Source organism: Pinus tabuliformis, chromosome 2_1 (assembly GCF_031772625.1).
Source record: "Pinus tabuliformis cultivar Carrire ecotype Pingquan chromosome 2_1, CPIR1, whole genome shotgun sequence".
In the NCBI taxonomy this organism is placed as follows: Eukaryota; Viridiplantae; Streptophyta; class Pinopsida; order Pinales; family Pinaceae; genus Pinus; species Pinus tabuliformis.
In genome coordinates this window covers 194,573,822-194,645,910 of record NC_142299.1, presented here as the reverse complement: position 1 = coordinate 194,645,910, position 72,089 = coordinate 194,573,822, and the positions used below count along the sequence as shown (strand labels likewise).

At 39.6% G+C, this 72,089-nt stretch overlaps 1 protein-coding gene across 1 annotated transcript; it reads left to right on the top strand.

Annotated features, from left to right (window-relative positions):
• Positions 1-33,463: 33,463 nt before the first annotated feature.
• LOC149199389 (uncharacterized) lies at positions 33,464-59,936 on the top strand. Its single transcript, XM_089400564.1, has 5 exons — positions 33,464-33,683; positions 57,256-58,152; positions 58,312-58,454; positions 58,590-59,468; positions 59,583-59,936. Exons 1-5 carry the CDS (start codon positions 33,464-33,466, stop codon positions 59,934-59,936), a joined length of 2,493 nt encoding a protein of 830 aa, XP_089256690.1.
• The last annotated feature ends 12,153 nt before the right edge of the window (positions 59,937-72,089 follow it).

Sequence of the window (72,089 nt, the reverse complement as noted above, 5' to 3'; positions counted from 1 at the left end):
CCCCCTGGAAAATCCAAGTGAGTATAACCGACGTCTGCTCCAGGTACAGTGGGACCTTCCCTCCACCGTCACCTCGGTAGAACCCTAAAGATTATGGTCACTAAAGTTACCAATCACAACAATTACACCTGGGGGAACAGTCTAAACTCCGACAGCACGCAAGGGCAGAGTAACAAGCTCAATCCCCTTACCGGCTCCTTGACAGTAATCCAAGGTTTACCGATAAGTGACCCCTGGCTCCTCGACAATGGTTAATCCGAGGTTTACCGTTTGTAATACGTACTGTCTGGCGTCGTTCCCAACGAGGGGGGAATGATCCCCTCACTGGTTCGGACACGAGCTCATGCTTCTCCTTTAAGAGGAGCTTTCCCAGAGTGCAATTGAAACAATTGGATTTATTCTACTCAAGATAAACTATCTGTTTGGTTTTGTAGTCTTGGAGAGTTAAGTACTCACCTACTCCAAGACCCTAGCCTAAGCTATGTTGGTGTTTCAGAGCCCTAGAAAAATAAAAATTACTAGATTGATTTTAATTTAAGCGTTACTTTTAAGGTTGTTTCTTAAGTCAAAAGGTGATGGAAGTGAAACCAGTGGTGTGTTGACTCGACTCGAAACCACTACAAAATGCACCTAGGATGATTTACCCACTACTTTACTTTTTCGATGAATTGCTTAACTAAAAAGTTGAGAGAATGCAATTTTTATAAAAGCAACTTCTTAATTAAAGTCAATCAAAGAAACAATTCGTTTGTCTTTTCCAAGCATAAAAACATGACCGCTCTTTACTTGCACGAAAAAACTCTTTTTCTTCCAAAAACTTTAAATGCTACTTGAAACAAAACTTTTAAAAGGACATGTTTTTGTATTTTTCTTATTTAACGAAAAACATAAATCTATTTTAATAAAAATCAATTGCAAACTATGAAATCTATGAAAATTCACTCAAAAAAAACAAATCAAAAGGAAATTACCCTAATTAAACCTAATGAGGCAAAGCCAACAATGATTATTCTAAGGTGTTTTACTTGATCATAATCAAATCAAGGACTAGCTTATTGCAGAACCAAAAACTAGTCAAAACAAAACTCTAATCTTTTTTGTTCTTTTGTAAAATGGAAATCAACACTTTATAAACAAGTAATTCGAAATTTGACCCAAAAGACAACTTAAATGGCAAGCTGCTCACACAAGGAGACTTTACGACAGGCCTGACTTCTAAGAAGGCTGACAAACCAGAGAGATCTAAGGCTGGACAACTTTCTACCGTCAAAGTCACTACAGGACCTATTCAAAAAATCAAACCCTAGGCCTAAACTTCGTTGAAATCCACTAAAACACTCAAAGCTCACAAAACAAGTTCAGGTGAAAATTTTTTGACAGGGTACTAAAGGATCTGGGCAGAAAACACTAAGAAAAAACAAAATCTAAAAGCAATTAAAGCAAAAATGGAGTTTTCCTAAATTTTTACAGGAAGACGCAGGCAACCCGTTAGAACAGGCGCGGGCCCGCTCTGTGCAAATGGCAACAGCGCGTCCAAAGACGCACTGTGCAGTACTCAGAGGGTGCGTCCTTCTGGAAAAGTTAAGAAAAACCAAATCTAACTAAATCTAAAGCTAAGCCACCCAAATACTAATTCTCACAGTCAAAAACCAGAAAATAAAAATGATTTTCTCAGAGCAAAGTTCACACAAAGGAAAAGACTTTCACATTAATGGCATCCCCAGCGGAGTCGCCAATTTGTCGTGGCGGAAAAAGTCGTTTGTGCGGACACAACTGACCTCCCTAGGAGTCTAAACTCTCTAGCGACAAACAAGACAAAATGGAGCGATCTTTCTCTAAATACACCTTTTAAAACATGAAAACTACAAGTGTTTAGGCTTACCTTATTCCAAAACGTTGTTGTTGTAGTCCGTCCTTGCCGATCCGGATGAGCTCCTCCTTCACATCAATTCCTGCAACCACAAACAATCAAACAATTACCAAGCACTTGCATCTCATATAATAAAACGTATATTCAACATGCAGACCAAGGAACACATGAAATAACTCATTAACACAAGCTATTGCGAAAAATGAACCAGTTTGTATTAATAACGAAACAAAGAAACTCTTACAACCTGGCCTTGGTGTTGTGCAAGTTCCTCCCAGGGTCCATCAAGGGTTTTCCTCTACTTTGACAAAGCTCACCCACTTCCAAGTAGAATCAAGCAAAGACAATCTCTCCTCACAAGGTTCTAAATGGGAGTCCTAATTCCTGCAGCATTTACCCAAAGAAAATGTATAGCTTCAACCTCTCCTCCCTCTGGCTCAATGCCTTTATTTATAGTGCTGTAAAGAGGTTATTCAGGTCCACCATCAATGGGATAATCCCCCTCTTTGGGTGGGATAACTCCCTTATTGATGGGATAAGTTCCTCCTTAATAGGGATACATGAACCAATTGGAGGCGCATCCATTTCATCAAACCAACCTCTAGAAAGTTCTAGAAGTAACCACAAGTAACTTTTTTAAGATGAAACTTGCGCATTTTGCCTTTTACGGAAGGACGCACCTGTCCCTTAACATACAGAGCATCCAAGGACGCAGCCTTTGTGAACATTGTGAGCGTCCCCACAGGTAAGGCTTGAGAGAACCTGCGTCCCCAGAGATAAACACATTTTTTACAAGACTTTCTCTCTTCTTTGAGTTTGAGATGGATAGCAGAGGCATAAGACTTGCCTAAGAAGGTAGCATGACTGTTGATTGAGCCATACTAACTGTAAATAGTCATGGTGACATTTTTTAGTGTAACAAGGCCTTCATTAGGTTGCACTGTAATGCAGACCATATGGTCATAGGGTGCTATGCGGCACACTTGACCCCTCTTTGGCCTACGCTGGGCGAATTTGAGTGAATTTGCATTGGGGTTTGGGAATATTCTTATCCATTGGATGCATCTAGAAGTTTCCCAAGTTTATCTACTCCTTTGAGCTCGTATTTGGATGAGGAAGGGAGTTAATGAACATCAATCCCTTTATCCCTTCCTCCATGGAACTAAATCCTAAGTTTGGGAGGGAATTCATTATCACCATTTATGGCATAACTTACTTCATTCACCTATAAAACGACCACTTAGATATGTGATCAGGGGCTAGAAATTATTGAATTATAGGGAGATGCTGTTAGTATGAGACTTGAGTTGATTTCAAGTATTGTAATGATGTCAAAATGTCTTGCTTGTTATGAGGAGAGGATGGGATTGAGCTGGAGGAGTGATGTTGAATCGAGAAAATTGGGTTGTAACTCTTCCTTTTACTAATAAAGTGTTCAAAGCTTTTTCCATATGCATGTTTTATTCATTTATGCTTTCATATGTGTATCATGTACTTGATTCCATGCTATGTTTAATCAATAGATCATTATCATATGCTTTGATCGGTTTTTGTCTTCTGTCTATGCGCAAGTACGCTTCAAGCGGATTAAGTATGGATATGAGAGACGGAATTGATCAAGGGAGATAAGGAGTAATAGAAAGATACAAGTAGGCTTCTTTACCTCTTATTTAATCTATTGATCATAGAAAAAGTAGAGAATTCTTTGTACTATTGTTCTAGAATTAGCTACTAGTCTAGGGGTTTAAGCGTTTATCCGTAGACACTAAAACTTCCCAAAACAAAGTAGACTTCATCTTCTTCCTCCTCTTCTAGCCATAAAGGTAAGTCATGCTGTTATCAGGAAAACTAGTGTCCATTCAGAGCTGCTAGTTCCACTAAGACAGGTAGCTATCTTAGAAACAAACAAACCAAAGTTACTTGTGTTTTCCTTTATGAGAGATATATGAGAGAGAAGTAGAGAGTACCAACCTCAGTCTTTCGCTAGTCTCCTTACTTGTTTCCTCTCTCCCTTGATAGAGCTTTCACCACTCCTTTCTCACTTGTCCCGCTTCAAAGAACACCTGTAGAGTCAAACCGACAAAATAACATAAAAGAATAGAGATATATAACCATAAACAATATAGGATCAGATGTACATTAACCATACAAATGCATATATAAATACAAGATTCAGAGATATACAAGTATATGGAGGAAAACTCAAATAGATTTATTGATAGAAGTAGTAGAAGAGAGGATTACAACCAAGCTGTATGATCCAGCATCATCCTCCCAGCATGAAAGCCCTCTTCACCTCATGAAAAGCAAGATCACCTAACAATACAATGTCTCAAAGAGAAACCAACAACACTTACAAATTACAAAATTCCAGCCTTTGGATCTATAGGATGAGGGATCCATATATAGATGTTTGCAGGAGAGTGAGTCAGCTTTTGGGATTTTGATTAGTGTCATTTCACTGATAATTCTTGGTTCCAGTTGGGGATTTCACGATCTCTTACTCATCCTTGGGTGAATTCAGAGAGGCAAGTGTCATATTAGTAGTTTCTAGAAGATTCTTTGAGTTTCCACCTAGCAAACTGCCTGCGATTTGTCTGCTCTCTCTCATTGCACCCAATAGAAGGGATTTTCAGTATGCATTGCACCCTTTGTGTGTAGCAGGTGAGATGCATCACACCCTCAGCATGGAGCAGTCTGTATCGTCCAATTTTGACCAGTTCTGAGTAGTTTTTCAGGGAGAACTTTTAGGAAATGATGTAATCAGCTGACCTTGATCCTTTAGGGTATAAAACAACACTTTTAGGGGTTTTAGAGCCCTTGGTTTATCGACATATTTGATTGGGGTTGCAGTGCCCAAATATGTCTATAACAGTTGCCCCCTAAAGTATGATGTTGTAAATCTTCTGATGTCAAGTGAAATGCTTTATCATGAGGATCAGAGGTTTTTCAAACTAGAAGGTGACCTGTAATAAGATACAATATAATACATTATCTTCATAATATTTTCATGATCTAGCTGAGGCGAGCATTCCCATGCTCAGCTTTATAAATTCATTTTCATGTACATATGACAAACAATCGTCTGTGTGGCAAACTGATGATTCTGGTAGAGACATCATCCCTTACCTTGGATGATTATCTATGCAGCTATGATGTGCATTTGATGTCTTTATTTTCCTGAATATATCGCAGCCTGGATGGATGAAACTAGATCCAGGGTCTTCAAACTCGTTCAATCTTCGCCTGAATTACAAGTCGATCCATGTGAAAAGATGTTCTGATGTCAAACATGGAAAGACATCACCTGATTACCAGCCAATGATGTAAGCTGTAAACATGCACGAGAGGAATCACCGATAATGATGATGACCCTCAAGGGACTGCAAAACAAGTCATGTGGTGTGAATACATGAGTCGATGTCGAACACCACACAAAATCTTTTGATCGAAGGCCATTGATGTAAACCTGTTGCCAGAAGTGAGAAACTTGCCACTGAGGCATGCAATCTTCAAAGTACTGAAAGGGTTGTTCCTAAGTGAACTTCTTGGATAATGAGTTGATGTCGACAAGAAGTGACCCGTCATAGGAGGGCCTTATTGAATCCCACATCTACGACACAGAATGGAGCAAATGATTTTGTGGAGGTGAAAACGATATGATGATACAAGGTTCAGGGTGGCGGTCATGAAAGAATGGAGCGTTAAGGTATTGCAACGGATGAGGCATTAGCTAGGTTGGTGAATTCTCTGAGCGACTTCTCTTGAACATATCGGTGACACTGGCATGGATTGGTAGCATTAACCCAAAAATGGATGGTATGAAGGACCAATGGTGATATGACCGGTGAATAGAATAACCCAACCCAACTCAATCATGGTGATGGAGGGAAAGTGTCATGTTCAAGAGCAACCTGCTACCAATGAAGTCATTCAAGTTTTCTTCCCCTTTTCCCCAGTCATTGCTGACCAGTACCTCTTTATTTTTGTCAAGCTTGAGGAGGATAACATATGCTTGTTCTATAATTTTCCCTTCGGGAAAACCTATCGCTATGTTTTAGAGAGCCTAGCGATATTGAAACTAGCTCTTGTCTACATGGAAAAGTTTGTCGCTATTGTTTTAACGAGCTTAACAACAAATATAACTCAGTCCTTTTCAATTTTAGAGAGTCTGAAAAGAGACGGAAATGAAACTCTAGTAGTCATTTTTTGTAGTATAATCCCTTAAGTCCAAAAAAGTATAAAATAATATGAAAGGGATGAGTTTTCCTATCACTTTAGCGAGCCAAAAAAGACAAGCGCTTGATCTTTTTGTGTAATGATCCCTCAGGTGCAAAAAGATTAAAATATAGAGGAGGGATGGCACTTCCAATCACTTTAACGAGATGGAGAGGCCAATTGCTCGGCAATCTTTTCATATTTGATGAGTCTAAAAAGAGCTTAAAGGAGACTCGTTTTTTGAGGAACGAGTGATGTTTTTGGATAGCGACTAGTTCCAGGTAAGGTTTGGAACTTTTCGATCATGGCAATGTAAAGAAGGTGGCTAATAAAATCACTCGTCGTAGCTGTTCCTCAAAAGGGTAAACAATCAAGTGGAGGCGTATGATTGGCTAAAAAAGAGTGGAGGTGATGGTAAGAACACGACCAAGGTTCAAAAGCAGATAGCTATACAATCACAAAGGTTATTTACCGAAGGTGGGTTCATTTTTTAATGAGCTTGAACTCTGGGAGAACATATGCTCATTGCTAGGTTTATTTTTTAAACTAGCTTGAACTTCGCGTAAACCTGCTTGTGCCAGTCGTATAATAAGGATGTCTCTCATTAGTAGGTTCATTTTCTAGGGAGCTTTCCCCAAGCACAACTTTGCTCCAGAGCCGTTTGTATGCAAGCTAGGAATGACCAACTACTGTCTTAAGGGTTAAAGAACTACTAAGGTTAGGTAGGATAGTTTCTCGATGGGAAACAATCTCCTTTTCTTTTCTGTTTTCATTGGTCCCGACAAAGGTGAATGGTGGATCAGACCAATCACCTAACTTAAGCAGTTCAAGTTAGTAAAACTACGGGGTTAGAGTTACGCTAGTCGTTTTTTACTTCCGTACAAAAAGGGTTTGCATGCCCCCAGATATAAAGAAGAGTAAAGTTTCCAAGTTACCATATGAAATTTCTTGCATTAGCAAGAGTGTTCCATCCACGTAGCAGACAAAACACTTCCTTGGCTTTGTCCATCAAAATGGACAAAGGTGAATGGTGTCAGTTCCAATCACATAACATTTGGCAAGGAAATGATATTTCCAGACTGATCCCATTTTCCTAAATGGACGGGTGTGTCAGATTGGTCATATATCCTACGAGGAAACACACCTTATATCTGGGTTTTTCCTACCGAAGCAGACCAGGGTGCATGCCCCCTGGGTTTATCACATTCACTGAATCACTCATTCTAATCAGGTGGACGGACTAGAGGTTGATGAGACATTCCTTATGTAAAAACACCATTTAGGGATGGCATTTGACTAGTAGCCGTGTTTGAACTGGGGAATGAAAGTTGGTCTATGAGCTGGACCATTCTACCTTCATACGGGAAACACATCACCCGAAAGAGTGAGGAAACAATAGCTCCCATGCTATAAATGTAGTCACGCCCAAGGAGTAGATTGTAATCTAGCAGCCCTTGGACTACCATCACGTTTAGATGAATGGTTTTCCTTCTCAAAGTTATAGGCAAATTTGGAAGGATCCCTAATGGTCGACTGGTTCCTTTATTGAAGCCTGATAGATTTCGAATCTTAGGTAGAAGTGATGGCAAACCATGTGCTTTCCAAGTAGTTGAGGAAAGGATACTCACAGAAGCCCCTTCATCTAGGATAGTACCAGCCATGATCATTCTGTAAGCTTGTACTATGATTCAGAATGGTATATTAGATAGTAGGCGGGGTCTCCCTAGTAGATTCCAATCAAAGGAAATGACTAGATTTCTTGGAGGAGGGGCCGAATAAACAGCCGAATGAATCTCTGACGAACTTCCTTCCTGCGGTAAAAGAACGAGTAGATTGCCCCCATGTTCATCATATTTTGTGTTAACAAAAAGAATTTGAATGGTGTCATTCTCATTCTCTTTTGAGGCTGTATCATCCAAAGATAGACCTTCTGAAGACATGATTAGGTCGACTACCATCTCAACCTGTTGACTTTGGTCTGGTGTGTACTCAGAGGGTTTATCTTCAATGATAGGTGTTTCGATCGACAACAAAAGTGTGTCAGTTGGATTTTCAACTAGCGATGGACTCGGCAAGAGTTTCTTGTATCCAGGAGGAAGTCACTGTGGTGAAGCAAGATCGCTATCCAAGACTCTTTTAGCTTCGTCTAGGAAAGGACAACGGTGGAGGGCATGATCGCCTTCACACAGTCTACTAAGAAATTTAGATCTTCCTTTCTTTCCATTGACTTCATTTTAACTAGTTGATGGTGTGCTCTCAACATGATCGTCAGAGGTTAAAGACACCGGATTGTGCAAGCAGAGATACCAGTCTCTTAAGATCCACGGGATGCAAGGAAAATCTCGATGATAGTGGTCTCCTTTGCAATTGACACATGAATATTTAGGTTTGGCAAGTGCAATGTGTGGATTTTCGCCAGACGATGCATGGTTTCCCCCTTTCGTTGTTGGTTTCTTCTTCTTCTTCTCCTTCCCTTTCTGCTTCTTCTCACTTACTTGGTTTTTAGCGTTACTAGCTTCACCAAGCGAAGAGGAATAAGGAGAGGGAGAAGAAAATGAAGTAGAAGGTGGAGGAGTGACTTCAGTATCATCTGGTTGCTGATTTGATTACTAAGGAGTTACGGTGTTTTGAACGACAGAGGTCGAGAAAATCCATACTGGCAGGCCAATTGTGAGTCCTGGAAGCGACAATGTAGCCATGTGTGGAGCACCAACATCTCCCTAATAAGAGAAAGGACTAGAATTCCCCTCAAGGGGAAATCCTTGATTGGTGGACTCCATTTTCTCAACCTAAGACCAATGAGGAAATAGTGATGTTATTCTGATTAAAATAATTTTTCTGACACTTTGACACAACTTTCTTTTTCAATTTTTAAGAGTTGAGAAAAAGCTAAAGATGACTCTAGTCACCTTCAATTTTTAATAAGCCTGAAGTGAAAAGTGCTCAGATGGACCTTTTATTTTAAGGAGTCTGAAAAGGAATGAAAGTGACTACTCCAGAAGTCTAGATAAAGGGATTACCATACCAATCGTAAAACTGCAGAATACTTTTTACGTACAGCAGTCAATCTTCCCGAATGTTGTGTTAAGTGCATTGCGATCAATATGGTGGCATACATGGCTTCCTAAGGATAAAGGATATAGCCCATTGTGATCTCCCAATATATACTCGATGGTACGTAGGAGCACAAGTCTGTACTAGCACTTGTCATATCAAAGAGGAGGAATCACCCAACTTACGATGAAAATGATCGTTACTAGGCTTTACGACACCGAAATACGTCTCTAGCCTAGACTTCTAGATGTTGTGTGTTAGGTTCCAAAGCTTTTTTATGTTCATTGAAGTTTATTTTACAGTTGATCTTTCTTAAGAAGTTTGCCTTTAAATTTCACCACGTGATGTAGATATACAATTCCTAAATATGCAACCTAAGATGATAAACAGTCGTTTACTTTCTTTTAGCAATGAAAATCCTAGCTACTAAGGAAAGAGAAATAAAATTCTTTCAACATAGAGTAGAGAGTGTTTGGTCTTGAAAATGTCATTCATTTCCATTACACTTTCACTATTATGTCCATTATATCACCTCCATTGTAGAAATTTTGAATAATATGACACTTATTCACAGAGATTATCCTGATTATACACTTGCGGAATACATGCATAATACATAACCTCCTCTACATTGATCATCAATTTACAGAAGCAGAAACAATAACATGCGCACATAGAAGCATCAATCACACATATCAACACAGTATTTTCTCGGGGAAAGCATCTCGCTAAAAACCCCAACTATCTGTATATTATAGTGATTGAATCATGTAACAATACATAGTACAATACTCCTCACAAGTACTCAGTACTATCTCCACATGCTACACACAATACAGCTTAGATTTGATCTCCAAATCTCCCCCGTTGCTTGCCTGCCTCCACAGCTCAATACCTGCTCAAGAATGAATGAGAATGGTTTACCAAACTTGTATTTAACCTCCAAAGAATCACTCACACTGGGAAAGATGTGAGTAGAGGCTATAATACTTGGTATTGGCCAATTCATTGGCATACTCAATCCTTTTGATTGTGCAAATCCTCATGCACAACTATAGTCACAACTGATAGCAATCTGATCCTCTAACACCTGTCCCTGCTGAACTGAACATGTACTGAAATGCAACTGAGTTAACTGATGTATTCTATAGAAGAATTATGAGTTAATAATTAGTTTAACAACTCATCATTAGTCTATTTGGAGTTATACTAATTACAACTAGTTTAACCAAGTCAAATTGAACACAACTCCATTAACTCCACAATCAACTCCACCAAACTCAACTGATTGAGTTCTAACTGAAGTCATGCATGCAACAACTCAACTGACCCACAAAGAAAGTGTACTTCCTTCCGACAGCTACATGTGCCACATCTGTAGCTCAAACTAAAGTGCTCCAAGAGAATAAGATAAAGTTTATAGTCCAAATATTATTATGAGACAATAATATTTTACTTTTCTATTTTTGATAGCCAGTCTAAAAATAGACTTTGATCACTCCTGCTGTGATCACTCTTGCTGTGATCACTCCTGCTGTGGTCACTCCTGCTGTGGTCACTCCTGCTATGATTATCCCTGCTGTGGTCACTCCTGCTGTGATCATCCCTGCTGTGGTCACTCCTGCTGTGATCATCCCTGCTGGGATCCAAAAATAGAACTTGCGCCATAATTTGCCTACGGGCCCACTTAGTGAAGGCGACTCTTTTCACTAAGCTCCATCATCTTGTTGCATTCTCAAGAAGCATTTCTTGTTGCACACTTTTCAACACTCCCTCTCAACAAGAAAGGCTTCCTCTCAAACCCGATCCTGTAACTCTGGAATGTTCTCCATGCAACACATCTCGTCGGTCCACTTGCTCTGTCATCAAAGTCTCTGACTGCTATTGCCTCTATCGACTGAAGACTCTGCATCTCTATGCTCTTCAGTATCTGGCTGCTCTAGCCTCTATCACTTTCATCTCTGACTACATCTGTGCTGCTGCTGGTTCTATCTCCCAGCATTGCATCCGCACTGCACCTCCCAACTCACCTCCCTGTTCGGCTAGAAACACCCCCTAATGCTGAAGCTCTACCTGCTGCTGACAAGTGCTCCCTCTCTGACATTTACGCTACTGCAACATCTCCATGCATCTCGCACCATTGCACACCTCTCTGAGCCACCTAGCATTGTGCAAAACACTTGTGCCTCTCCCATTGCTGCAGCCTGCTAGCTATGCGCTGTCCTCGGATTCCCTGCACTGCCGCTCTCTCTGCCACTCCATCTGCATCTGTCTCTACCCAATCAATCAATTCCTGCTACTCCACATCGGGGATCCTGTAGCAAGGTCTCATCCAAGAGGTTGGGTACCTCAAGGATCCTACCCCTCCTCCTTAGGATGATCAATCCACATCACCCCACCTCCTACCTAGAGGTATGGATACATGCGATCCCTCAGCCCACCTGGCTCGAAGTTTCCCCCTACTGGAGGTCTCTGCATGAGTAGATGTCTCTACTCGATCTCCTCTCAGCTTCCCTTGTTGTGGCTACTCCACAACCTCCTGAAGTTGCTGCACCAATCGTGGCTCCTCCACAATCGTTTGAGACTTCTTCTGGCTCTGCATGTTGAAAGGTAACATACCTTCCCTCTCAACCACCAAGTCTCCATCAATTGCCTCACTGCTCAAGGCTTTGCATGCATCTTGAACCTTAAGAGCATACAGGTTCTTGACCCATGAACCCTCCTCATGACAATGAAAGCATCGCACTTTCTATTTGTCAACCTTCTTCCCACCACTGGAAGAACTGGATTGAGAAAGAGAACCCTTCTCCTTCCCCTTCTTAACCTTACTCGCTAAGGCACAGTTCTCCTCATCCTGCATGGATGAAGAACCATCTCTGGTGCTCCGTCTAATCTCCTCCTGCACAAGATCTGACCAAAGTCTCTCCCATCCTGGCAGTTTCTCCCTTCCATTCACTGAGTCCTGGTAGATATGCCAACTCTTAAGAAGGTCAAGGAGTGCTAGACTCACCATCTTCATCCGACAGTCACCCCCACACTTCCCAGCTCATCCCGGCACTGGGTGAACTTCGTGAGATACCTGGGCATGTTGTCTCCATTCTCACACTTAATGTTTCTGAGTTTTATCTCTTTCTTTGGAATTAAATTCGAATTCCACCAGCTCAAAAACTCAACCACTTCCGATCTAGAATTCGTGAGAACAAAGTATTTCTTGTACAGAGATTGACTGTCTGGGCATTCACTAGATATCTAACCTTCCAAAAGAAGGATGAACCCAGAGGCTACCTGGCCCGATTACAGACTCTGCCTTAAGAAATAAAATGTAAACACTTTCTGAATAATAGATCAGATGATCAATCCTCGCTTGATATCCTGTAAAAATCTCTTCTACAAATCAAGCAGCTCTGATACCATGTAGAAATTTTGAATAATATGACACTTATTCACAGAGATTATCCTGATTATACACTATTGTGGAATACATGCATAATACATAACCTCCTCTACGTTGATCATCAATTTACAGAAGAAGAAACAATAACATGCGCACATAGAAGCATCAATCACACATATCAACATAGTATTTTCCGGGGAAAGCATCTCGCTAAAAACCCCAATTATCTATATATTATAGTGATTGAATCATGTAACAATACATAGTACAATACTCCTCACAAGTACTCAGTATTATCTCCACATGCTACACACAATACAGCTCAGATCTAATCTCCAAATCTCCCCCGCTGCTTGCCTGCCTCCACAGCTCAATACCTGCTCAAGAATGAATGAGAATGGTTTACCAAACTCGTATTTAACCTCGAAAGAATCACTCACACTAGGAAAGACGTGAGCAGAGGCTATAATACTCGGTATTTGCCAATTCATTGGCATACTCAATCCCTTTGATTGTGCAAATCCTCATGCACAACTATAGTCACAACGGATAGCAATCTGATCCTCTAACACCTGTCCCTGCTGAACTGAACATGCACTGACATGCAACTAAGTTAACTGATGTATTCTATAGTTGCATTATGAGTTAATAATTAGTTTAAAAACTCATCGTTAGACTATTTTCATTTAGACTAATTACAACTAGTTTAACCAAGTCAAACTGAACACAACTCCATTAACTCCACAATGAACTCCAGCAAACTCAACTAATTGAGTTCTAACTGAAGTCATGCATGCAACAACTCAACTGACCCACAAAGAAAGCGTAATTCCTTCTAACAGCTGCATGTGCCACATCTGTAGCTCAAACTGAAGTGCTCCAAGAGAATAAGAACAAGTTTATAGTCCAAATATTATTATGAGACAATAATATTTGACTTTTCTATTTTTGACAGCCAGTCTAAAAATAGACTTTGATCACTCTTGCTGTGATCACTCCTGCTGTGGTCACTCCTGCTGTGGTCACTCCTGCTGTGATCATCCCTGCTGTGGTCACTCCTGCTGTAATCATCCCTACTGGGATCCAACAATATAACTTGCGCCATAATTTGCCTGCGGGCCCACCTAGTGAAGGCGACTCTTTTCACTAAGCTCCATCATCTTGTTGCATTCTCAACAAGCATTTCTTGTTGCACACTTTTCAACATCCATTTCACCTCCATTTCACTACTATGTCACTACATTCATCCCACTTTCATTATCATTGGGCCACATTTATGTTTTTCCAAACTTTATTAATTCTTAGCCTTTTTAAGTGAATTTGTGGTTAAAACTTAGGAAATAATGTGCATAAGCTTATACCTAACAAGTGGGTTGAGATTGTTGACATGTATAGGTTAAAAGAAGGCTTCTAGAAGACCCTTATGTGGCACTCTAAAGCCAAATTCGAATTTGAGTGGAAAGAATCATGGGATCATGAGGATATGTGTCACATCTCCTAATTATATTGAAACTCTAAGAAGACATGTGTCTTATCAGTTCCTATTTTGATTAGGACTCTAAAGGTAGAGGGAGAGGTTCATGGACTCTCATTAATGAGATGGCTTCTCATATTTTTGTATAAATAGGAGATCTCTCTCCTTCATTTGTTAGTTTAGAGCTTGTTAGCTTGTTAGTCTTAGCTTAGCTTGGCTTTGTAGTTTTTCCTTGATGCCTTTGGAAAGCTTTGGAGAGCTTTATTGTACTTTGTGATTTTGAAGAATTTGAATAAAGATTTGATGTTCTCAACATGGAAGGAGACGTGAAGTAGATGTCATGGAGCACATTAGAATGTAAGGTAGAGTGGATTTTATTTTATAATTTTGCTTTGATTTCATTCATGTATGTCATTTTATTGCTTTCAGGTTTGATAGTTTAGATTTTCCATTCATGCAATTTTAATTCATGCAAGTGTGTTCAACCAGTTGATTGTAGATTAGTTTTTCTTTACATGTTTTTTCATCACATAGTGACATGAGATTTGCCTCTCTGCTGAACTTTTTCTTAAGCTTTTCAATTTCAGTTATGCTTTGATTTCAGTCTTATTTATTTGTTGTTGTTAGTTAGTTTAGATATCAAATTCTTCATTTCATTTGACGTTATCTCCAGAGCCATGGCTTAACCCCGAAAATCTACATGGCAAGCTATCAAATTATGAGTGAAGTGATTTGATTTTACTTTCATCTTTGCAATTAGATATCAGCTTCTTCATGTTATTGACGTTATCTCCAGAGCCATGGCTTAACCCCGAAAAGCTACTTGGCGAGCCATCGGATTATAAGTGAAGTGACTTGATTTTACTTCCATTTGTAGGTAGGTAATTTAGATATCAGGTTCTTCATGTTATTGACGTTATCTCCAGAGCCACGGCTTAACCCCGAAAAGCTACTTCGTGAGCTATCGGATTATAAGTGAAGTGACTTGATTTTACTTTCATTTGCAAGTAGGTAATTTAGATATCAATTCTTCATGTTATTGACGTTATCTCCAGAGCCATGGCTTAACTCGGAAAAGCTACTTGGTGAGCTATCAGATTATAAGTGAAGTAAATTGATCTTGCTTTCGTTAGTCTGCAATTTTTGGTTTGTTTGAGTGAAATAGTTTAGATTTTATTTCTATAATTAGATGGGTAGCAGAGACAGTGATTTCATGATCAGTATTTCATATTTTGTTTGATTTAAGTAGCTGCATATTTACAATCCTGTTCAAATATTAATTTTATCAATAACATGTTTTGAGATCTTTTGAAGTGCTAAGTTTTGGAAGTTACCATAAGGGACATAAACCTTGTCTTGAAATATACATCCATACTTGACCTTTAAAAGTATTCTTAAGACCTTAGAATAGGATTTCCATTTACATTAGACACTTTAGGAGATCAACAAGAACAAAACCCCAAAACAAGATAAAAATTGTAAAACAACGAAGTAAGAAAAAAGATTAACTAAGCACATATGGTGCATCACACTTCATCAGTTTAGGATACCCAGATTGATCATTTATGTAGAGAAATTTAAGATGTTAAATTGAATAGACAGAGAGCACACACTAAATGCACTTTTCCTAAATAAATTTCCACATGCAGTCTAAATGCAAATGCACATGCATGTATTTTTTTTTTTTAGTTTCCTTAATGTGAGAATGAAAACAAGAAAACTAAGTACAGATCTAAACTATTTTCTTTCTAAGCAATAGTACTAACAATTTTCTCTTTTCAAAACGAAAGGAAGACTAAGACAACACTTTGCGCTTTTGAATTTAAAACTACTTTTGACACTTGAAATACTAATAATTTCAAAATCAAGTACAATGGCAAAAGTGTAATCGACTATCTAAAAGAGGAAGACTTTATGACACTCTTTTTCTTGATTGAAAACAATAGTTGTGACACTTTCAAATCAAAGGACGCTAGTTCAATTAAGCTACTATTTGCAAAGGAGAACTGTAAATGATGAAAAATACATAAAAAAAAAAAAAAAATCACAATTCTTTATCAATGGAGGCTAAATAATGCAAAGGAAGAAGGTTTCAATAGTGATATACTGATCATAGACAGCAAAACCATTGAATAAAGCTGAAGAAAATGAAGAAAAAACCAAAATCTTGAGGCAGAAACAGTCTCACTCAATCATCACACATGTAACACAGGGAAACAGGGGTGCATCTCGCCTGCAACACAAGGGAGGTGCGATGCATCCATTTTGCTAATGAGAGACAGTGCGATGGTCTAGGGATGAGACTGAGCTTGGTTTTCACTCACAGTTTTCAACTAACTTCATGGGTTTAGGCTGAGCTTTTGATAGGCAGTAAACACAAAGTATAGGGGCTGATTTAGTGAGGTTATTTGAGCTACCACCAGGGCACTTAGGATGTTTGCAAGTCAGATGTTCAGTTCATAAACTACCTGGAGATTGACTGAAGCAGTGTTGATCTACTTTGCAGTTGCATAGCAAAAGCAGTTCAAAGGCGAGCTGGCTTAGCTTCAGGCTCCGTCTGTAGTTTATAAAGTAAACAACAATAACAAAATGAACAAACTATTCGCTCCCCAGTGGAGTCACCATTTTTTTATCGGGAAAACTAGTGCCCATTCAGAGTTGCTAATCCCACTAAGACTAGTAGCTATCTTAGAAACAAACAAACCAAAGTTACTTGTCTTTTCCTTTATGACCGATAGATGAGAGAGAAGCAGAGAGTACCAACCTCAGTCTTTCGCTAGTCTCCTTGCTTGTTTCCTCTCTCCCTTGATAGAGCTTTCACCACTCCTTTCTCACTTGTCTCGCTTCAAAGAACACCTGTAGAGTCAAAGCAGCAAAATACCATCAAAGCATAGAGATCTATAACCATAAACACTATAGGATCAGATGTACATTAACCATACAAATGCATATATAGATACAAGATTCATAGATATACAAGTATATGGAGGAAAATTCAAATATCTTTATTGATAGAAGTAGTAGAAGAGAGGATTACAACCAAGCTGTCTAATCCAACATCATCCCCACTTATAGTTCTTGGTTCCACTTGGAGATTTCATGATCTCTTACTCATCCCTGGGCGAATTCAGAGAGGCAAGTGTCATATGAGCAGTTTCTAGAAGATTCTTTGAGTTTCCACCTAGCAAACTGCCTCTTCCATTTGTCTGCTCTCACTCATCGCACCCTTTGTGTGTAGCAGGTGAGATGCATTGCACCCTCAGCATGGAGCAGTCTGTATGGTCCAATTTGACCAGTTCTGAGCAGTTTTTCAGGGAGAACTTCTAGGAAATGATGTAATCAGTTGACCTTGATCCTTTAGGATATAAAACAACACTTTTAGGGTTTTTAGAGCCCTTGGTTTACTAACATATGTGATTGGGGTTGTAGTGCCCAAATATGTCTATAACACATGCTCTAGGGATGGTTGAGCAGGAGGGTACAAGACCAATTGTTTGGACATATGCCCATTTTTTATGGTCATATTTCTAATCCTGCAGCTTATGTAGGCATTGATAGTGGCTAACCAAGGCCTCCCAAGGATGAGAGGATAACCGTTGAATTTTTTCTTAGGCTAGAGAGCCAAGAAGGGAGCAAGGTATTCCCAGGAATCAATGGAGACCATCACATCCTCAAAAATTACCTCAGGAGCTACTGTGGATCGGCCTGCAAGTTGTAAGACTCTTGTCGACTTCCTTAATGATCCCTGGATATTCGGCTTGAGCATAATGTCCTTAGTCATCACATTGATGGCAATCCCAAGATCAATCAAGCTATGGGGAACAATGGTGCCATCGATGTGTTCATCTACTATAAGACTCCCAGGATCTAAATACTTTGGGAAAATTACCCACCCCAGCATTAAGTTGGATAGTTGTCCAATGACATTAATGGTATGAATGTATTTCTTTTACCTTCCTAGATGTTTGAAACACTTCCCTTTGATCATCTTGTTGTATATAGGGACATCTTTGATAGCTTGGGGAAGTGGGATTTTGACACAAATTTTTCAACTCACCCAGAAGCTCAGTCTCTTCTAGGGTGTGTTGGATTGGATTAGTTAACCTTTCAGGATAGGGGGTGGATTCACTCTAAGTACACTTTCCTCTCTTTCCCCCTCATTCTCCCTAGGTGGAGATGGAGGTTGGTTATCCAAGAGCACTCTCATAGACCTAAGGTTAATTTCCTGAATATCCACAACATAGGGAGGGTAGGATGTTTCTCCATATAAGACCTGTTGTGTCTTTCTATTGTTTAGGTTCATGTTTAGTTGGGTAGGAATATGACTTTGTTTAGGTGGAGCAGGGTGTAGGAGTTGTGGTCGAGACGGAGGTGAAGGCAATAGAGCTGGAGATTGGTTGTATGGGGGCCTCCACCCTTGGGGTGGTGCATTCCACTGAGTTTTTGGAGGAGTATATGGCTGAAATGGTTGGTTGGCCGATTGGGAATGGTATTGAGGTGAAAAAGGACAAGGGAGAAGGTGTAGACCATGAAGGATTAGCGGGGGGTCACCAAGGGGGAACGAATGTGTTTCGATTATGGTTATAATATGAATAGGATGACCCTTTTATGCCCTACTAGTATGGTCGAGGACCATGAGGCCTCCTTTGATTTATGTAGCAGAGTTGTTCAGTCACCCATTGAGTTTCCTGATACACATTTTTTAATCCATGCTGAGAAGGGCACTTCTCTATGGAGTAGTTTTCCTCACAGATAGAGCAGATTTCTATAAGGTTCAATGGACATTCATTCCTAGGGTGCCTCCTTGTGCATCTAGGGCAGAAGATGGCTAATTCTCTCTATGCTTTGTCCTACTTTATTTTGATTTTCATAGTGTCCATTTGCAAAGCAAGGGTTTACAACATTTCACTCTTAAATTCTTCCAACATGTTCTGAATTTCACTTTTTATGGATTGTTGGAAGAGGATGAACTGGCCACCACTTGCCCTACCCTTCTTTCGAGCTGCCCTAGAATGATTCTTGAAAATTGTCTTGATATCATCATAGGGTAACTAGTAGATGTACCCTCCTGATAGTAGGTTTATGGTTTCTAATAGATCTTCCATGATCCCCCTGAGAAGGACTAACTTAAGTGATTCATGCTTAAGGGTGCACCTAGCCCATTTGTTGTTGAGTTGGAATCTTTCCTCATAATTCTCTAAGGATTCATCATGTCCCAAGTTCATTCTAAAAATTTCCTCTTTGGTATCTTTGGACCTACAGTAGTCTATATACTTGTTGTTGAAATATTGTTGCATCTGAGCCCACTCGGTGATATTATCCCTAGGTAAACCCATGAACCAATGCAGGGCTGCATCCTTGAGAGTGGATGGGAGTAATTTCAATTTTTGATCATCAGATGTGTAATCATAAGTTTTGCATATGACAACAAATTCAAACAAAAAGATATCTGGATCTTCTCAGGTCAGGCCATGCAAGTGATGAAGAGCAGAGGGGCTTATGTTTTTCATCTTGTCATACCCATTAGTTTCTTTGATGGGAAAATCACCCTCAACACTTTCCTTGTCTCCCCTTTCATTTCTATTTTCAGCCATTGTGTCAGTTGGTGGAATGATTTCTTCTTCTTCCCCTATAAGCTCTTCAAAAATATTTGGTTGTTTGCCTAAGAGGTCCTCTAGCTCACAGCCACCGAAGAAGAGGGAAGGTGGGCTGTTTGAGGTCCTGGGAAATTTGGCAGAAATTTCGCTAAGTTATCCCTATTCCTATGAGGCATGAAAGGAGTGTTTGTCTTTTTTCTTTAGAATTTTAAACTGCTTGCAGAATTGAAAGAAAACATAACTAAATTGCAACTATTTACTAAATGGAATTAATTGTAGAATGAAAGAGATAAGAAAAGGAAGAAAGTAAGTAAAAATCACATCTACTTAGACACCTCCCTAACAATCACACCAAAAAGTGATGAGCACCAGTATTGTAGCAAGGTTGCCGCAACTCCTGGGGCTACCGACTTTACTTCATCAACCCGAGGTTTGTACAAACTTGGAGGTGACAATGTTTTATACACAAATAGATGTAATTGGTATACTCTTTTTCATTACTATGCTGGGGCAATAGACCACTAGGGTTTCTCAAACCAGCCTTCTATTGACTAGAAGAAGTTTTATTACCAACTAGAGAAGGAAAATTTACCCTAATTAGGAGAAAATAAATGTTACCTATTTCAAGAATGAAAGATTGAAAAAATGCTTGCAAAATAACATGAAATCCTCTATCTACTTGCTAACATACCTTGCTTTCAAAAGAACCCTACTTTAACACATGTGAGGTCTTAACTAATCTAGGCATGAAAATTTATCTAGAGAGTACTAAATGTTGTGTGCATGAATAAATATAAAGAACTCTTTTTTATTTTATATTTTTCTTAAAAAATGTAAATTCTTATATTTCTTGGTTCTTTGGTAGGGGAGACAGGTGTGGCGGAAGAAGAGTACAATGGTTTAGATGGATTAGAGGTAAATTAGGGGCCTAATCCTGGATTTAGTGATGATTTTTCTCAATTCAGACTCAAAATAGGCTGCTATAGGTTTTCCTACAAGATGTACTAGTTCACCTATAAGATCCCCTATTTTACTACAGGAATAGGGCAAAAGCTTAGGGAGTGGTCTAGAAGGTGGGATGGAGTTTGGAAAAGGTGAATAAGGAGGGAATAAGGCATGGGAGTGGTAGGAACTTACTCAGAACTCAAGCCAAAGCTTTAAGATGGTTGGATTTTCTCAACGGAAATGGCAAGTTTTCCTCATAAAAAAAGAATTCAAATTGAGACCTTAGTGACTTTTGGAAATCATGGGTGGATATGGCTTGGATGAGGCTGATGAGATGAGGTCTCCCAAAAATTTAGAAACTCCTGTAACAACACACATCACTGTTGGGATTTAGACATAAATTCATCTAAAAACAAAAGGGATTACTCAAATAGAAGAAAACAGAGTTGTCACCATTTATTTGCTAAGTTCATGTATGGAAGTGCTTGAAACCAATATAAAAGAGATATGAAATCAATGCAAAACCTAAGATCTCAGAAATACTAATTCTAACTTATCCTATGAAACTGAAAGATAATGGCCTAATTAGCAAGAAACACTAGATTATGCAAAAAGAAAGAATTCTCTCTTTTTAGGCTGTATGGGAAGTGTTCCTCAAGCTATGGTCCCTGAAAGGGATAAATGAGGTGAAGACCACTTGCTGTCAGCCTTTTTGGAATATCTTCTTGTCACTATGATCCTACTATTAGAACTATCAACAAATGGAAACAAATTAATTAACCCTACCAATACTTGCAAATTAACAACACCAAAATCAATTTAGCAACTAACTATGAGTATAACCTAACCATACATATACAACAAGAGGAACCTCTATTGCTAGGGTTGGGCCCGAACCCAGGAGCTTAAGCCCTCTAAGTCAACTAAGTTTTGGATCAAGGGAATGCTTTTCATTTTCATTAACATATCAGAAATACAGAAGAGTGTTTGGTTACAGTGCTTCAACTTGAAAATGGTTCCTAGCTATCTTGAACAAAAAATCTGAATCCTAATGAGGCTCTAACCCTCTTGATTTATACAGTTGAATTTACCAACAATTTCCTTAAATTTAGGGAGGCTTGGCTCCCAATATCAAGATCAACTGGTCTTCAATTATCACTGGCTTAGCTACCAATGAACTTCAGGACTTGGCTACTTGCAACTTCGAGATGATGAGATTTGATTGAGGAATCTTCAAGTGAGTAAGGAGTTAAGGAGGGTGATCCTATGTCCTAGAATCCCTCTTGCTTGTCTTCATTCGAGTTCCTACACTTTAGTTAGCCAAAATTTGTTCAAAAACCTGCAATCAATGCAAATTAGACCACTAGACATGACATCTCATCTTTACTCTCCTCATTAAGAAAAATATAATTAAAACATGTAAAGAATTATGAGAAAAGTTGATTTTAGTAAGTTGGAGGTGCATTAAGGTCCAAATAATTTACCCACTGATGAGCCTCATCAGTGAAGGAGAAGAACCTTCTAAATTAGAGAGTGAGGAGGAGGAGGAGAATAGAGACATGGTCGATGACTAATTGGATTGGATGGACCAAGGGCCTCTTGCTCTTGTGGGTAATCTCCATCACTTTCCAAAGAACCCAAAAACGTTTCTTACAAAGTATGATCCTGATAATAAAGAGAAATCACATTGATGAATTCTACTTGAATCTATAGATGTTAGAGTTATGTTTTGATGATGTTGCTTGTAGATTATTTTTGTATACTCTATAATGTATGGCATGAATTTCGTATCATAATGTTCCACCTAATTCAATCCATAATTGGAGGGAGTTAAAATAATTATTCTTAGAAAATTTTGTTGATGATAAAACTCTAGCCATGTTACTTAAAAAACGCAGAAACATTAATATGGGGAATAAGGAAAAGGTTAAATATTTTAATCAAATATTTACATGTATTTTGAACATGTCCCAAACTGATGTGCAACCACATGATTCAATTACTAAAGATAATTATATCATTGCCTTTCCTACTAATATTTTTTTTTTGTGAAGTGTACTGCAAAAGAAACTTTGGCTCTTAGTTTTGTAAAAGCAATCACCATTGAAAAGGACTTAAGGTCTATTATATTAATTGTTGATCAAGAAGAGTCTAAGGACTCTAAAGACATTGGTAAAAATTCCTAAGCCTCTTATGCTAAAGCTAAAGAGACGGATCCTTTTGACATGGACAACGTGACTAAATTATTGAAGTTGTTAACCAAAAATGTATTTGAACTTAAAATAAAGTCAAGTGAGGCTTCTACTAATGACAAGTATTTTAAGCCAATTTTTAAGAAGAGCATCATTCAATTAGTTAAGTCTACACAGAGTAATTTTGTATTTAACATTGAGAACTTGGGCATGGATAACTATTATACTTTCCAACAAGAAGCACGTTCAGAGAAAACATGCCCTCAATGGAATCATAACATGAATTTGTGGTTCCCAGTGTTATGGAATTTTTGAGAGTTGAAGAGAATTTAGAGTAAACTCAAGAGACTAAAGAATCAACCTCAACAGAGGAAAACACAAGTGTTGATGATTCAATTTTCACTTTTGATTTGATACTAAATAACAACCAACGAGATGTTGATGAGGCCCCAGTGAATGTTTCTCCTCCTCAACAACCTTATAAGAAATATTAGTTTAGGATAAAAGGGTCAGTTCTAGAGTAATATGTGAGGACGTAACTACTAAGAATAAAACTACTTAGAATAATCATGTCCAAGTACTTAGAATAAACCTGGAAGTGCACAGTTTGAAAAATTAAGAACAAGCTTATCACTATGTTGAGTCAAATTATAGAATTATAATTTGGTTAAACATAAATCATCAACTTGGGCAGGTAAGCTTGTGAGATGCATGCAAAGTATATGTAGGCCTAATACTATAAGTGTTGATTAATCTAAGTAACACATATTTCATTAAATTTGGAAGTAAATAGAGGATCTAGAATTTTAAAATAACCAAAAAGCTCAATTCTAGTGATGTCCTTGTAATAAAATATTTCCAATTTTAAGGAAATATGTGTTAACTAACCAATCATACAAAACTAATGACTCTTTCCTGCATCAATAACTTAGCATCAAAGGCTATAGAGTAGATAAAAATTCCCTCTACAGCTATTAAAATTGCTGATGATGATTAGGAAAAGATATAGAAATCAACTTACAGCAAATTCAGAAATTCAATCAACATGAGAAATCAAATCTTCATTAATTGAATTCCACACATGAACATGAAACTAATTCAATTAATCCAGTGTTTCTGATATATATTCGAAAGAGTACATTAGCTGTAAAAATTAATTATTGCTACATAACATAAATAAAATACATAAAGACTAAACTATGGGAGTTATGAGCAAAGGGGGCCCTCCCTTACTCACAACCCTTTCAAATTAGAAGAGCTTGCTCACTGCTATTGGGTGTGGAGCTTGATTATCCTATTTCTTCATAGGTATCACCGCATTGGACCTGAGTTTGTAATGTGGCAAAAACATCGACCATAATATTTGCACTGCAAGGGGGGTCAGGGGGGTGACTACGATCTTTGGGAGCCCCCCTGGCAAGGGATCGGGGGCAACGCCCTTGAAGCTAAAAATAGATGTAAAATTGCCTTGTAAAATGTTCTAATTTCATAGTCAATCCAGGTTGTTCATTAGGCAGAGATCTGACAATAGTAGTTATGTTTAATTTAGGGTTTTTTGCCCTAGAAGACAACCGCTTGCTGTATATGAGGGAATTGTATTGCATCTATGCAGATTTTTATTCTGAGTGAGAAAGAGAGAGGAGATTATATGAGAGAGAAGAGGGAATTACAATGGATCTGCTATAGGTTGTATCTCTTTAGTTTTCTAGATAATATAAAAGGAAGGACTGGTTGTTTCCCCGTGGACGTAGCCCAAATTGGGTGAAGCACGTATATCTGTGTCTCTCTTATTTTACATGTTTTCTGTATTTTATGTGTTCCATTGCTTTGTAACATATAATTTTCTAACAAACAGTATCACAGCTGAAGGTCTATTTGGTTGATAAAATCACAGGAGAGAAGGGTTCCTGGTTCGAGTGGGAGCAATGGCGGAAGATGGCAGGTTTAGGGTCAAAAAATTTAACGACCAAAACTACCCGTTGTGGAAGATGCAAATGTAAGACTATTTGTATCAGAAATATTTGTACCTACCATCGAGCGGAAAGACAAAGAAGCTGACAAGTATGACATACATAGAATGGGATATTCTCGATAGAAAGGCACTTGGAACAATACGATAGCAGCGTCGGTAGCGTTTAATATTTCAAGGCAAACGACAACAAAGGATTTAATGAAGGCATTGGCCAAACTATATGAAAAAACCTCGTCCTCAAATAAGATATTTCTTTTGAAGCATTTATTTCATATGAAGATGTCAGAAGGTGGATCTTTTGCTGATCATTTAAATGAATTTAATACAGTTACCAGTCAATTAAGTTCTATAGGGGTAACTTTTGATGATGAAGTTAGGGCTCTGTTATTTCTATGCTCATTGCCAAAAAGATAGAATGGTTTAGTTATAGCCATTAGTAACTCTATCTTTGGATCTAGAACTTTAAAGTTTGATGATGTTGTCGGTGCAATCCTTATAGAGGAAATGCGACGAAAAAGCTCTGGTGAGACATCATGTAATTCTTTGACTACAGAGACTAGGGGAAGAAAAATGGAAAGAGGAAAGAGCCTAGGATATCACAGTAAGTCAAGAAAAGGAATATCCAAGTCCAGATCAAGGATAGTGTGTTGGAAATGCAGGAAGAAATGAAACCTGAAGAAAGACTGCAAGTCTTGGAAGGGAAAAGAAGGAGATGCATAGCAAGAAAACAATCATGAAGCGAATGTGACAGGTGATGTGTTGCAAAATTATTTGATTCTTTCATTAGAAAATATTATTGATGTATGGGTGGTAGGTTCAAGGGCCTCATTCCATGCCACACCTAATAGGAAACATTTTCATAATTATGTTCAATGAGATTTTGGACAGGTTTGATTGGGTGATGATAAACCCTGTAAAATCATTGGAATGGGTACAGTTTTCATAAAGCATCAGAATGGAAATCAATGGCTATTGAAGGAGGTAAGGAGTGTTCCAGATCTGAAGAAAAATCTTATTTCAATAGGGCAGTTGGGAGGTGAAGGTTGTGTGATTACTTTTACAGATAAAACCTGGAAGGTCAATAAAGGAGCCCTGGCAATAGAAAAAGGAGAAAAGGTTGGTACATTGTATTTATGCAATGGTATTTCTAATTATATTAATGTTTTAACCTCTACAGGAGAATATACGGCATTGTGGAATCATAGGCTTGGGCACATGAGTGAGAATGGGATGCAGATTATTCACTCAATAAATATTTTTCCAGGTTTGAAGCATGATGATTTAAAATTCTATGAAAATTGTGCTTATGGAAAACAGAAGAGAGTCAAAATCCTCAGATTTTGGAAAGAAAAGAAGAGTGAAAAATTATAACTTGTGCATACAGATGTATGGAGACCTGCTCAGGTATCATCTCTCGCTAGCTCTCACTATTATGTTACTTTTATTGATGATGCAACCAGAAAAACATGGATTTATTGTATTCGAAATAAATTTGATGTATTTGATAATTTCAAGAAATGAAAAGCTTTGGTTGAAAGTGAAACAGGAAAAACGTTGAAATGTCTCATATCAGACAATGGAGGTGAATATTGCAGCAAAGAATTTGATAGGTATTTTTTAGAGAATGGAATTCATAGAGAGAAGATAGTTCCAGCAACACCACAAGAAAATGGTGTGTCAGAAAGGATGAATAGGACAATCATGGAGAGTGTAAGGGGCATGAGATTGCATGCAGGATTTCCTTTACAATTTTTGGTAGATGTTGTAGATCCTACTGTTTATCTAATAAACAGAGGGCCTTCAAGTTTCTTGGATGGTGGTATTTTAGAGGAGGCATGGACAAGTAAAAAGGTAAACTACTCATTTTTAAATACTTTTGGTTGTGAAGCCTTTGTCCACATTAATAAAGAAAATAGAACAAAGCTTGAGGAAAAATCAAAGAAATGTGCCTTTATTGGATATGGTGTTATTGATTTTTATTATCACTTTTATGATTATGAAAAAAACAAAATCATTAGAAGCAGAGATGTCATATTCAATGAAAAGGTTTTGTATAAGGATCAGTTGCAGGAAAAGAACCAGGAAAAGAAAACAAAGAATACACAGTGCTTGATGATATCACCAAAAAAGTGATGGTGCCTGAAAATCATAATGATCAACAACCAGAACAACAACAACAACAGAACAACAACAACAACAAGCACCTCAAACACCTAAAAGTGGTGTTAGAAGATCTACCAGGATAAGTAGACCCCCTAAAAAATACTCTCCTTCATTATATTATTTATTGTTGACTGATTCTAGTGAACCAGAATGTTATGAAGAAAAGTGCAGGTAGAAACCAGGAAGAAGTGGGAGCAAGCCATGAAAGAAGAGATGGACTCCTTAGCACATAACCATACTTGGGACTTAGTCAGGTTGCCTGCAGGTAAAACAAAATTGCAAAATAAATGGGTTTACAGGTTGAAGGAATAAGATTGAGGTAGAAAAAGGCATAATGTTAGACTTGTGGTGAAGGGGTTTGCATAGAAAAAGGGTATAGATTTTGATGAGATATTTTCTCCTGTTGTTAAAATGACTTCAATCAGAACTATTTTAAGTCTAGTAGTAGCTGAAGATTTGCATATTGAGCAGTTAGATGTAAAGACAACCTTTCTCCATGGGGATTTGAAGGAAGAGATATATATGTAGCAGCCACAAGGATAAGAGGTAAAAGGGAAGGAGAAACTAGTGTGCAAGTTGAAGAAGAGCTTGTATGGCTTAAAATAGGCTCCAAGGTACTGGTATCTAAAATTTTATAGGTTTATGTCTAAAAAAGGTTATATTAGATGTCACTCTGATCATTGTGAGTATCTCAATAGGAAAAATGATGGCAACTATATTATATTGTTATTGTATGTAGATAACATGCTTGTTGCATGTTCTAACATGTAGGAAATAAATGTGCTCAAAAGAAAATTGGAAAACGCATTTGCAATGAAGGACTTGGGTGCTACAAAACAAATCCTTGGTATGAGAATAACTAGAGATAGGAAGAATCAAAAATTAACATTGTCTCAGAGTGAGTACATAGAAAAGGTGTTGAAAAGATTTAATATGAAAAATGAAAAACTAGTTAGTATACCTTTGGCTATCCATTTCAAAGGAAGTAAGGAGGTTTGTCCCAAGACTCAGGAAGAAATGGATTATATGTCTAAAGTTCCACATGCATCAGCATTTGGAAGCTTAATGTATGCAATGTTCTGCACAAGGCCTGATATTGCACATGCAGTGGGAGTTGTAACAAGGTACATGAAAAATCCAAGAAAGGAACATTGGATGGCGGTGAAGTGGATTGTCAGGTATTTGAGAGGTACCACAAATCAAGCATTATGCTTTGGTGGTTCAAATATTTCTCTACAGGGATATGTTGATGCAAATATAGCAAGTGATAGAGAGAGAAGGAGGAGCACAACAAGGTATGTGTTTACTATAGGTGGAACAACTGTCAGTTAGGTTTCAAAACTGTAAAATGTTGTTGCACACTCAATGACAGAAGCAGAGTATGTTTCTGCTACAGAGGCTAGTAAAGAAATGATTTTCTTAAAAAGATTTTTGGATGATTTGCTAGTAAAGAAATGATTTGCTTACAATGACAGCCAGAGTGCCATACTTCTTGCAAAGAAATCTGCATTTCATTCCAAGACTAAACATATATAGCTCAAGTACCATTTCATATGGTCATTGTTGGAAGATGGACAGTTGAAGCTGGAAAAGATACACACTAGCCAGAATCCTATAGATATGTTAACAAAAGGTGCAACTAGGAACAATGTAAACTTTGAAACGGGAACTGATACTGTTACCCGTTTCGTAGAGATAGCAAAAAAATGACCCGATTTTCAAAAGTGGTGATGCAAAATACACATGTTTTTTTTAGAACATGGTTTTTGGAACTTTAATTTTTTTTCATGTTCAAGGATGAAATCAAGTTTTAGAATGGTAGTGATTTTCATGCTGATTTTAAAAAGTGAGTATTCTGCATCACACCCTTTTTTTAAAAGACCTATTTTTTGACTTTTAATTTTCTAGTGTGTGAAATGTAAAAAATTATTTTCTAAATTTGATAGTTTTTGAAGTCATCATTTTATTCATATTTTCTTGTTCTCTATCTTAATTTTTTTTTTTTTTTAGGGGGGTTTTTATTGTTTTGCGTTTTTAAATTAGAAAGTCGATAGTTTGAATTTTAGATAATCTACATATTTATACATCCTTAATTAATTTTTCAATCCACATGAAATAATTGTTTCTAAAAAACAACATTTTTTAACAATGGACATAAAAATAACCATTTTTAACATAAATATAACAAAAAAAACTAAACGTTTTGATAATTTTTTGCTAGAATTAACATGTCAAAATCACAATTTTTATACAAAAATATTAACTAAAAATGGTCAAATAATAGTTTTTTTTATGAATTTCATGTCAAAAAAATAGTAATAACTACTTTTTTTTTCAAAAAATAATAATTAACTTAAAAATCAATGCAAAAATCACAGTTGTGCTCTCTCTTTCTTTCACATACCAGACTCTTGATGGAAATTTCACCTCTTTTGAACTTTTCCAATCTGAGATTAGCTTCTTATCACTTAAAGCACTTGAAATATTTGTAGGCATGAGCTCAGGTGGAGTTCGTTCACCAATGTTTTTTGAAGATACACCTTTAAGACTCTTTGGTCCAGAAAGATTCACAGAAATTTTCCTTGATGCCATTTTCCTAAAAAAAAACACATAAATTAGTAAATAAAAAAACATATTAACATAAATTAACAACAAAAATATACCATAAATTTTTTATTTGTATAATCAGAATTGCCCAGCCACCTCTAACAGGCAGGCGGGTCGATGGGCGAGCGGGAGGTCAGGTGAGGGATAATGAGACTAAGTGCACAATTAGGCAAGTATGGGCGAGCCCCTACCCATGCGCCCCCCACAACCCCCTGACGACTACATTGAAGCCCCGGCCCCATTAACTTATTCCTCTCATGACAGATCTCTTGTCTGGATTCACTACACATTAATAGTTAAAGTAACACGCCTGATCCAATCTTCGAAAATGATGATGATGACAAATCCCTCGATATGATTACCAAGTTATTGTACTCCCTGCATCCATCAAATCTGTGTTTTCTCTTTGTTTCGCTCGCCAACTCTGTATTTCTTCGTGGTCCATCCTTTGCATGCCACGCTAGATGTTTGTTTTCAGCTGAATTTTCTGTTTGAATGAAGCTTCCTAAGCTTCCCCCCCTCCCCGGTCCCCCTGCCTTTCCCTCACCCTACCCCCTACCATCCCCCCACACTCCCGCGCCCCATCCCCCCTCGCCCCCCGCCCCCGCCCCCCTCCATCCCCCCAAACCCCCGCCCCCTCCCCCCATCCCCCCAAACCCCCTACACCCCCCAACCCCTCCCCGCAGCCGCCCCTCGCCACTGCGCCCACCCCCCAACCCCCGCCCAACTGTACCCTTCCCCAGCCCCCAAATACATGTAAGTTGAAACACACAAACTAACAAATGCATGTAATAGAGGAATAACAAAGCACAAAAAAACCAAAGCACAAAAAACCAACAAAATATTATTCGACTTGAAAAACATTAAAAGTAATTTCTTTGCAAACAAAAAATTATGTACTTAATAGTCTCATTCATCTATATCTTTCTTTTTTTTTAACCACTTCATAGACTTTAATCTCTGTAATTTTCTTCTTCACATTTTTCTACAACTCCACATAATAACAAGTTTCACAAGTCTTGGTATGATGTTAAATGACTAGAGTTTTACATCTTTTTGCAGAATGTTAGATGACTAATGGACCCAGCGAATGCACCTCCACTTCTCAATGCCAAATTTTAAAGCATGAATCTCAAAATGTCCCCTCTACAATAAGGGAGATATATTAAATGTTTAAGGTACAATAGAAAAGATATAATAAATGTTCAAAGTGTGTTAATATTGTTGCAAATCGACACTGAGATTTGATAATTAATGTTATTAAATGCCTAGAATACAAATTTATTTAATTAAACTTAGATGTTCAGTACCACTTAATTTTCTTTTAATTAAATTTTGATTTTAATTAATTCTTATAGAAAAATGTTATTATGAATGTTCTTAAAATAATATTTTTTTATTAACAATAACACATATACTCAAATAAACATATCATTTTATCAAAATGTCATTTGTAAATTTTACAAAACACATGTTATGCTCTTTATTATTACTTTCAAAAATATTTTTCCATATAAATACTAATACACAATACAATTATAATAAATCACTTCACATTTTTTATATTTTTGAAATAAAAATATTTATTTATTTGTTTTATTTACTTGACATTTTCACTTTTCAAATACTTCACCAACTAAAAGATTGAAATTTCATTTATGAAGGACACGGAAATCAATTGTTTTAGGTACGATCTTCTCATAAACAATGCAATTTACAAAACATTATAGTAAACTATAGCAAATTCCACAATTTTTTCAAAATCTACTGCATTTATTAGAAGTGTTGATGCTGTGGCACGGAATAATAAATAAAGAATCTTTAAATCAAACTCACGGGAAAACAGTCTTTAGACTCCCAATTAAGATCTTACGTGTGCACACTAAGTGGTATCTAGTTTTCGAGGGGCTAATCGACATCCACTTCGAACGCCCCAAGAAAGGTGACAGCTGTCCGATCAAAAGACGCCTGAGCTGCTGTATCTTTCGAGTGGCTTCTGGGGTTAATGTTTCACTCTGTCCATATATGCTCTAACAATCCTTAATTTTTAGCCCCGGGGGTGCCCTGTGGTCGGGCGGGGCGGGGCGGCCCGGGGGTGCCAAAATATGTATTGTGATAGATCGATGCCACATCCTTAACTTTTCGGTTAGAGAGATCCATACCTTTGGTATTGATAATAGCAGTCAAGAACTTCTACATAAAGCCCTTTGATCAGAATTCAGATGTTCACAATACTGCTTAAATCCACTTAAACAAATTGTTAATAAACGTTTTAAATGATATTAATGTGTAAGACAATTAAATATCGGAGTCGATGGAAAATAGTATTTAGTATTAGAAAACAAACACTCCATCCGATGTGCAAAATGTCCAATAATTTCGTCACGCAATTCAAAATGATATATCAAGAACTTGAGAGATCCTTGGTACTGATAATAACAGTCAAGAACTTCTACATAAAGGCCCTTGATCAGAATTCAGAGTATTTCATTCGTATTGCAAGCGAGCGTTTGTTAAATTGAAGTCATTCTTTCGTAATGGGGAAAGGCGGTAATTTTCTCGAAAAGAAAAATCACGATGACAGTGTATCCTCAAACGGCACCTCGAGGCCTCATCTCCTTTCGCCTTTTCAGATGGGTCCGCTATTCAATTTGTCTCACAGGTAATTTACTATGTCACAAATTTCTTGTCTAGTTTCAAAGCAAGTAATTTATATAATTTTCTGCAAAGCCAGTGAGCTTCAGGTACTAACTCATTTTTACGTACCTGCAGTGTAAGGTCCTCGAGCTTAAGCGCGGTTTGGCGCCGGGCAAGGCGACGTGCACGGCGGGCGTGGGTGCACGAGGGCGCGTGGGTGGGCGCGGGCGCACGGGTAGGCATGGGCGCACGGCGGGTGAGCGCACACGACGGTGCGACGTTTTTGCGAGTTGGCTGCGACGATACCGTGGAGTCATAAGCGACGATAAACGACACTATGTGACATGAAATGCGACAATAATGTAAAATCATAATATGACTAAGTGTTATGTGGACGCACATATTATATGTAATATGGAGGTTATATATGCATGAAATAATAAAACATAATAATATAACATAATAATATAATGGAGCATACGACAGAGATTATGGGGTGGTCGGCCATGGGTTAACACCCCATGTAACATCACATGTATGCATTATAAGGACATACGATGGGCAATAAAATATAATATTATGTGAAAGGGCTTCATGACATAAGTCGGCCTTAAAGAGAGTACGCATGATGTGGAGCATATATATATGAGGAGGGTGCTCCTCATTCGAACCAAGAATCTTCGCTCATATACTCTCGCATAAGGGAAGGGTAAAAGGTGCATAGTTTTGGAAGGATATGCGCATATCTCATGCGCATAAGACTTAAGGACTTTGCAAGCTATCTTATGTGAAGGGGTGGCAAGTGTGCCATGATTTGAGGAGGTTCTAGTGTGCGGTTTTATGCAGGATTTGGTGGGAAGGTCGAGTGGCTCGGGTGAGCACTCCTTCTTATGCAAAGGTGCATAAAATGTTGTAAAAGGTTGTTCTATGCCTTGGTGGTAAAATTATTCTAAGTGTTGGCTTGAAGTTTGTCAAGCACACTTGTATTGTAAAATTGAAGAAGCTGTTATAATATATTGTTGGGCAGACTTTACCGGGAGTTGCCCCTCCCTTTATACTTGTGTATTGTTCTCGGTTTATTGTACATGGTTAATGATTGAGAATGTTCTTTGTTAAAGTATAAAGGATAACACTTTATTCGGTTATAAGAACACAAGTTAAGTATGTTCATGTTGGAATAGGCGTAGCCCATAAACGTTAGTATTGTTAAAAAGAAAGTGTTCGGTGGTGCCGCACCTCGCTACAAGTAGTTGGAAGATAACCGCAGGTGTAGGGGCGTGACAGTTGGTATCAGAGCTCGGTCGGAGCTGGTGACAGGTGAAGCAGGTGCAGATAAGGTTATGGAGAACAGTTTGGGTTTCGTAAACTTGATGGTTTATGGCAAGACCATTCAAGCTTTGGTAGACACAGGTGTTATACATAACTTTATGACAACACGGTTAGCAGAAGAGGCTGGGCTGATGATCTCCTCATCAAATATGGGGGTCAAGACAATGAACTCTAGAGCTAAGGTGGCAGGTTTGGTACACGATGTACCCGTGCAGATGAAAGAATGGGAAGGTCAGTTAGACTTCATAGTAATGGAGATGAATGACTTCGATATGATACTTGGACGAGATTTCTTGGAAGACAACAAGGCTATTGTTGTCCCCTTCTGTGATGAAGATGTTGCAGGCTTGACTACGATGGAGGATGAACTTGAGGCTGATCAAGTTGAACCAGGATCGTGCAGTTTGTCAGCATGGATAGATGAGGGCACTCACATGGAGGAGCCTCATGAGGATGAAGTAAGTAATGATACTTGTGTTTCATTTGGGCATTTGGGAGATGGACCATGTGCAGTGAAGGGAAAAGTCAGTTTGCCAAGGCAAGAGGACATCTTACCATGGATGACTATGTTGGAACCTTGTATGGAAGAGCAAGGATTGTCAGTTGTTGGAAAGCTTGTTGGGGTTACATGTGACCTTATGATGAAAGGTGCAAGGACCCGAAACAAGGGTGGAACTTGATGATCATTGTGGAAGAATGAGTCATGCTTTAGCCACATGAATTGGCTAAGTGCCCGGCATGACTCATGGACAGGTTGAGGAGGGCACACACTTGCGATGTTTTGGGTGGACTTGTCATGGCCGAGACCAAGAGCAAGTCTTGATGGACACTTTGGTGGAGGAGCTATGATGAAGGGACTCATGACATGATGATGAGATGGTTGGGTGATCGAGTTCACTAAACCGAAAGTTGAAGACTTGGATGGGATGGTTAGATGTTGTGATGTGTCTACCTGGTTAGACTACATGGGCAGCTTAGTCATGGACATCAGGTTGGAGACTTGAATACATGAAGCATGGTAGAGACCTATGCAAGGAAATTGTGTGGAAGCACTTGTAGAGATGTCAAGGGACATCCAAACAAGGTGCTAGGGCAGGAATGTTATGCAGGGGGACTTGCTAGTGTGACATGGAGACTTGAGGATGGCACATTGCAGATGATGAAGAGAGCTTCATGGACCTGAATGGGGCACATCGAGAGTTGATCAGAGTGGAGACTCGAGGATGGCACATTGCAGATGATGAAGAGGACTTCATGGACCTGAATGGGGCACATCGAGAGTTGATTACTTGGATGGAGTTGTGAGCAGCTATGGAGCATTCCTACTACATGGGGAGCTGAGGCATATTGTATGCTTGCTGAGGTGTTGGTTGGGGGATGGCTTATGGAGCTCACGATGACATGAGATTGTTGTGACTTTTAGGGACTTCATGTACGGTGGACTTAGAAGACCCGATGCATTAAGGAGCTGAGTTCAGGTGACTTTGATGCAGTATGGGATGCATACTTTCAAAGTACATGTATGGGCATGGCTTGAAAGAGTGACTTGATGTGGAGGATCGATGAGGCACTTTGGAGTGATGGAGTTACAATGATGATGATGCTTTGGTGATACACTTGAGCATGGGTTGAGCCGAGACTCAACGACTTTCTATACATGGGAGCTGATTTGATCAAGGATCATGGGCAGCACATGGATAGGTGAGACAAGTGCATACTTGTTTCGATGGCAGACTTGAGGGATGGCACATTGTAGATGTGATGAAAGGTTGCTTCATGGACCTAGATGTGGCACATCGAGAGTCGGTTTGATGAGATGATCTCTTCACTTTGGAGGAGACACACACATGGGCAACATAGTGCAGATGACAGTGGTTCTACATATGTTGCAATGATTTTTGCCTTATGTGGAGGAGTCAACATCATGGATGATGGTATGTTGTCGAGGACGACAACGATTTCAGGTGGAGGAGGATGTAAGGTCCTCGAGCTTAAGCACGGTTGGGCGCCGGGCAAGGCGAAGTGCATGGCGGGCGTGGGTGCGGGCGACCAACGAGTCGAGCTGCACGAGGGCGCGTGGGCAGGTGCGGGCGCACGGGCAAGCGCGGGCGCGGGCACATGGGCAGGCACAGGCGCACGGCGGGTGAGCGCACACGACGGTGCGATGTTTCTGCGAGTTGGCTGCGACAATACCGTGGAGTCATATGCGACGATAAACGACACTATGTGACATAAAATGCGACAATAATGTAAAATCATAATACGACTAAGTATTATGTGGACGCACATATTATATGTAATATGGAGGTTATATACGCATGAAATAATAAAACATAAAATATAACATAATAATATAATGGAGCATACGACAGAGATTATGGGGTGGTCGGTCATGGGTTAACACCCCATGTAACATCACATGTATGCATTATAAGGACATACGATGGGCAATAAAATATAATATTATGTGAAAGGGCTTCATGACATAAGTCGGCCTTAAAGAGAGTACGCATGATGTGGAGCATATATATATGAGGAGGGTGCTCCTCATTCGAACCAAGAATCTTCGCTCATATACTCTTGCATAAGGTAAGGGTAAAAGGTGCATAGTTTTGGAAGGATATGCGCATATCTTATGCGCATAAGACTTAAGGACTTTGCAAGCTATCTTATGTGAAGGGGTGGCAAGTGTGCCATGATTTGAGGAGGTTCTAGTGTACGGTTTTATGCAGGATTTGGTGGGAAGGTCGAGTGGCTCGGGTGAGCACTCCTTATGCAAAGGTGCATAAAATGTTGTAAAAGGTTGTTCTATGCCTTGGTGGTAAAATTATTCTAAGTGTTGGCTTGAAGTTTGTCAAGCACACTTGTATTATAAAATTGAAGAGGCTGTTATAATATATTGTTGGGCAGACTTTACCGGGAGTTGCCTCTCCCTTTATACTTATGTATTGTTCTCGGTTTATTGTACATGGTTAATGATTGAGAATGTTCTTTGTTAAAGTATAAAGGATAACACTTTATTCGGTTATAAGAACACAAGTTAAGTATGTTCATGTTGGAATAGGTGTAGCCCATAAACATTAGTATTGTTAAAAAGAAAGCGTTCGGTGGTGCCGCACCTCGCTACAAGCGGTTGGAAGATCACTGCAGGTGTAGGGGCGTGACATGCAGGGTTGTGTTGGCTCCCATGACTCGATGTCGTGCACTCGACAACATCCCGCAGCCCTGCCACGTGGAGTTCTATTCTCAGAGAACCACGAGAGGAGGCCTCCTCATCACCGAGGCAAATGCAGTCTCGCAGCAAGCCATTGGTTATGCTCTCCTCATTAGCTACGCCATTTCTTTCAGTGATGAAATAAATCAAGAGTGCTTTGGCATGCAGTTTCTCCTGAAAAAATTACATTGATAATGAAAGACTTTTATGTAATGCTCTGCAGGTTCCCGCATTCTCCTGGCATTTTCAACGATGAGCAAGTCAAGGCCTGGAAAAATTTTGTAGACGCAGTTCATGAGAAGGGCGGCATCATTTTCTGCGCAGCGCCACCCCCGGCCGCCCCGCCCCGCCCGACCGGCGGCGGGTCGATTCTGGGAATCGACCCGCCGCCGGTCGGGCGGGGTGGGGCGGCCCGGGGGTGCCGCTTACAACATGAGGAACACTGTATCATGTAACATGAGGAACACTATATCTGGCAGAAAATGATGCCGCCCTTCCCATGAACTGCGTCTACAAAATTTTTCCAGGCCTTGACTTGCTCATCGTTGAAAATGCCAGGAGAATGCAGAAACCTGCAGAGCATTACATAAAAGTTCTTGATATATCATTTTGAATTGCGTGACGAACACTATTACAACCCATTTAGAGGTTAAACACTATTGATTTAGGTTAGATAAATAATGAGGTTAATAGTCCATCGTGGATGAGATGATGATGATGTTAGTAATTTTCTATGAGTGTTTACCCATTATTTTTGACCGATATCCTTTCCTAAAAAATATATGGTGCATGAATTAGGCACGAATCTCATTCCAAACAAACAAAGTGAATGTTCCTTTCGTGGGATTTTGTGGTGAATTAATAATTGAATTGAAGTATGTTTCTTTTCCTTTTTATTTTTGTTAATTATATTTAATCCAAATCCAAATAATTTCAACACATTTTGGTTAAATTAGTTTTTAGTCATTTTCCCTTCTCATTCTCATTATTGAGTGAGTCAAAATCATAACAAGATGATTACTCCTCTCAAGATGCACTTATGACGAGAAGATCTATTATCACATCCCTTACCATATGGAATTGCCATACCTCTCTCCTCTCCCAAAACCAATTTTAAAAATACAAGACACAAAGTTAGGATTTGTAAACAATAAATCCTCATAAATATGGAGTCCATGAATACAATATTATACATGTCAAGGAGATGTTTCATCACAAGCAATTTAATCATTCATTGACTAGATGTCATATGCTACTTATATTTATAAGTTACTCAAACGTCATTTCTTTACCAATAACAATGAAGTAAACATAGTTATGGCTGCTCTATAATATCCATAAGAATATATTTTAGATTATTATTTTCTATATATTCTAACTTTCATTATTCATAACTACATGCAAAATTTGGCCATTAGCCAAACATCCATTATTAACCAAGTGAATTTACTAAAACTAAGTTTTAAGATCTAAATAAGTGAAATTTTTTTCATTGACCAATGTCAACGCTATATTTTCTTTCAGAAGTTTGAACAATAGCATCTTTAAAATGTTGACAACTATGATTATTGGCTTTTGAATTCAACTTATGACAATCTCACTAAGTGTTTTATTCTAAATGTAGTTGTCTATGAGGATGATCTATATTAAAACCTATTAGTTCAAATATTTATATCAAATTTGTTTTCTACATTGCTAGCAATGAGGTCAATTGATGCAAGTTGCAACAAACTGTAAATTCTAATCCACAAATTTTAAAACTCACACAACAATTGCACCAAAAACTCATATATAATATTCATTAAAGATCATAAAATTTACAATATAATATTATCCTCATTATCATTTACACCTCTCCCACACTCACATACAAATTTTAGACGATCAAAATGGTTACTTGGAATATGCATCAAATTTACTTGGAATATTACAGTAAGATAGTTTTTCCTTCTATGAATCAAGAGAGGATTCATAATGGAAATAATTAACTTTCTCTTGTTCTTACACTCATACTTCCAATGCTCCTATAGTTCTCCACATACTTACTAATTTATAAAAATCATTCTAAATCTAAAATAGGATCAAGATCCATAATAAGTGGATAAAACCCATTATTTTAGTAACTAATTTGGAAAAATCAAAAGCAAGGCAATTGTTTTCTCTAGCCTAATCCATAATATTCAACGATAAGGGGAGGGGGGTGTAGGGGTAGGGGTAGGGCGGGGGGGGAGGGGGGTGTAGGGGTAGGGGTAGGGCGGGGGGGTAAGGGGGGTGCAGGGGGGAGGGGGGTAGGGTAGGGGGTTGGGGGGGGGGGGGGGGTTAAGGGGTAGGGCAGGGGGAGGGGTAGGGTAGGGGGTGGCAGGGGGTTGGTGGGGGGTGTAAGGGTAGGGGGTGGGAGGGGGGCAGGGGGGAGGGGGGGGGCGCGGCCGGGGGGGTGGTGGGGGGTAGGGGTTGGGGGGGGGGGGTGGGGTAAGGGTAGGGGGGTGGCGGGGGGTGGGGGGTAAGGTAAGGGTGGGGGGTGGGGGAAGGTAGGGGTAAGGGTAGGGTGGAGGGGGGTAGGGCGCGAGGCCCATGGGGCCGGCGTTAAGGAAGGGGGGGAGGAGTTGAGATTGGAGGGGAATGGGAGTTAGGGGGTGGGCTTATGGGGAGGATAGTTGTGGGGTAGGGAAGGAAGAGTTGGGGAAATGGTGCATGGGTGGGTGAGTTGGGGGTAGCAAGGGCTGGCGCATGGGTAGGGCAGAAGGGGGAAGAGGGCATGGGTGAATGGGAAAGATCGGTAATGGGTTGGGGGAGGGGGGCACGACGACGGCCTACCCACGGTTATTGGGTGATTGAGTTTGAATAATTATTTAAGACAGTTTATATAACTGATGTATGCACTGTATCTTCAAATAAAATTAATGTTTTCCATATTTTGTTAAATGAGAAGTTATGAAGCATTTTTATGTTGTTGGATTATGTCTTAAGTATGATAAATTTTATTGTTTAAATATCTACAATGCAATATCAAATTAGAGATATAATGTCTGTTTTATTCAGTATACAAATAAAGACTTTTGAATTCATTCAATGATATAATTTGTTCATAATGTCATGTTTTTTTAGTTTTATAGTTGAAAAAATTTCAATTTCTTTTGTATCTAGCATGTTGTGGTTGAAAACATGTTAAATTTATACTTAGGAAAGAAAAATGATATTCTACCAGAAACATTAATGTGTTTTTTCCTTAAAATTTAACTTTGTTTGAGACATAAAAATTTGGTTTTATTAGCATTTTTTAAAAAGTTTGAAAATTGACCCTAAAAAAAAAAATCATTATTCCAGTATCAACACTTTTGTTTTGAAGCTATATTTTGCACGAAAATTTCGTAGTAAATTTCGTAGTCACTACCATTTTTAAAACACGTTCAAAATTGACACCTAAAAAAAAAAAACATCGTTCCAGTATACATACTTTTCGTTTTTAGCACTGTTTTTGATGTTTTTTTGGGGTTTTTTGGCCAGAGTTCCCATTTTGAGTTTATAGTTCCCGTTTCAAAGTTTACATTGTTTAGGGAGAAACTATGATTCTACTCAGTTTCAATTGGTCTTCAAGTATGATGAAGAAGATGAAAAAGAACCAAGTCCAAAGTAGAGTCATTGTCTAGCAAATGAAGTAGCGGTGGATTTTCTATAATCTGTCTCCAGGTGGGATATTGTTGGGTGTGGAGCCTGATTATCTTCTTTATTCAAAGGTATCACCGCATTGGACCCTAGTTCGTAATGTGGTGGAAACACCGCCTGTAATATTTGCATTGCAAGGGGGGTCCATGGGGGGCGGCTATGGAGATCTATTGGTAAAAGTCAATCTGGGCCATTTATTAGGCAGAGATCTGATGGTAGAAGTTATGTTTAATTTAGGGTTTTTCCCCTAGAAGGAAACCCCTTGCTATATATGAGGGAATTGTATTGTGTCTATGTAGATCTATATTCTGAGTGAGAAAGAGAGAGGAGATTGTGTGAGAGCAAAGAGGGAATTACAGTGGATCTGTTGTAGGTTGTATCTCTTCATTTTGCTGGATAATATAAAAGGAAGGACTGTTGTTTCTCCATGGACATAGCCCAAATTGGGTGAACCACGTATCTCTGTGTCTCTCTTGTTTTATGTGTTTTATGTATTTATATTTTTGCAATATATTTTATGTGATCCATTGCTCTGTAATATATAATTTTCTAACAACTGCAATGGATAGAACATATATCTTTATATTAATCCGAAAATACAGTCGAGTACAATCTGCTACACAGTCAGTGCTGAAACCAACCCAACACTCTAACAACCCCTATCATCAAAACTACGATAGAATTTATACATTTACAAATCCCATATATGGCTCGAAATAACAGAGACTATTAATATAAGGCATCGGTTAACAGATCTGTTACAATATATCAGTTTTAGCCATACTGGGTCAAATCCATGACTGAAAGCATGGATTAGATGAAACTCGTTACATGGATGTATTTGTTCCTCCAAATAGCCAATGAGAGAAGACTTCTGAATCTGGGTGGCATTGTTGGCAAATGTGAGAAGGCCAATCGGATAGAAACCATATGTGATATATTCCCCAAAAAACCCATGCTCCAATTAGACTTAGATATTCATGGAACATGGCTAACCGCCGATGTTGCTGCAAGAAATCCACACAATTATATGAAATCCATGACTGCAGGAAATCTAGAGTGTTTGCAGGAAATAAGATAACACAGCTATCTGTAGGAATTATGGGACTGTTTCCGAATCAAGGCAAATTTGCATAGGAAATCAAGATTAGTTGGCATGGTAATAAAATAATGAACAACTACCTAAGGAATACTCAAAGTTAAGGTAAAAGATGATTTTTATGCATATCTTTAGCCTATGACACCCTTTTGGAAAAAAAACAAGTATTATAACCAAGATAGGCATAGTAGGGGTTAAAGATAGTCAAAATGGGAGAGGGAAAGTATAGAAAAAGGTGTCAAAATTGGGCAAAACCAAGCCCCGACATCTCCCCCACATCTAAGTCCTTGCATGACCCTTATGCAAGCAAAATTGTTGTGTCTCCCCAAAAATAAAAATGAAATCATTGCTTATATTGAGTTGCATCTATTGTAGCCAACTGATCTGCTACCTCCACCAACTGGTTCAACTGGTTATTACTAGATTCTATAGGAATTTGACCCTTGTATAGTTTGTTCTTCTTTCTAGATGGTCGATCTTAGCTTGCTTCTTTTTCATAATTCCAGCCTTTTTCTGTGCCCACTCTTGATGCTTCTTCTGTATATGCAGGTTGTTCTCCTTCAGGGACTCGTTTTCCTTTCTCAAATCTCTCTCTAAAATAGTGAGCTCGGAGATGATTTCTTCCAATTCTTACAGAGACCATCTCTTCTGAGGGGCTACTTCCCCTCCAAGGTGTCCTTGGAGAGATTGAGGGGACCCGAGGTCCTCATTTGCTTGTTGTTCCTCTTTTGTGTTATTCTCACTTCCATGTAGTGTGGAGTCCTGAAAGGACATCGCTTCCTCCCCAATAAACTCAACTAACTCAATCTTATCTATACCTTTGGTTGGGTCGTGGTGTTTATCCTTCTTCTTATCTCGTGTCTCGAGTAATGCTTTTGCATCCGCAATATCTTTTATTGCAAGCTGAAAAACTTGGCTTCTGGTAAATCTTTTTGCCAAGGTGGAAGTACTATTATTCGACTTGGGCTTTTGGCCCACAATCTCCCTTATCACCACCACCTCCTCATCTTTTTCTGTTTCCTTCGTCTGTAGCTCAAGGGTCTGAGGCTTCTTCTTCTTCTTTGGTTTTTCTTCGGGTTTCTTCTCAGTGGGCTTCAGAGAGCCTATGTCATCCCTCTTTTCCTTATTTACCGGTAGCTTCTGAGTCTGTAACTTTTTCTTCACCTTTTCTACTAGTTTTTCTGATGTAGACTCTGAAGGGTCATAGTTTTTCTCTTTTTCTTTCCATTTTATTTGTACCCCACGTGTCCGCGACTTTCCTCGATTTATTTGTCAGTGCTTCCTCCATAGAATCTGAGGAATTAGAATCCTCATTCTCTGCAAAATAATTTTTGGCCATGAACTCCTCCCATGTCCACTTTTTATCTTTCAAAACCTCCACCAAGATCATTTTCACTAGCTCGTGGTGGTATAGGTTTTCCTCTAAATTGGCCCCCCTCTCCTTGGTAGTTGTCGACATCTTCATCAACGACATCCTCAAGTAATAGGGAAAATTTAACAGCTTGTCATGGAAATGGGCGAGGAGCCGAATATGAAATAGGAATGCAAGCCCAAAGCAACCTTCACACGTGATGTATTTCTGGAGGAAAAAGAATAAGTTCTGGTACTTACTCTTCAAGAAATATTGTGATATTCCATTACTCCATTCGGGGTCCAAATACTCTCTACGGAGGAAAGATGCGCAAATCTCTTGTTGAAACGCTGGTTCTTGAACCAACATTCTCTCAACTGTGAAATCCTGCATGCTCATGCTACCAAACCCTTGGCCAACCCGAATTGAACGTCCCCAACTTGAGCCTTATCGTCGTTCAGGTTCAGGGTGAAATATTCTATCCCCTCTGAGTTGTGGCTACTAAATCACTGGAAAAATGGCAACCACCCTGCTCTTTCCAATCTTGCCTTGCTACGAGGGTTGGCGTCCAACAACTGAGGCCCTTGTGGCTCAAAGCGAATGGGAGCACGTAGTTTTGACATGGTGAAAGACTAGAAGACAGGGTGTATCCACTTCTTTGGAAATATCAGCTTAAGCTTTGTAACAGACTTGTGCAACAAGGGAGGGATTATTATAGAAATTGATTGCAATGCACAAGATTTTTGAGAGACGGGTTGTGATCATGATTTTCATCATGATCTGACCTACAGGAAGATATGGGGAGTACGTATAATGGTTGTGTCAGAATCATGGTGATCAGGAAAGGAGCTGGAGTCATAATATACTAGATTAAGGTTGCGTTTTGTTGCAAGGGTGACCATAGCCAAAAAATCATACAAATAATTAAAAATAAAAGCGTTAATTACCCTTTACCTCAAGTGTCCTATCGCTGGTTGTACTTTACCTTTGTACCTTCAAATGGTCTAGTACTTCGGATGACACATGCATGTCCTTGAGATGATAACCCACCTAATAATTAAATCAGATATATTATTTCACAATTCATGACCTCAACTAGTATTTAAAAATCTATTAGTACTTTTAAATAGTTTTAAATTAATTATTTGTCTATGATTTTTTTTTTTTTTTTTCAGAAAACCAAGGTGCTGCTACAGGAAATGGAATCGAGACTACTAAACTTTTCTGCAGAAATGGAACCATATTGTTGAATCTTCAATAAAATTGAACCGCAACTTTTGAAACTTTTGCAAGAATTCAGACCATTACTTGTAGAGATTATACAGGAAATCGGAGCATGACTTGCGGAGCTTCTGCTGGAAATCGAACCACCAACTAATGCTTCTCCCTTGCTTTTGTACAGTTCACTGCGCATGAATAAAAGGTGTTGATGTCGAATGTACAATGAGCTCATTGGATTACAAGCCATTGAGGTCATTTGTTAATCAATGTGAGGCCCATCGCCTTTAATGAGAGTGAGGACCAAGGTATCCTGATGCATCCTATCAGGTGTGAATTAATGTGTTGATGTTGAACCCCCCTGTAGGATCTAGTAGTGAAGGATCCATAGTGATTCCCCATTTCTGTTGGCGAGATAGCATGTCATTGGGGCATACAAGCTTCAAGGCATCATAAGGCTCTGATACTGCACCCAAATAACTTGCTGATGTCGATGGGCCAAGATTGTTGGAAGGATGTCCTTAAGAAATCCTACATCAGTCCAACACGAGAAATCTAGATTTAAATGAAAACAAAATTTTATTGAGAGAACCTACTGACCTATAATTTTAATGAGCCCAGGGTAGTCCTTGCTTGCCAGATTTCATTTTTAGAGAGTCTGAAATACTTGTAAAAGAAGACTCCAGGGGGTTCCTTTTCTGTAATTAGTCTATTGGGCCTGGAAAAAGGAATAAAAATATACCCAATAAACATTCCTCTCATGTTTTACCAAGCACGAGGAGGAAAAAAGTGAGCTCATTGTGTCAGTGGGAAATCAAGAAGATATAATGGAAGGAATGATCCCTTCTCTCACCATCTCCAGCTCTCTTTTCTTCACAATTTCTTCCAAAAATTCCTCCTTAGATTGGGGTTTTTTATATAAGTTGAGTATGTGCCCATTCACCAAGAAGGTAAAATTCCCATCGTCAATGGTTTTAATGCAAACAGATCCATTATCAAAGACCTTATCAATTTCATAGGGGCTGAGCCAATGTGTGTTTAATTTTCCTTTAGAGTTCTTAATTTTAGAATCATACAATAATACCCAGTCTCCCTCTTTGAACTGCTTCTCTTTAATGTATCTATCGTGCCATTTATCTCATTGTTTCTTAATCAAGTCAGTATGCTGAAAAGAATCCTCCCTAATTTCATCCAACTCATTGAGCTGCAGGATTCTTTGCTGCTGAGCTTCATCAAGGTTTATTCCCAAATTTGCTGCCATTTTAAAAGTTTTGATCTGAAATTAAATGGGCAATAAAACTTGCTTTCCATACACCAATTCATATGGAAGTCGGTAAGACCAATCCTTCTTATGTAATTGCACTATCTTGGTAAGGATTGTCTCCAACACCTTATCTTTTGATTCCACCTACCAATTGGCCAGTGGATGATAAGGGGTGGACTTCCAGTGAGTAATATGATATTTCTACACAATTCCCTGCATAAGCTTTAATACAAACTGAGTACCTTGATCAGTGACTATTTCTCTAGGTTCCTCAAATCTTTAAAAAAAATAAAAAAAATAAAATAATAATAATAATAATAATAATTAAAATAAAAAAAAATAAAAAAAATCTACCACTGTTTTCTCTGTTGCTCTAGGTAATGATCTTGCCTCCACCCACTTTGTAAAATAATAAATACAAGCTAAAATACACTTCTTACCTTTGGACATAGGGTTGATGGGACCTACACAATCAAGAGCCCACCTCTCAAAAGGTTTTATTTGGTAAGGATTGTCTCCAACACCTTATTTTTTGATTCCACCTACCAATTGGCCAGTGGATGATAAGGGGTGGACTTCTAGTGAGTAATATGTTATTTATGCACAATTCCCTGCATAAGCTTTAATACAAACTGAGTACCTTGATCAGTGACTATTTCTCTATGTTCCCAAAAATCTTTCAAAAAAATCAGAAAAAAATAAATAAATAATTAATTAATTAAAAAAAATTAAAAAAAAAAAAAATCTACCACTATTTTCTCTATTGCTCTAGGTAATGATCTTGCCTCCACCCACTTCGTAACATAATCAATACAAGCTAAAATACACTTCTTACCTTTGGACATAGGGTTGATGGGACCTACAAAATCAAGAGCCCACCTCTCAAAAGGTTCTATGAGAACCTGTGGCTGCAAAGGCATCTCATCTGATTGTACAGGCCGCCCCATTCTTTGGTAGTTGTCACACTTCCGACCATATTCCCTTGCATCTTTGAAAAGACTTTTCCAATAGTAACATAAGCGAAGGATCTTGTAGGTTGTTCACTTGTCTGCAAAATTTCCTCCACGCAATTCATTGTGACAAGCTCTCAAGATGTCATAGATCTCGTCTTCCCAGACACACCTGCAGATAATCAAATCAGGTCCAATGAAAAAAATATCTCCCCTAATCCAAGAGTAATCAACACTTTTTATAATAATTCTCCTTTTCTGATTAGATGAAAAATAAGGAGGCAACTTTCCCATAGCAAGGTAATTGGCCATGTCTGCAAACCAAGGTGTTTTAACAGAAATAGCAAACAAATTTTCGTCAAGAAAGCTATCATCAACAAGAACATCCTCACCTGCATGGTTGAGTCTAGATAAGTAATCAGCTACCTAATTTTCCTTTCCAGGCCTATCCAATACCGTGATGTTAGAGATCCTTAGGGCACTAGCGAGAGTGTCAAGAACGCCCAACTTCTAAGCCGGGAAATGATGGGAACTAGCTTGGAGATATTGCTCAGTATGTGTTTTCTTCCAAAACACCTGGTGAGGTAGGGAACCATCCATATTCTTAGAAATAAGAATATCAAGGAAAGGGAGGCAACCATCAACTTCCCATTCCATGGTGAATTTAATGGTGGCAGACTAACTGTTAAGATGGTGGAAGAAGAGATCTAACTACTCTTGGCCATGCGGCCAGATGACATTAGTGTCATCAACAAATCTTTTCCAAAGCTTAGGTAAGAGGCAAGCCGAGGCAAGAGCTTTGGATTTGAAATCTTCCATAAAAATATTAGCAATGACAAGGGATAGGGGTGAGCCCATGGCAACACCATAGGTTTGTTTGAAGAAGTCACCTTCAAAACTGAAAATGGTGGAAGTGAGATAGATCTCAACTAACCTAGCAGTATCAGGATCTATTAGGCACTTGATAACATCCAAATTCTCATTTATAGGGATGCAAGTATAGAGGGAGACTACATCAAAACTAACAATAATGTCGCCAGGGTCAAGCCTAAAATCCTTGAGCTCATCAACAAAGGAAGCAGATTCTTTGACGAAAGACTCTACACGACCAACTAAGGGTTTAAGCTTAAAGGCAAGGAACTTAGCCAGAAGGTAGGTTGGACCACCAAAGGTGTTGACAATTGGTCTAAGGGGAGCCCCTTATTTGTGAATCTTAGGGAGCACGTCGATCCTAGGAGTAACAGGATTGCTCTCAATGAGTTTATGGCATAGGGAACTCACAGAGCTACTAGATTTGATGGCAAGAGCCACCATCCTAGAAATCTTCTTAAGTGGGTTTTTGGGAAGCTTTTTATAACTACCACTATTATGGAGATGATCTAACATCTTCTTGCGGTAGTCCTCCTTGTTACGAATGACAGCAGCCCCTCCTTTATCAGCTTTCAGAACAGTGATGTCCTTGTTTTGGTTTAAGGATCTGAGGGCCATAAATTCATCCTTGCTAAGGTTACTCTGAGGGGGCTTTGCTTTCCTAAGGATCACAACGCAATCTTGTCTAATAGTGTCCTTAATATTATCAGGCAAACCCCTGATCCCAAATTCTATGTCACAAATAATGTCATCAATTAGGATCTTCCTAGGGGCTAGGGAAAAATTTAAACCTTTACCGAGAAGCCTAAAAACAGAAGGGGGAAAGGAGAAACTGGATAAATTAATGACTTTATTATTATGAGAGGAAGAGGGTAGATTAACATTATTATTATTATCATATTTATTAGATATAAAATTATTATTCCTATCAAATTTGTTTAAATACTTTGACTTACTATTATTCTTCATAATCTCATTGTTGTAATTAAGAGGTAAATTTTTAATATAGGTCATATTATTATCCTTAAGAACATTACTATTGTTATTATTAATGCTAGCTACATTAATAATTTTGTTTTCAGTAATTAATGCTATGTTATTATTGATAATCTTATTATTATGATTTTTATCATTATAATTATTAGCTATATCTTTGATCTTATTACCAGTAGTTATTATTGTTATTATTATTATTATCATCATCATCATCTATAGAACTCTGATTTGAAAGACCACTGCAAAGGATGAGGTTTGAGTCTTCATTCTTAATGCAGAAGGGTCTAGTACCAGTGAAAGGAAGCAAGGGACCAAAAGGTTCCATCGAAAGAGTGATCAAGTTCAATGAATTCTTCGGAGACGAATAGTTATGGGAAGATCCCGGTGTATTGTAGCCAAGACCAGTGCTGGAGCCTGGGTTATTAACAGCTAACTATGATAAACCAACGTTCTGATCAGAAGCGAGCCCATCCCCAAGCAAAGGAACTGTCTTAAAAGAAGTCAGATCATCGATGGACTGATCAGGGTTCATGCATGGACATGTAGTAGGAGAAATAGAATCCGAATTCGAGAGGCTCTGGAGCAGAATGAGGTGGTTTGAAGAGCTATCCTCTGCACTGGAACCCATCGAATATTCCAGTAGAGAAATAGAACCTAAAATCAAAAGGGTCTGGGGCGGAATGAGGCGATCTGAGGTGCTGGCCTTTGCACTAAAACCCCGTGAGTATTCCATAGTCATCAGCTAAGGGGAATTTAAAGGAGCAATAGATGGTTCACTAGATAACCAATTCCGGAGGGCGCAAATCTAATCAGCTAAGATGTGGTTGTGGGATGACACCTCCAACGATTTGAAAGGGCCCATGCACAGTGTATAATTCTGCGTTAATTTTTTAAATTTGCAACCTGTTTTTGCTTCCTTATCGCTCCTACACGCAGAGATTTCAAAGCTAAAGAGGCATCTATTCTGGCCCAGAGGGAGGTTAAAATCAGGTTTGATAGATCCAAATGCAACACCAGAAGATTACGGGAAAGCAGATCTCGGGTTTTTCTAACCTTGCTAATTTCAAATCTTACAATATTATTCATTTCCTCATCTAATATAGCCTTTAGGTAGTCAATTTAGCTGTTACCTGGTCAACAATTATAGCTGTTGGAAGTTTTGCTCTAACTATTTAACATGCATTCTACATACCACAGTAAGATCTGAAATCAGCAATGTTAGAAAAACCCTCCTAGTTTTTCTCAACCAATCGAAGCTGATTTCAGCCTCCCTCTGGGCCAGAATAGATGCCTCTTTAGCTTTGAAATATATGCATGTAGAGGAGATAAGGAAGCAAAAATAGGTTGCAAAGTTTCAGAAATTAATGCAGAATTCTACACTGTCTGTGGGCCCTTTCAAATCGTTGGAGGTGTCATCCCACATCCACATCTCAGCTGATCATATTTGCACCATCCGGAATTGGTCATCCAGTGAACCATCTGTTGCTCCTTTAAATTCCCCCACGCTGACGACTATGGAATACTCAGGGGGTTCCATCGCAGAGCCCAGCTCCTCAGATCACCTCATTCCACCCTTGACCCTCTCGATTTCAGGTTCTATTTCTCCACTGGAATATTCAATGGGTTCCAACGTAGAGGCCAGCTCTTCAGATCACCTCATTCCACTCCAAAACCTCTCAGATTCGGATTCTATTTCTCCTGCTACATGTCCATGCATGAACCTTGATCAGTGCATTGATAATCTGACTTCCTTTAAGAAAGCTCCTTTGCCTGGGGACACACTCACTTTCGATCAGAACATTGGTTTATCACAATCAGTTGTTAATAACCCAGGCTCTAGCACTGGTCTTGGCTACAATACACCGAGATCTTCCCGTAGTTGTTTGTCTCTGGAGGATTCGTTGAACGTGATGACTGTTTCGACGGAACCTATTGGTCCCTTGCTTCCTTTCACCGATTTTTATAGACATATTTGGGCACTTCAACCCCAATCTTATATGTCAATAAACTAGGGCTCTTTAATCCCTAAAAGTGTTGTTTCATACCCTAAAATATCATGGTCAACTGATTACATCATTCCCAAAAAGTTCCACCTGAAAATCCATCCAGAACTAGCCGAAATGGGACCATACTGACTATTCCACTGTTAGGGTGCGATGCATACTTACTTATACACTAGCCAGGTGTAATGCATATTGATGAGGCCTTTTGTGGGGTGCGATGAGCGAGAATGGACAAATGTCCAAGATAGTTTGCTAAGTGGATGCTCATGGAATCTACTAGAAACTTCTCTATGACACCTGTTTCTCTGAATTCACCCAGGGATGAGTAAGAGATCTAAGAAATCTCCAAGTGGAACCAAAAAGTGCATTTAGTGTGTGCTCTTTGCTCTTTGTTTGAAAGAATTGTAATCTTCTTTCCTTAGTAGCTAGGATTTTTATTGATCAAAATAAACAACGATTGTTTATCATTGTAGAATGTATATATAGGAATTTTAAATCTACATCACGTGGTGAACCATTGAAAGGAAATTTTTTAAACAAGATCAACTCCGAAATAAATTGCAATGAACTTAACAATGCTTTGGAGCCTAATGCAACACATCTAGAGGTCTAGGCTAGATATGTGTTCCGACGTCGTAAAATATAGTAACTATCGTTTTCATTGAAGGTTGGGTGATTCCTCCTCTTTGATACGACAAGTGCTAGAATAGACTTGTGCTCCCCATACTGTTGTGTATATATTGGGAGACCACAATAGGATTATATCCTTTATCCATAGGAAGCTGTGTCTGCCACCCTATCAATCGTAATGCACTAAACACAACATTTGGGAAGATTGACTGTTGTACATAAGTCCCTGGTAATTTCTCTTTAATTTATCACCAAGGTGTATTTTTCACTTTTGTGATTGGTTTGGTAATCCCTCTATCTAGATATCTAGAGCAGTCACTCTCATTCCTTTTCGACTCTTTAAAATAAAAGGTCCATCTGAGCACTTGTCACTTCAGGCTCATTAAAAATCGAAGGGGACTCGAGTCATCTTTAGCATTTTCTCGACTCTTAAAAATTGAAAAAGCAAAGTTGTGTCAAAGCGTCTTTAAAATTTATTAATTTTGGAATAACATCCCTGTTCCTTCATTGGTCTTAGGTTGATATAATGGAGTCCACCAATCAGGGAATCCCTTTGGAGGGGATTCCTAGTCCTTTTAAATCTTGGGGAAATATTGGTGCACCTCATATGGCCACTTTTTCCCTTCTAGGACTTACTATTGGCCTGCCAATATGGCTATTCTCAAACTCTATGGTTCAAAATAACGTGATTCCTCAGCAATCGAATCAACATCCAGTTGATGTTAAAATTGACCCCTCTCCTTCTTCTTTGTTTGTTTCTCCCTCCCCTTCTTCCTCTTCGCTTGGCGAAAATAGTGATGCTAGTAACAAGGTAACTGAGAAGAAGAAGAAAGGGAAGGAGAATAAGAAGAAGTCAGTTAATAAAGGGGGTAACCATACAACATCTGGTGAAAATACGCACACTAAGATTTTCAAACCTAAAGATCCATGCATAATTTGTAGAGCAGACCATTTACATCAAGAATGTCCATGCATTACTCGGATCTTGAGAGCACATGACAAAGTTGACAGCACATCATCAGCTAGTAATAATGGGTAGAAAAGAAAGGTCCAAATTCCATGTAAGTTATGTGAAGGGGACCATACCCTTCCCCGTTGTCCTTTCTGGATGAAGCCAAACGAGTCTTGCATAACCATCCTGCTTCACCGTAGCGATTTCCATCTGGATACAGGAAACTCTCCCCAAGTCCTTTACTAGTTGAAAATCCTACTGACATAACTCAATCGTCGGTCGAAACACCTATCGTTGAAAGTGAATCTTATGAGTCCATGCCAGACCAAAGTCAATAGGTCGAAATGGAAGTCGACCCAGTTTTACCTTCAGAAGATCATATCCTTCCCAAAGAGAGTGAAAATGATACCATTCAAATTCTCTTTGTTACTTCAGAGTCTGACGAACTTGGGGGAAATCCACCCATTCCTTCACAATAGGAAGATAATCCCCCAATTCTCACTACTCAAGAAGTTAATTCTACCATTTATTCGGTACCCCGTCCAAGTAGTCTAGTCACTTCCTTCGATCAGAATCGACTAACAAGATCCCACCATCCTCCTAATGTACCATTCCAGATCATAGTACAAGTTTACAAAATGATCGTGTCTGGCACTATCATAGATGAAGGGGCATCAGTGAGTATCCTTTCCTCAACTGCCTAGAAAGTACTTGGTTCGCCATCGCTTATGCCTGTTACACAAAATTTTTCGGGCTTTAACAAAGGAACCAGTCGACCATTAGGGATCCTTCCTAAGTTACCAATTACTTTGAGAAGGAAAACCATTCACTTGAACATGATGGTAGTCCAAGGGCCATTAGATTACAATCTACTCCTTGGGCGTGACTATGTTTACAACATGGAGGCTATTGTTTCAACACTCTTTTGAGTGATGTGTTTCCCACATGAAGGAAAAATTGTCACCATTGACCAGCTTTCATTTCCTGGTTCAAGCACAGCTCCAAGTCAACCATCATCCCTAAATGGTCCTTTTATATCCACGGTGTCTCTTCAACCTTCATTCCATCCACCTAATTACCGCGAGTAATCTGGTGAATGTAATGAAGCTTAGGGGGCATGCACCCTTGTCTATTTGGCGGACGAACCCAGCTGAAAGGATAGGTTTCCCTGTAGGTTATGTGATTGGAAGTGTTATCTCACACCATTGACCTTTGTCTATTTGATGGACAAAGCCAAGAAAGTGTTTCGTCGGCTCCGCTGACAAAAACAATCTTGCTTAACCATAGTGATTTCCATATGGTTACCTGGAGACTCTCCTTTTCTCGATGTCTAGGGGCATGCAAACCTTTTTATGCAAGCTAAAAACAACAAATTTCATTTTTTTAGCTTTTTAGTTCTTAACTTCTTAGGTTAGGTGATTAGTCTAACACACCATTCACCTTTGTCTACTCCACGGATGAGGAAAAGGAAGTGTTTTGTCTAAACTGTTGACAAAACCATCCTACCTAACCTCAGTAGTTCCTTAGCTTTTTAGTTTTTCTAGCTTTTTAGTTTTGTCGTTTCTAGTTTACATAAAAAGAAAAATAAAATCCAAGCATGATGTTGCATGGTTTAAGCTCATTAAAAATAAACCTACCACCCTGAGCATGTTGTCACATGGTTTAAGCTTGTTAAAAAGGAAACCTACCTTTGAGCATAGTTTCTGCAAGGTTCAAGCTCACTAAAAAATGAACCTGCCTTCACTAACCATAGCTTCCGCAAGGTTCAAGCTCGCTAAAAAATGAACCCGCCTTCACCGAGCATAGTTTCCACAAGGTTTAAGCTCGCTAAAAAATGAACCTGCCTTCACTGAGCATAGTTTTCGCCAGGTTCAAGCTCGTTAAAAATGAACTCGCTCCCAAACAGAGCATATGTTCCCCCAGAGTTCAAGCTCTTTAAAAAATGAACCTACCTTTGGTAAATAACCTTTGTGATTGCCATTACATCAACCTTTTGAGCCTTGGTTGTGTTCCTGCCATCACCTCCATTCTTTTGGCCGATCATACGCTTCCACTTGATTGTTTACCCTTTTGAGGAACAACTGCAAAGAGTGGTCCTATTAACCACCCTCTTCACATCACCATGTTTTGAGAAGTTCTAAGATTACCCGGAACCAATTGGTACCCCAGATACCACTCGTTCCTCAGAAACGAGTCCCCTTTAAACCCTTTTGAGACTCATTAAATATGAAAAGATTGTTAAGCTATTGGCCTTTCCAGCTCGTTAAAGTAATCAAAATTTCCATCCCTGATGTAGATTTTAATCTTTTCAGACATGAGGGATTATTTCACAAAAAAGTTCAAGCATTTGTCTTTTTGACTCGCTAAAGTGATCGAAAAGTCATCCCTTTTGTATTATTTTAATCTTTTTCGGACCTAAGGGATTATACTATGAAAAAGAACTACTCGAGTTTTCTTTTCGTCCCTTTTCAAACTCTCTAAACATGAAAAGGACCGAGTTGTATTTTTCGTTAAACTCGTTAAAAAAATAGCGACAAACTTGTCCACCCAGACAAGAACGAGTTTCATTATCGCTAGACTCACTAAAACATAGCGACAAGTTTTCCTGAAGGGAAAATTATAGAACAAGCACATATTATCCTCCTCAAGGTTGAAAAAAATAGAGAGGTACTAGTCAGTAATGACTGGGGAAAAGGGGAAGAAAACTTAAAGAATTTTGTGGTAGCAGGTCGCTCTTGAACATGACACTTTCACTCCATCACCATGATTGAGTCGGGTTGGGTTATTCCATTCACTGGTCATTTCACCATTGGTCTTTCACACCATCCATTTTTTGGGTTAATGCTACCAATCCATCTTAGTGTCGCTGATATTTTCAAGAGAAGTCATTCAGTTGAGAATTCACCATCCAGTTAATGCCTCATCCACTGCAATACCTTCAATCTCCATTTTTCATGACCGCCATTCCTGAACCTTGTGTCATCAATTGTTTTCACCTCTAGAAAATAATTTGTTTCATTTCGTGTCATAGATGTGGGATACATTAAGGCCCTCCTATGATGAGTCACTTCTTGTTGACATCAGCTCATTATCCAAGAAGTTGACATAGAAACAACCCTTTCAGTATTTTGAAGCTTGCATGTCTTAATGGCAAGCTTCTCGCTTCTGACAACACGTTGACAACAATGGCCTCCGACCGAAAGATTTTGCATGGTGTTCAACATCAGATCATATATTCACACCATGTGAATTGTACTATAGTACCTTGACGGTCATTATCATTATCAGTGATTCCTTTTGCGTCTGTTAACATCTCACATTATTGGCTGGTAATCAGGTGATCTCTTTCCATGTTCAACTTCAGAGCAACTTTTCACATGGATCAACTTGTAGATCGGGTGAAGATTGAACGAGTTTGAAGACCCTGGATCTAGTTTCATCCATCCAGGCTGCGATATATTCAGGGATATAAAGACATCAAATGTCACAGAAGCTGCACAGATAGTCATCTAAGCCAGGGAAGATGACTCTACATATGAAGAATCACTAGTCTGCAACTGCAGACGATTATCTGTTCTACGTACATGAAATGAATTTATAAAAGTTGAGCATGGGAATGCCTGCCTCAGCTAGGTCATGAAAATTATATATGATGATGTACTGTATTGTATCTTATACAGGTCACCTTCCAATTTCGAAAACCTCGGTTCCTCATGTTAAAGCATTTCACCCAACATCAAAGATTTACGACTTCATGCTTTGGGGGGCAACTATTATAGACATATTTGGGCACTTCAACCCCAATCTTATATGTCAATAAACTAGGGCTCTTTAATCCCTAAAAGTTTTGTTTCATACCCTAAAAGATCATGGTCAACTAATTACATCATTCCCCAAAAGTTCCACCTAAAAAGCCATCCAGAACTAGCCAAAACAGGACCATACTGATTGTTAGGGTGCGATGCATACTAACTTCTACACTAGCCAGGGGCAATGCATACTGATGAGGCCTTCTGTGGGGTGTGATGAGCGAGAATGGAAAAATGTCTTAGACAGTTTGCTAAGTGGATGCTCATGGAATCTACTAGAAACTTCTCCTATGACACTTGTTTCTCTGAATTTGCCCAGGGATGAGTAAGAGATCCAAGAAATATCCAAGTGGAACCAAAAAAAACAAGTGGAATGACACTAATAAAAAACCCAAAGATGACTCACACCCTTGCAGACATCTATAAATGGATCCCTCATCTCAGAGATCTAGAGGCTAGAATTTTGTAATTTGTAAGGAAGTGTTGATAGTTTGTATCTAAGAAAGAGTATTGTATTTTGGGTGATCTTGCTTTTCATGAGGTGAAGAGGGTTTTGATGCTAGGAGGATGATGTTGGATCAGACAGATGGGCTGTAATTCTCCCTTCTATTTAATAAAGTTCTTTGAGTTTTCCTCCATACAATCGTGTATTTGTGAATGTTGTTATTTGTGAATGCCATTGTATGTTCATTGTATTTCTGATTCTACAATGCTTGTGATATAATAGATCAAGTTGCTTTGATGCTTTTTTGTTACTTTGTCTCTACAGGTATTTTCTGAGCAGGATAAGTAGGAGAAGAGTTGCAAGCTCTATCAAGGGAGAGAGAAATCAAGCAAGGAGTCAAGCGGAAGATCCAGGTTGGTTCCTTTGCTTCTCTCTTATCTCTCATACATAGAGGAAATCCCAAATTGCTTTGATTGTTTTTTGCTAGGATAGCTGCCAATCCTAGAGGGCTAGCAGATCGAAAAGACACTAGTTTTCCCAGGAACACTAGTACTAGACCCTTCTGCATTAAGAATGCAAAGTCAAACTTCATCCTTTGCAATGGTCTTTCAAATCAGAGTTCTATAGATAATAATAATAATAATAATAGTATAATATTAACTACTGATAATAAGATAAAAGATATATCTAATCATTATAATGATAAAATTCGTAATAATAAGATTATAAATAATAACATAGCATTAATTACTGAAAATGAAATTATTAATGTAGCTAGCATTAATAATAACAATAGTAATGTTCTTAAGGATAATAATATGATATTTATAAAAAAATTACCTCTTAATTACAACAATAAGATTATGAAGAATAATAGGGTCTAAAGGGGAGAATGCGGACGCGCGCAGTTAGGGTTTGCAGACGGCGCAGCAGACGGGATTGACAGGCGAAAATCGCGGGACAGAGGGCGAAGAAGGGCACGGAAGGTAGATTGAGAAAGGTAATTTCGCAAGACTCGCACCTCAAGCAAACAGTTTTCAGCAGCGAAGTGAGGGTAAACAATAAGAGATAAGAGCTGAGGGGGAAATGGAAAACCCACAAGGGAGGGGAGAGATCCCCTCCTTCAAAAATGTGGTAGCAGGGGAGACCAGTGCAAGCGGAATGCAGCATAACCAGAAGGAAAACTATGCACCCGTGATGGGTAACCTATGGCAAAAAAGGATGGGAGGAAAATGCCTACCAAGGGCACAAAAACAACCTAGATATGTCATTCCCTGCAATAAACTTGAGGAATACAACTGCTATATGAAGGACCATGCCCTGATATGTAAATTCATAGGCTACTGGCCAACTGAGAAGGAGTTATACAGATGGATTGACCAAAGGTGGAGACCAAAAGGCCATATAGATCTGAAACTGGGAGCAAAAGGGTTTTTCACAGCCATCTTTACGAATCTGGAGGACAAGGATAGGGTTTTCGAAGAAGGACTGTACTTCATGAATAATGCGGGCCTGTTCATGAAATACTGGGAAGAAAGATATAACCCAGAAAAGGAAAAAATGTTGGATGCCCCTATCTGGGTTAGACTGTTCGGACTCCCAGATGAATTCTGGGATCCTGAAATTCTAGAGGGAATTGGGAACACAATTGGGGGTTTTGTTAAAATTGCAGAAGCTACAAAACGAGGCAAATATACTTCATACGCAAGGATATGTGTCTACATGAATTTAGCAGAACCCCTCCCGAAGAATATCGAGCTGGAATATCATGACGAAATCTGGCAACAGCCAATAGATTATGAACATATTCCGTTCAGGTGCCGCAAATGCCATGAGTATGGTCATCTATATCGGCAATTCCCTCTGAATAAGGAAGAGGAGGAAAAGAGAAGTCAAGAGGAATATCAAAGAAATTCAGAAAAAATGGAGGCAGACAGGGGTTTTCAACAGGTCACAAGAAGAAAGAAACAGAGCAAGGAGGGACCCAAATCCCAACCACAAGAAAAGCCCCTTCATACAATAAGTCAAAACAAGTTCCAAATACTACAGAATGAGAACGAGGATTACGAAGTAAATCTGGAGGACGATGAAGATCCTGGAAACACACCAATGGAAATTGTAAGTGAAAATAAAGGAAAAGACGCAAATTTGGGGAAAACAATTGAAGAACGGGTTGAAGGAAAGACAGAAACTGCAACAATGCAATCCCAGATGGAAGTGGAAAACCAGATAGAAAGTGAGGTGGAGGAGGAAAAAATCATGAAATAGTTAATTCAGGAATGGAAACATCTCGATAGTAGATTCATACCTAAGAAGCAGAAACAGCTGTACAAAGAAGCTTTTCAGAAGTACAAGGAAAAAAAAGGGGAGAACATGGATAAGCATATAACTATAGGAAATGAACAAGGGAATGGACAGATGGGAATGGACGGCTCTGGCAAAAACAATAGGAAAATAGGTCGGAAAACGATGAGCGAAACCATTCAGACTATGGGAGAAACGCTGATAAACTCAGGCAAAGTGATACCTCTGTCAGAGGTATTCTTCCCCTCCTATCAAAAGTTTTAAATGATTGTCATCAATTGGAATATTAGGGGTTTGAATAGTAAAGGAAAACAGAGATATATGAAAGAGAAGTTGAAAAAGGAGAAGCCCAGTATTATGATTTTACAGGAGACAAAAATTACAGTACAACAGCTGGAAGGAATAATCGACAAAAATAAACTGCAAGACGCTATTGGCTCTGCGGGAGGTATTGCAATTTTGTGGAATCCAAACGATATCATCCTAGAAGGCTGGACCAGCATGAATAGAATCCTTACAGGCATTGGTAGGATAGTAGGAACAAAGGAAAAGGTTGTCATCTCAGGGGTTTATGGCACTCCTTCCCCAGGAGAAAAAGAGAGTTTTATAAATAACATGAAAATAATCCGTAGAATATATCCAAAGGCTGCTTGGATCATAGGAGGTGATTTTAATTTAATCAGATCCCTAGAGGAGAAAAAAGGAGGGATAAGGAAGTTAGACCACTTCATGGATATGTTTAATGAAATGATAGAAGATTTAAGACTAGTAGATATCCAGACTATTAATGGGATATGCACCTGGAACAATAGGAGGGGAGGCAAGAATCAAATAGCATCAAGACTTGATCGCTTCCTAGTATCAGAAGCTATTATGAACAAGGATGTTTTCGTCGAAGCAAAGATCATACCATCCCTTGGATCTGATCATTGGCCTATTAGACTAGAGGTGGATATTAAAAGAAATCGTGGAAGAAGACCATTCAGATTTGAAGCCTTCTGGTTAAGGGACCCAGGATTCATAAAGAAAGTGGAAGAATGGTGGACACAAAGCACAGTGCAGGGAAAAGGAAAGATGCATACATTCCAATTGAAACTAAAGGAGTTGAAAGGGAGAAATAAGAAATGGAACAAGGAAGAATTTGGTAACATTATCGAAGACAAACAAAAACTAGAGGGGGAAATGGAATCACTACAACAAAAGATGAAAATGGAAGGTCGAACAAAGGAGAGCATTAGAGAAGAAGGGGTAATTCTTGGAAAACTAGAAGAAAGACGAAAGCAGGAAGAAGTTCTATGGCGGCAAAAATCAAGAATAAAGTGGTTAAGGGAGGGAGAAAGGAACACAAAATTCTTTCATCAGGCTATGATCAAACACAGACAAAGAAATAGGATTCTATCCATCAAAGATAAAAATGGGGATAGAGTAGTGGAGCAAGCTGAGATTGAGCAAGTGCTGGTGGATCATCATAAAGGTATCCTAACAGAACCTCAAGCTGACAGAACGGGAGCAATAAAGGAAATATGTTCGGCCATTCCTCGTTTAGTTACAGAAGACCAAAATAAGGCGCTGATGAGAGCAGTTAACTTAGAAGAGATAGAGGAAACTGTAAAATCTATGAAGATAGGTACTGCTCCAGGTCCTGATGGCTTCACAATTGATTTCTACCAGGCGGGATGGCACTTTCTGGGAAAAGAGATCCTAGATCTGATATAAGAATCTCGGATGAATCAAAAGGTATGGCCTGCCATTAACTCTACTTTCTATGCTCTGATTCCTAAGGGTGATAATTTAGAAGATGCCAATGGTTTTAGACCCATAGCTTTGTGTAATGTTATCTACAAGATCATAACATCCGTGATCGCCAAAAGATTGAAACCCCTTCTGGATAAGTTAATATCTGCTGAACAAACGGGCTTTGTTGAAGGTAGACAAATCCTAGATGGCCTTGTAGTAACTCAAGAAGTTATTCACTCTCTAAAAATGAAAAAGCAAAAGGGTATGATGATTAAATTAGATCTGTCGAAAGCTTATGACAGACTGAACTGGAAGTATCTGGAAGAAGTCCTTGAAAGTTTTGGCTTCAGCAGGAGGTGGATTAAGTCGATTCATAGTTTGATTTCTTCTCCGAATTTTTCCATTCTTGTTAATGGAGCTCCCTCGAAAACCTTTAATGCGTCTAGAGGAATTAGACAGGGAGACCCATTATCTCCATTTCTTTTCATTCTAGCAGCTGAAGGTCTGGGTCGATATATTAAAAAAGAACGAGCAGCGAACATAATCAAAGGTTTACAGCTTTGGGGAAATAATCTGCCCTTGACTCATCAGCAATTCGTTGATGATATCATGCTTTTTGGGGAACCAGCTATTAAGGAAGTGAGACACCTTAAAAGAATTCTGGATTTATTTGCTGAAGCTTCTGGATTGGAAATCAATAGAGATAAGTCATGTATTTTCATATTTAATATTGTGGAATAGGTTAAAACTCACCTTATAAGATTGTTGGGCTTTAAGAGAGGAGAGCTGCCTACGAAGTACTTGGGAAATTTATTGGACTTTACTTCCAAAAAGATGAAAAATTGGCAAGGAGTCCTGGACAAGCTGAGAAACAAAGTGGCAAACTGGGCCTTTCGAGTGCTAAACATAGCAGGAAGGGTGGTTCTAGCAAAATCAGTCCTCCAAGCTATCCCCATCTATCCCTTGTCGATAATGGCGGCCCCGTTAGGAGTCTGTGCGAAGATTAGAGAGATCATAAGAAATTTTATTTGGGGAGGGACAAACCAGCAGAAAAATGGGCCCTAGTTTCTTGGAACCATTTAACAGAGAGGAAGGAAAAAGGGGGATTGGGTTTACGGGACCTGGCAAAACTCAACAAAGTCTTAGGAGCGAAGCTCTGGTGGTGCTGGTTAAGGGAGGGCAATGACCTGTGGAAAGCCATATGGAAAACTAAATACAAAATGCCTCACTCAATAGTTGAGATTTTAAGACAGAGAGAAACCCCCAAGGGTTCAGCAATCTGGGACCTAGCTCGTCAAAACAGAGATTTGGTCGAGAATCATACGTTCTAGGAGATTCGAGGTGGAGAGGAAGCTAATTTCTGGGATGACAAATGGCAGCAGAAAGAAAGAATGAGTAGAATCCAGAGGGTACAACAGCTTCAGGAAAGAATAGAAGGAGACCGAAAATGTGTCAGAGACTATTGGAAAGAAAATGATCTGGATGGAATCTGGAGAAAATGGACCGAACCGACCGAGTGGGACAGGGAGCTAAGTCAAGATCAACAAGAAGCTTACATGAAAGAGGTGGATTCCAAGAAAATCAGAGCCCGCACTGGAAAGGATCTCCTTAGGTGGGGGAAATCCATGAAAGGATCTTTCACCACCAAAGAGGCATACTACTTAACAGATACGCAAGCCATAGCTGAGGAGAATCTAGATTGGAAGATTATATGGGGAAGCAACTGGTGGCCGAAAGTATCCCTTTTCATATGGCTTGCAACTAAGAATAAGATTTTAACTTGGGACAGAATTCAAAAAAAGGGCTTTAGTGGCCCGTCGAGATGCTGTCTCTGTAACACTGAAGTGGAGACCAGAAATCACCTACTGATTAACTGCTCGTTCGCAAAGAACCTTTGGATGGACACAAGAAGAATATTCGGCAAATCTGAGATAGGCCCCAGAGATCTCAACGAAATTGTTTTCCAGTGGAATAAAGAGAAATTTCAATGTAAAGTTGTCAGCAGAGCATGGAATCTCATCTCAGGGTTCGTGCTATGGATGATATGGAAAGAGAGGAATCGCAGGGTGTTCCAGAATAAAGTAAAGGATCCAGAAATAATTTGGGGTCGAGCGGTCAAACTAATGAGGGAAACAATCCTGGTTGAGAAATGGGACGTGGAGGATTGTAAGGCAAATCAGTTTGAGGAGGGAATCTTGAACAATTTAAGCCTAAAATTTGAGATGGTTCATCACAAACAGAACTCTAGACATAATGCGCGGAACCAAAGCTCTGATAAATTTAGCTACCCCAGAGAAAAATTCATTAAATTAAACTTCGACGGAGCATCGAAAGGGAACCCTGGCGAAGCTGGTTTTGGAGGCATTTTCCGGGACAGTCATAAGCAGGTAAGGTGGATTTATGCCGATTAGGGTGGAGAAATGACGAACAATGAGGCTGAATTTTGGGCAATTCACCAGGGGTTGAGAATTGCTTTAAGAAATGGATACACCAATTTAGAAATTGTTGGGGATTCCCAGATCGCGGTTGAAATGCTGAAGAAGCTCAGCAATGGAAAAGACTGGGAAAAGATTACAAGCAGCTGGCGAATGGCTGGAATTGTCTAGGAGATAGTGGATCTATTGAAAAGGATCGAATACAAACTCATCACTCACGTTAGAAGGAAAGGGAATCGCGCGGCCGATTTCATGGCGAATTGGGGATGCAAAGGTCGTGGCAGTACGGTAGACAACCAATGGAAAGCGGTGCGCGGTTGCAGGGAGTGGGAGGACTTGGCAAAAATCATAAATGAAGACCATGATCAAGCTACGAGCGAGAATGCGGGGATCACTGAGCTGGATGGATGAGAGGGTGTGGAGATCCTGCTTAATGAATACAGGTCAGCCTGGACAGAGGGGCGTTATGATGACAGGGTACAGAGTAGTACATTGGCGGCGTGCGTGGAGAACGGCACAGGATCATCCCCAATGTGAAACAATAAATGCTCGCGATCGGAGAGGAGGGTGGAGAGGCATGTCAGATCTCCCGACAGCTGAAATTAATCAAAGAATGATGGCCAAAGGAGACATCATCCCGGAAAGTAATCGGCGGCAAGGCAAATTTGATTCAGAGGCGTACGCTGAGGGCAGAGATCCGATATATATCCAAACGAGGAAGGAAAAGCAGTTATTTAGTTGTTTCCCAATTTGGCGAGGAGCGGACAACACCGCTGAGAGACAGCAATACAGGATAGAGTTTACTTGGCACCAGAGTATTCCCTGCGGCAGAACCGGTGGTAACATGGAAACCCGGCTGAAAACCAGGACGACAGAGGAGCAACATAATGCAACTGACAGGAACAAGAGTCGGAAAGGCAAGGAAATTATGAACGAGGAGCACCCAACTGAGATTTTGGAGATTGAGGACGAGTCCGAGGAGGAGGCGCCCCGAGGCGAGGGGAACAAGAGGTCTTACTCTCAGGATGGATTAGCAGACGAGGAGCATCAGCAGATGAAGGGCGACCACCCTGCTCCGCAGGTGGCGAAGGTTAGGCATTACGGCATGAGAAGAAGACACAGGGGTCTTGGCAGCGGTATGGATTCGGGCAGTAAAAGGGGTCGGGGACAGAGTAGGAAGACGCATGAGGAAGGCGAGAACTCCAGGCAGGACGCGGGACCAGCCAAAAAAACAAGGAGGACGGTGAATCAGAGAATTCGTCGGGCAGAGAGGGCTTACCAGCAGAACACCAATCCTGAGGTTAGAAGAATCATGCAACACCTGGAGGAGGAGTCTCTCCAAGACCAATCTGATGAAGAGATGGAGGACTGGGAATTCCTGCTGCATGATCCAGGCCATACCAGGGGAAGAATGTCCCTGTTTAAACAATCTCTGCATATTTACTGGGTTATGAAAAGGCTGCTGGCAAAGGCTTTAGAGCAAGTTGCTTCGGAGATGGTGGAGATGGCGCAGGGTGGCCCTGATATGCGCAGAGAATTGAGTTTCATCCGCATTGCTCTGGAGAGGCAAGAGGAGAAATTAGATGAAATACAACAGCTGCTGAAGGGAGTTCACCAGGGTGCAGATAGAGGAGCGAATCAACAACCTGCAATGGACGATGTTTGAAAAAAGATATGTTCAGGAAAACTCATAGTCTTACCAATTATAGTTTTTTGCATGTTTTAGATAGAGAAGTTTATTTCTTGCAGACTAGTAGAATCAGCAGATCTCAAGACTGTCTTGTTTATCTTGCTAGGATTATCAGACTTTGGGCCTTTTATTTTTGGTTGGCCATTAAAAACTATAGATGGCTTAAATACTCGGTTTCCCCATGTGGGCGAGTTTACAATGTTTTTCATACTATGTAATGTTTTATTTTCTATCCAGTAATAGAAAGAGTACCACCTCAGCTTACAAAAAAAAGATTATGAAGAATAATAGTAATTCAAAGTATTTAAACAAATTTAATAGGAATAATAATTTTATATCTAATATATATGATAATAATAATAATGTTAATCTACCCTCTTCCTCTCATAATAATAAAGTCATTAATTTATCCAGTTTCTCCTTTCCCCCTTCTTTTTTTAGGTTTCTCGGTAAAGGTTTAAATTTTTCCCTAGCCCCTAGGAAGATCCCAATTGATGACATTATTTGTGACATAGAATTTGGGATAAGGGGTTTGACACTATTAGACAAGATTTCGCTGTGATCCTTAGGAAAGAAAAGCCCCCTCAGAGTAACCTTAGCAAGGATGAGATTTTTGGCCCTCAGATCCTTAAACCAGAACAAGGACATCATTGTTCTGAAAGCTGATAAAGGAGGGGCTGTTGTCATTCTTAACAAGGAGGACTACCACAAGAATATGTTAGATCATCTCCATAATAGTGGTAGTTATAAAAGCTTCCCAAAAACCCGCTTAAGAAGATTTCTAGGAAGCTGGCTCTTTCCATCAAATCCAGTAGCTCCGTGAGTTCCCTCTACCATAAACTCATTGAGAGTAATCCTATTACTCCTAGGATCTATGGGCTCCCTAAGATTCACAAAGAAGGGGCTCCCCTTAGACCCATTTTCAACACCATTGGTGGTCCAACCTACCTTCTAGCTAAGTTCCTTGCCTTTAAGCTTAAACCCTTAGTTGGTCATATAGAGTCTTTCGTCAAAGACTCTGCTTCCTTTGTTGATGAGCTCAAGGATTTTAAGCTTGACCTTGGGGACATTCTTGTTAGTTTTGGTGTAGTCTCCCTCTATACTTACATCCCTATAAATGAGGCTTTGGATGTTATCAAGTGCCTAAGAGATCCTAATACTACTAGGTTAGTTGAGATCTGTATCACTTCCACCATTTTTAGTTTTGAAGGTGACTTCTTCGAAAAAACCTGTGGTATTTCCATGGGCTCACCCCTATCCCCTGTCATTGCTAATCGTTTTGTGGAATATTTCGAATCCAAAGCTCTGGCCTCGGCTCGCCTCTTACCTAAGCTTTGGAAAATATTCATTGATGACACTAATGCCATTTGACCGCATGGCCAAGAGGAGTTAGATCTCTTCTTCCATCATCTTAACAGTCAGTCCACCGCCATTAAATTCACCATGGAACAGGAAGTTGATGGTTGCCTCCGTTTCCTTGATATTCTTATTTCTAAGAATATGGATGGTTCCCTATCTCACCGGGTGTTTTGGAAGAAAACACATACTGAGCAATATCTCCATGCTAGTTCCCATCATTTCCTGGTGTTATAGACATTTTTGTGCCTTACAGCTTTGAGCATGAAATGTCCATAATCCAAGGGATCCAAAGTCCCTAAAAGTGTTGTTCCTGCCACTAAAGGAACAAGGCCAACCAATGACAGCTTCTCCCAGAAGTTCTCCACCAAAAACTACTCAGAACTAGTCAAATCAGGATCAATTCAAATGCTCTACTAGCTGCCTACGTTGCAATGCACCCCAGTACACTAGCTAGGTGTGTTGCAATGCACCTAAATGCACTACCAGGGTGCGCTGAGCGAGAAATGCCAAATGGCAGTGTCATTCCGCGAGGTGTACAGACACTGGAAGCTTCCAGAATCTTCCTCAATGACACTTGCCTCACTGAGTTCGACCAAGGATGAGTAAGAGGCTCTCAGCCTCCAAGTGGAAGCAAGAACTGACAGAGAGAAGCCACAAGTCAAAACATAAGCTAACTCATCCTCTCTTCTTACATCTATATATGGATCCCTCATCCCAGAGATCTGGAGGCTGGAATTTTGTACTTTGCAGAGAATTGTTGTTGGTTTGGGATTGAGATTAGTACATTGGGTGATTTATGCTTTGTTGGAGGTGAGGAAGGGATTCCTTTGCTGGGAGGTAGATGCTGGATCGGGACTCACTTGGTTGTATCTCCTCTTGGACTTTCTTATTATATCAATAAAACTATTTGAGTTTCTCCTATATGCTTGTATATCAATGATGCTTTGTTATATTTGCATGTTTAGCTTAAATCTGATCTTAAGTGTTATAGACATTTTTGTGCCTTACAGCATAGACCATGAAATGTCAATAATCTGAGGGATCCAAAGTCCCTAAACATGTTGTTCTTACCCTTAGAGGAACAAGGTCAGCAAACCACAGCACTGCAAATCAGTTCTCCACTGAAAAACACTCAAAAACAGGTCAGTTTTGGATCAAAGCAGCTGCTCCACTGGGCATCTACGCTGCATAGCAGGTACAACAAAGGCTACCTGCATTGCATAGCAGGTAGAACAAAGGATACCTGCGTTGGGCATACTTGGACATGTGGAGGAATCTTTTTCTCAAAGTGCCAGTGCCCAGGAAGCTTCCAAAAAGACACTTGATCATAAGATTCGCCTAATGATGAGTTAAGAGCTTCTAAAACTCCAAGTGGAAGGCAGAAACTCTGAGTGAAGGACTGAAGAACAACTGGAGTTGAAGAGGACAACAAGTCACACATCAAGCTGGCTTATCTTCACTCCAAAACTCTATATAAGGATCTCATCCCATGGGATCTGGAGGCCGGAATTTAGTGCAAAGAATTGTTGTTGGTTTACCGTTGTGAGTATTGGGTGATTGCTTGAGGGAGGTGAAGAGGAGATTTCTTTCCGTCGGGAAGGTGATGCTGGATTGGACCTCTCACGGTTGTATCACCGCCTGAACCTTACTTCCTTATATTAATAAAGCATTTGAGGTTCTTCTATTCGCATGTGTTTCAATGGTGTATTGTCTTACTTGCGTATTTGATTTATGCTAATCCTTGAATCAATTATGAATGCGTGCTTCTTGTAGTTTCCTTTTCTTGTCTTGTTCGCAGGATCTCGTGTAGCTGGGCCCGTGAGAAGACTTGGAGCTGGGAGCAAGCGGCAAATAGAGGAGATTGGATCGACCATTTGCGCAAGACATCGGTAAGTGGATCTCTCCCTTTCGTCTCTTGCATGTCATAAAGAAGTAACTTTAGATAGCTTTGCTTCAGCTGTTGCTAAGGAACTATCACCCTTAGAGTGGGATAGGGTCATTCCGTGTTGGATACTTTTCCCCACAACAGACTGGCGACTCCACTGGGGATCGTGTCTTGTTGGTAGCTTGTGTTTCTTGCTATTCATTTCTTAAACAAAGGGAGTACCGAATCGAACTGCATCCGAATCCTTCGAATGCAAAGTAGAGGGCAGCTACTCTAGCCCAGTGCTGGGCATGTTTATGATTTGAAGAGCTGATCCACAAGGACTCTTTTAGCTCTTTGTGATAGTGTTCATCTTCCTTTAATCACCCTCTAGTGTATACTTGACTGATAGCCTCTAATTTGGCCAAAAACCATTGATTTTTGAGCAAACTGTGACCCGGAATCTGAGAGAGACGAGAGTTATCTCATCAGTGCAGCTGCAACAAAGGCTACCTGCACTACAACGCAGGTCCCAAAGGGGATACCTGCGCTGCATCTCAGATTGACAGTGCAGCACCTGCGCTGATCCAGTTTTGCCTTGTGCAGCTGGGGTTCCCTCCTGTCTGTTGCCCAGTTTTCAATATTGTTTTTGCAGCCTGTTGTCAACCTGTATACCCAGCTGAAACTACCTTTCTTTGCCTTCATTCCGCCTCAGTTGTATGAAGAAACCGTGATTGTTCTTATTGTATTTCTTGCTTTCATTCACAGTTTCCCATAGCGAAAGTGAACTAGTCTTGCTGTGACCTCTTGGATCTAGACCTGTAAGAAAGTGTCGTTGTGATTCTGAGAGCTAGTTTATTGCTGTTCATAGCTGCTTGAGCATTTGCTTTCGTTATATGGTTCGAATTTCAGTATTTCTTGTGTTGAAATGAGTGAATCTTAAGGTGTTCTTTTGATTATTGGACAAAAACTTGTTTGCTTTCGCTTGAAATTGAATTCGAAATTATACAACAGCTTTCTTTTTGTAATACATCAACATTAAGGAAGAAGAAAAGAAATACTTGCATTGTGCATGTGCATTTTGAGAGTTTGCATGTCGATTTAGGAAAGTGCATCAGTGTGTGCTCTATGATCTGTTTGAAAAGATGATGTCTTTCTTTTCCTTCAGTAGTTAAGATTTTCATAAGTTGAAAGAATTGAAAAAGCTTGCTTATCATTCTCAGACTGCATTTAGGAGTTGTATCATACATCACGTGGTGATCCATAAAGGCAAACTGCTAAGCAAGATCAACCTAAAAAGAACTGAATTTATCTAACAACGCTTTGAAACATAACGAAACACAGTAGAGGTCTAGGTAGAGACGTGAACCGGCGTCGTTAAACATAGTGACTGTCGATCTCTACGAAGGTGGGTGATTCCTCCTGAGGGACGATAGCACTAATACGGATTTGTGCTCCCGCGTACCGTCGCGTATATTGGGAGACCCCTATAGGAACAAAGCCTTTATCCATAGGAAGCCCTGTCGGCCGCCCCACTGATCGCGATGCAGTGAACACAGCATTCACGAAGATCGACCACTCGTACCGTAAAACGTATTCTGTGGTTTCGCGAAAGGTTTGGCACACCCTCTGCCTAGAACTCCAGAGTAGTTTCTTTTGGCCTTTTTCAATCTCTATAACTGAAAAAGTCCATCCGAGCATTTGTCACTTCGGGCTCGTTAATACATCGAAGGAGACTAGAGTCATCTTTAGCTTTTTCTCGACTCTTAAAAATTGAAAAAGCAAGTTGTGTCTAAAGCGTCGTCATATAAAATTCATTCTAAACGGAACATAATCACCCCTTATTCCTACGTTGGTCTTTAGGTTGAGAACATGGAACACACCAACCAAGGGATTCCACATGATGGAAACCCTAGCCCTTTTTCCTCTTGGGGAGAAGTTGGTGCGCCCCACATGGCCACGTTGTCGCTTCCAGGACTGACAATTGGGCTGCCAGTTTGGCTATTCTCAACCACTGTAGTTCAGACCACCACGGTTCCTGAACAGTCGAGTCAATAGTTAGACCAGTCTAGAGCTACCCTCCAACCTTCCACTTCTTATAAGCCTTCCTCCGATCCTTCTTCTTCGAAAGGTCAAGCCGCCGAAAGCGGAGCTCCCATAGAAAAGAAGAAGGAAAAGAAGAAGAAAGAAAAGAAGCAGAAGGAGCCAAAGGCGCCTGGGGGCAAGTAAAAGGCATCTAACAAAAATCCACACACAGCACGGACCGGGCCCAAATCGCCATGTGTCATATGTAGAGGGGACCACCTCCACCGTGATTGTCCCAGTATTCCCCGAATACTAAGGGACTGGTCCCCTCGTTTGCACAGTTCGGAAGCGTCAACCTCTGACAACCAGGTTGAATGCTTACCGTCGACCAACGAAAGTGAAGGTTCTAGACGACGAAGGGGAATGAGATTCCCCTGCGAACTGTGTGAAGGCAATCACACCCTCCGCCATTGTCCCTTTTTAGACGAAGCAAAGAGAGTTTTGGAAGATCAACCGATTGCACCGTTGCTACTTCCTCCTGGATATCAAAAACTCACGCCAAGTCCTTCGTTGGTCGAAAATACAGCTACCCTGCTCATAGGGCCAGCTGAAGTGTCAGTCACTGAAAGTGAACCTACTGAATCTGGACCGGACGAAAGTCCAAAGGTCGAAACGGCAGTTGACCCGGTTCTCCCTTCAGAAGTTTCATCTTCAAATACCATAGTCACTGAGGATTCATCTTCAGTTGACACCCTCACCGAAGAGAGTAAGGATGACACCGTCCAGGTTCTCTTCATCAACACCGATTCTGATGAACATTAGGGCAATGTGCCCACTCCTTTATCGCAGGAAGGAGCGTCGTCAGGATCATATCCGGCCGTATATTTGGTCCCACCACCAAGCAACCTAGTTGTGTCCTTTGATTGGAACCAACTAGGCAGACCCCGGTTACCAGCCAGTATACCATTTAGAATTATAGTCCAAATATACAAAATGGTGATGGCTGGAACTATCATTGATGAAGGGGCATCTGTGAGTATCCTGTCCTCTATTGCTTGGAAAGCACTGGGTTGCCCGGCGCTTTTGCCCGAGACAAGGCGTCTCTCGGGTTTTGACAGAGGAACCAGTCGACCATTAGGGATTCTACCTAATGTGCCTATTACACTGAAAGGGAAGGCTGTCAAGATGAATTTGATGGTCGTCCAAGGACCCTTGGATTATAACCTACTCCTTGGACGAGACTACATATATTGCATGGAAGCAATAGTCTCCTCACTCTTTCGAATAATGTGTTTTCCATACGAAGGAAGAATGGTCAAGCTTGTAGACCAACTTTCACTTCCGGGATCACACATCGCAAATAGTCACATACCTATCCTGAATGGTCTATTTGATCAAGAAAGGTCTCTACCTCCGGTTCTTCTTCCTGATGAATGCGAGTAATTCGGGAAAGGAAGGCCGGAACCCAGGGGGCATGCATCCTGGTCTGCTCTGGAGGCAGAAAAAACCTTGGGTGTAAAGTAGAATTTCCGCGGGAGAATATGACTAGTCCATACCCCGTTCCCCTCCTTCTTCTTCGTAAAACAGAAGGGCCAGGAAGAGCTCTCATGCGGAAGAAGGGGCAGTTAGGAATGGGGTTGTTCTGGAAAAAGATTCTTTTGTTAAAGTTATGAGTGTGTGGCGGAGCATCGTCATTCACCGTCGCCTAGTCGGCGCCGCCGAAGAAAGTTTCTGTTTGAAAGAATTAGCAGAGCGATCTTTGGGTAACCTGAAAGAGGTAAGTCTCACCTGTTGAAAACAAAGGTTTTTAACGGAAAAGTAGGGGCAGCCTTGAAATTAGACTTACACCTGGGGGCATGCAAACCTCATGGAATGCAAGCACGGGCGGCTTTTTAGTTTTAGGTAGGACTAACCCCTCTAACCCGTAGGATAGGCCGATACCCGGCTTGCACAAAGAGAGGATATGGAGCAAAGCGTAGGGAGATGAAGCTCTTTAAAAAATAGGGATCTTCCATGAGACCTTACTACTTTATGACTGGTAAAAACGAGCAGTTTTGGCAAAGTTCATGCTCGTTAAAAAATAAACGCAAGATCCGAGCAGTTTTAACGCGGAAATTCATGCTCGTTAAAAAATAAAATAAGCTTGTGAGCAGGCTTCCCCCAGTGTTCAAGCTCATTCAGAAAAATGAACTGGTAAATAACCATTTGAGACCGTAAAATTCATCAGCCATAAAAGCCTTGGTCGTGTTTGTGCACCGTCACCTCCACTTTTCATTTGGCCGATCATTCACATCCACTTGATTGTTTACCCATTTTGAGGAACAGCTGCGAAGAGTGATCTCACCTAGCCATCCTTGTAATACTGTCGTGATTGGAAAATTCCAACCTGTACCTGGAATCTGCTGCTATCCCTGTTTATCACTCGTTCCTCAAAATACGAGTCTTCTTTGAGCTCTTTTCACTGACTCGTAAAATATGAAAAGTTTGCCGAGTTTTGGCCTTCCAGCTCGTTAAAAGAACAGGAAGAGCTATCCCTCCTCTAGATTTTAATCTTTTTGGACCTGAGGGATTATTGCACAAAAAGATCGAGCGCTTGTCTAGTTCGGCTCGATAAAGATATCGAACATTCATCCCTTCTGTATTGTTTTATACTTTTTCGGACTTAAGGGATTAGATGACGAAAAAGGACCCCTGGAGTCTACTTTATGTACACTTTTCAGACTCTCTAAAAATGAAAAGGACCGAGTTGTCTTTGTCGT

Bases quoted from the DNA above. Each gene is read 5' to 3' on its own strand.
- LOC149199389 (XM_089400564.1), top strand. From the start codon at position 33,464: ATGGAGAACAGTTTGGGTTTCGTAAACTTGATGGTTTATGGCAAGACC. The intron at 33,684-57,255 runs GTCAGTTAGACT...GTAAATTCATAG, and splicing joins GCAGATGAAAGAATGGGAAG to GCTACTGGCCAACTGAGAAG. The intron at 58,153-58,311 runs GTGAGGTGGAGG...ATATAACTATAG, and splicing joins AGTGGAAAACCAGATAGAAA to GAAATGAACAAGGGAATGGA.